The sequence below is a fragment of the Liolophura sinensis genome, chromosome 1 (genome assembly GCF_032854445.1).
Source record: "Liolophura sinensis isolate JHLJ2023 chromosome 1, CUHK_Ljap_v2, whole genome shotgun sequence".
Taxonomy (NCBI): domain Eukaryota; kingdom Metazoa; phylum Mollusca; class Polyplacophora; order Chitonida; family Chitonidae; genus Liolophura; species Liolophura sinensis.
This window is the reverse complement of record NC_088295.1, coordinates 73,959,172-74,031,260: the sequence shown is the minus strand read 5'-3', so window position 1 is coordinate 74,031,260 and position 72,089 is coordinate 73,959,172. Positions and strand designations below refer to the sequence as shown.

The 72,089-nt window shown below is 37.9% G+C and overlaps 2 protein-coding genes across 7 annotated transcripts; both read right to left on the bottom strand.

Annotated features, from left to right (window-relative positions):
• Positions 1–6,736: 6,736 nt before the first annotated feature.
• LOC135463922 (homeobox protein Hox-A5) lies at positions 6,737–12,872 on the bottom strand. Its single transcript, XM_064741390.1, has 2 exons — positions 12,164–12,872; positions 6,737–7,038 (listed from the first exon to the last, which is right to left on the bottom strand). The coding sequence occupies exons 1-2, from the start codon at positions 12,870–12,872 to the stop codon at positions 6,737–6,739; spliced, it is 1,011 nt and encodes a 336-aa protein (XP_064597460.1).
• Positions 12,873–35,260: 22,388 nt separating this feature from the next.
• LOC135461395 (homeobox protein Hox-A5) lies at positions 35,261–68,700 on the bottom strand. Of its 6 annotated transcripts, XM_064738462.1 has the most exons (6): positions 68,563–68,700; positions 60,877–61,090; positions 59,201–59,228; positions 41,386–41,438; positions 38,397–39,316; positions 35,261–37,405 (listed from the first exon to the last, which is right to left on the bottom strand). In XM_064738462.1, exons 5-6 carry the CDS (start codon positions 39,160–39,162, stop codon positions 37,155–37,157), a joined length of 1,017 nt encoding a protein of 338 aa, XP_064594532.1. In that variant the 5' UTR covers positions 39,163–39,316; positions 41,386–41,438; positions 59,201–59,228; positions 60,877–61,090; positions 68,563–68,700; the 3' UTR covers positions 35,261–37,154. The 6 variants fall into 6 exon arrangements, with proteins under 6 accessions (XP_064594532.1, XP_064594535.1, XP_064594537.1 ...); XM_064738465.1 differs by lacking the exon at positions 60,877–61,090 and having other exon boundaries at positions 68,563–68,638; XM_064738467.1 differs by lacking the exon at positions 60,877–61,090 and having other exon boundaries at positions 59,206–59,228; positions 68,563–68,636.
• Between the last annotated feature and the right edge of the window lie 3,389 nt (positions 68,701–72,089).

The following is a 72,089-nucleotide window of genomic DNA, read 5'->3' as shown; positions in this document are numbered from 1 at the left end:
TGGAATTCCGCAGGATAGCGGCCTGCCAGTGCTCTGTTGTATGCTGCAATTGTGGCTCTGCCCCGAGCCACCTCTTACCCTGGACAGCCCTAATTGTCAAATGAAGCCTACAATTTACTTTCATTTGGCTTGACAACAGTAGCCAAAACACGGATGCATCGAAACAGACTGTTATGATGGATGGCAGAAAAAAACCTCGGACGGTTTTGAATGTGCACGTGAACACGAAAACAATATATGCGCATAAATGTAGAATTATTTTAAGATTTCAGAAATAGATTGGTGTTAGATTTTATTCTTTTCTTCGGCAAAATCTTTTTCTGTCCTAGTATGCACGTGTAAGTGAACAAAACTACCAGGAGGTAAGTACTGTGATAGTTAAAGTCTATGCAGGTATAAATCATGGCATCCTGTGAGCTGGAAAGTATGATGTGAGACAAAATCCTTGGTAAACATTAACCCCGGATATGGGGCTATGGTTATGTTAACTCGACTCCTAGACAGCATAACCATCAAAGTAATGTCCATTACCGCAACAGTTATGTCCACTTCTACACGTTTAAATGCCGATTTAACACCGGCGCTAGTCCTCCACCACCGTCAGCAATCATCGATACGTTTTAATTTAGCAGGTTTAAGGTATGTTCAGCGTACACGTTTTGACCGAAACGTGCATGGAACTAGATGAGCGTTTAACGGAAAATAAATAACAACAGCATCTGAGGTAACTGAATTGCAAACACTATGAACTGTTGGCTTTATTTCATTAGGTCTCCTTCTCTCTTTCTCTGGGCAAAGTTCCAACGCCTACCCATTTAGTCTCATCACATCCCCAAGGCTTATCACCTGAAACTTTTCTCTTTGAAGATTCTAATTTGCCGACTGTCCACGTAATATTTTACAACATTTGAGGCAAAGGCGGCACGCTTCACTGAATACGTTCAGTTGTTGGCCAATCTTCGTGCTATTTTTCTTTCTTTTTTTAGAAATTAAAATGTTTTTAAGACCTTGCTAAACATTGACTTCTGTGTGTCGCTGTGTGTGTTACGCACAGGTTCTGACATAAATATTTTTACTCATTATACAGCCATATCTCAACCATGTAGCTTCTTTGCATTGCATAGTTCCGCGCTGTTTCTCATGTATGTAATCATCTCCACATCTGCTACATAAAATATGCGGATACCACACAGCCTGACTCCATAAAAGAGAGAAACATATCACATATTGTGCATCTAATGTCACTGAAAGTCCATGCTTTTATAGATATCTCGGAAACGGCAAACTTATCCAACGGAACTTGCAAAATTACATACATGAAGCAGTAACTTTTTAAGACGAGAAAATCTCATCCTCAAAGTCCAAAAATCGTTCTGCCCAAACTGTGAAAAGCATCGTCTTAGAGACAGGTGTTCTTTCTAATCCTTTGGAACCTTTTGACAGTTTTATGTTCTCCACTCAGGAAAGCAATATCTGATGGACATAGCCTTGGCCAGCGTCACCCACCATTCTGATACCATGAGACAATAGCCAGTGGGCTGGTCACTGCGCTTCCATTAATTGCATGTCATTTTATGGCCTTCGTCCAACAATGGAGTTTCACTGCTGGAAAAATTTAAATAAAAGATTCCGTGGACCAATCTCTAAAGCTTGACGACCGTCAGGATTCACAGTCAGCTATCACTCCCTTGATCATCATTTACCATCCATCTGTAAGAAGTAGCTAACATTCACCAATCTGACTAAAAAATCATCCATTTTCCTAAAGATATCTTGTGATACTCCATGGTCTGGCGAAAGGAAAATTAATCCAGTATTCATCAGAGAACATTCTAAACTGCTGATATACTTCCTTGTATATCAAATAGATGTCTGAATATTCGTGTTTTTAGGTTTGGAAATAATAAGATGAAAATGATGAAAATACAATGGACGTATACAATAATGCAGATAATCATTCAGTTATATTCCAACCCGGTGCGAACGCGACATATTAAATCTTGGCTCATTAATATGATAAAAATAAGCTTTTCTGAACTTTAATAGCGATCAAAAGAAGGAATGGTTGAAAAAAAGAACGAAGTAGAATATAAACCCATGCTCTGCCCTACTAGGGATGTTTTCTTAAAGATGTTATCTGGAAAAAGTTCTGTGTTTTGGACATGGTCAACCTGACCCGGAGTGTTTTGACGGGACTTTTGTCGGTCAGTAGAGTAGGCCTATAGATAGTTTTTAAACGTTATCTTGATATGCTAAATGGCCGCAAAGACAACATAAATGGACATTTAGATGATGGTAATGGTGTCTAGAATGGCCACTGTAACCTCTCAATAGCCATCACCAGGTTAATGTCTTTGGGTAAAGATGCCAAGGTACGTGCCAGAGGCATTAAATGCACATACTGGGGACATATAGACAAAGTTTTAGGTCGTTCAGGGTGTACTCCCCCTCTCTGATAAAAGCTTGTCGCTGATGATAGGTCATCCAGCTGGTGGAACTCGCAATTACCGGTAGTCGTTATGTAACTCTAAATAAACCAATAGAACCTTTTGTTCGGGTGCCGACTGTCTTAAGAACATCACCGGGACAACGCCATGCAAAGGGCAGCAATGTACATGGAGTCTTCTTTAGTTGAGCCAGGAAAGAAACAAACTGCAAACAAACAAACTGAAAGAAAAATTCCAAAACACACCAAGGTATCCCTTGTGTATATTTTTTTCCCAAACATACAACTTCATACATATTTCCTACATTTTTAAGAGATATTTGTCTGGAACAGTCCGCCATTACCTTGCAACATTTTGAATTTTCGCATAGTTTTGATCGAATCTGGCGCCTTTGAATCAACTGTTTTGTGCTTCAACATCCATCATATCCAGGTGGTCATATAACTGAACGATTACGTTTTCTTTTAAAATCTAATCCGAGATACTTGCTGTATTTTGATGTGGTTAACCGAGTGATATTGGCCTTGTAAATATTGAACAGAGTCGGCTTCGCTTCTGGCACTGAATGTTTAGTCATTGCAACAGGAATCCGAATAGTTACAGCGTGCATATTAACCGTCGTGTGACAGCTTGTGGTGGCGCGTCTGTACCATATATCCTGGCACATCGGCCAAAAGAACTCGACCGCATACGACAACCCGGCAACTGCTGTCTCAACACGAAACACGTTGTTATCCCTTGGTGTTTTCTCCAGCTGTAAACTTGACCTCCATCATATATGTGAATAATTCTTAAGTACAGCGTTAAACACTAATCTAATAAAGAAATGTTTCTGTGTTCCACAAATCCCATTCAAACATTCTGCAATAATGATCTCCATAATTATTAAGAATCCTATAAAACACTACAAAATATGTATTATTTTTCTCAGGATTGAATTGAAATCTTGTTATGAATAAAAATGTGATATAAATTTGTAAATCTGCGGTACAATTATTATTTGTGTAATATAACAAACTTTTATGTTCTTACTCCAAAAATCCGTCTATGTGCAAAGCAACCAACTCGCATATATCTGTGAAAGGAATGTATTGAAAAAACTAATGTGACCGGCACGGTCTGCGTGTGTTATCTCGTTTATGTTATTCGGGCAAATTAAGTTATCGTCCTGCATACTCTAGAGATAGCATGCGCAGCAATGTACAACACAAGCGCTACCCTGATAATGATGAACACAAAAAACTACATGTATCACAAAAAATCCTAAAATATTTCGGAACAAAGATCTTACAAAAATGTAGTGAAGCAGCGAATGAAAAAAATGAAGATGATGGTGAATTAAACTGCAATGTAAGTTGTGCGTTTTTAAGCTTTACAGAATTAAGGCATTGCCTAATTGTTTAATGTGTGTTTGATCTCACCTTTTTGTCAAAGCAAATTTCCGTTTCTATACGTTGGATTGTCCATGTATTACCTTTGATGAAACAACCCCGATAATTTTTAAGAAATGACCAACTGAATTACCATCAGTATTGTTTCCCAAGAGATAATGGGTTTGGGAAGTTGGAAGTAACAATGTGAATTATTATCGTCATTATCCATTGTTATCACCAGTTGTACTGCTTACGTTAGCCGAGCGGAAAACAAATTAAAGGAGCTCCTGAACCTCATATACATATGGCTGAACAATGCAAACACTAAACTGGCATGAATTCAAATCTTTGTCACTTTTGAAGAACTTGCGTATGAATATATGCAGCATTAATATTTCAAAGATTTCAAATGTAAACGTTACGGTATTACTTTACGCTTGGTTTAAAGCTATCATACCACACGTATATATTTGAAGGTAATATTAGCGTACTTTTATCTGAGTGTATCTTCTACGTGTTGGCAGTTTTACACACGGGGTCATTTTTATAATTTCACAGTGCCCAGGTTAACTTAACATTTTACGCTTCCTTGACGACAAATTTTCTGGTCCTCGGTTACAGATTATCAGACACAATGCTGTAAGGTATATTTAACATCATGGTTCAACCCAATTGGCGTAAGTAGTGCGCAAACATACGTACAAAGTCAGACCGTAGTTTGACTTGCTTTAATAATTGTGGTGACTTGTATATATCTTGGTTAAGAATCTAACCTTGCTGACGTTACTGACCCATACCTGCCGGCTGTACACCAGTCTTCTGAGGCCACCTTATGAATCCTATCTTCACACATATTAAACACACGGTAACAAGTGTTCTAAATTAAAAATAAAGCGTTTGCCAGGGGGGTGGGGGGCAAAATATTTAAAACATACATTAAAATTAGTTAACAGTTATAAAATGTTTTTCTCTTCACACCTTTACGTTCTTAGGTTTGCATTTTCATGCCTATGTGATTTAAAGCGGTATGTTTTCTACCAGGAAAAATGACACAACAAATTGATTTAAAAAGCCTACATGACACCTAAGATTACCGAGCATAAAGCACGTATCCTAAGGCAGGAATTCAGCCTGGACGTGTTAACATTCGACACAAACACATCATTTGTTTACTTTTCACTGCCTTTCTTACCGTGTGCTTCAGATGTCACATTCAGCTTATTTCTCTTTCTATTTTTTATTTGATATCTTGTTTCCTTTTCAGCGCCTAATGCTAAACAAAGCAGATAGATTATGATGCATCATGGAAATACCGTATAATTATGATTTCCAAGTATACAAATACTGTTGCAACTCACACCGCAAATAAATATTATATGTACTATTTTACAAGGCTGCTATTAATGTTAGTCTAGTGGAACATCTAACATGCCGGCAGGCTATCCGTGCGTTCATTTGGGACAGATAGCTGTGTTGCAGTTATAACACAGCAGTGATCGCGCGTATTATCCTATCTGAAAATGTTATAGAGCCGGCTTGTGAGTAACCCGATATTGTATCCAGCAGCTCTAAAACATCCCAAGCTGAAATCCCAGTAATACATTCGCATAAATCCATTCCTGCAAGAAAATATTCAAACTCGAGGGAAAAACGCTAACTTTGTTGAACATTTAAACTTTGAATGATACCAAAATGTAGCATTAAAACTAATATTTACTTTAGACAATTATGCTGTTGATTTGAAACGACAAGCTTTTAAATCCTTCATGGAATTAATCTGAGGAAACTAAAAACTTCATTCAGGTGCTGAGCGTTAGTTTTCGGCTCTGATAAAGCTCGTCGTTGCAATTCCATACATATACAACAGATCCCTTTTCCCTCTAACTTTCACCTGTATTCGATTAGATATATGTCCCAATCTTGTACTTGCGCATGCATACACGATGTACCTTGTAAAATGCATAGCAATGATTTTAATTTGAAATTAAACTTAATTTAAGCTTATGCTAATTGAGTATCCCTTCGACACTGAGCGAGCTTAAGACTGGTTTCCAAAAGACACACACTCCCCGATACCCCAAAAAGGCATAAAAATCACAACCTTTCTCAAAACATAATAAAACTTAGGTGTAACATTGAACACGCAAGCATTTCGTTTCACTCAGTTTATTATTGTATGATTGACAAAATGTATTCAAACCCTTGACCATGTCTCGCAGTATTTGAACAACAGCGGCCTGACGGGATCATTGGCGTAGAGAGGACTGAAGTATAGCACATATTTAGCACTTGATCTAAATACTAAGAAACAACAGTAATACGCCATTTAAATCGTTTCTTTCATTGTAAAATAAAACACCAATAAAACACCGATACTGAAACTCCGAGTGATTATTTACAATCCTGTATTTAAAGTTTATCCTACCCTGATACTTCTCCCAATAGGGACTAACCATGTACTCCACAATTGTTACATCATTTTAAAACCAAACATGACTACACGTAAACATCCAAAGTCATGTAAACATCATGAAAGACGAAACAAGAAACAAAACCACTCGTCATACACACGCGTCTCCAATTTGCATTGTCCTTGAGAGCTCTCCACGCAACCCATTAGGCGCCCAGTGCCGTTGGTCATCGCAATGGGTCAAAGAAATAATAATAAAAAACATTTTATAAAATAAATACCTTCATAGTCTGGAAATTAGTGAGATCATTAAAACAACTGGTCGCCGTAACTTAATTGGAGTTAGTTCACAAATTATCGACAAGGCATTGCTTCTGCACCTGAGACGAAACGGACAGAGTTGTGACCAGTTTTCAGTGTCTTTCAATGTTTCATATTGTCAAATAGTTACACTTTCACGGGTTAATAACATTTAAAATATACACATTATATCTCTGGTTCTTTTGTCAAGCCTGCTGTTGCGTGGAGTTAATGGAACCGTGTTGGACACTCCTGGAATCCGTTATGTGGGGTTCCCCTTTTGATCGGTCTGGGCCAGTCAGTTTGGAAATATTGTTTTCTTTCTTCCATTTCATGCGACGATTTTGAAACCATATTTTTATTTGGCGTTCTGTAAGGCCTAGCATATGGGCTATCTCTATTCTTCGTCTCCTGGTCAAGTAACGGTTGTAGTGGAACTCTTTCTCAAGTTCTAAGGTCTGGTGCCGCGTGTACGTCTGACGTGTTCGCTTCGTCTCGAAGTGTACATCTGCAAACAGAGGAATCGAGATATTCTTAAAGGAGCGGCAAAGATGAGAGGAGAAGGTATGGCCATTATCATTAAATGGTCGAGCAGTTAAGAAACAGGGCGGTGAAGAGTGGCTTCAAACGCATACCAAGTGACCTAAGGGCAAGGCCGTGTTCAACACACAGAGTAAGGTAACAATGCTAAGTAAAATGGACTTAAGCATTGGAAAAGACAACAGATGCATAGATGGGGTGTTTTGGACGGAGAACAAAGGCGAGAGACATGTATATTCTACACAGAAGCTCGGATAGTATCCATAAAAGCAGACAGAGCAAAGACAGTACATCTGTCATAGGAATGAAAACACATTTTACAAACTTGCTGTAATTGTGTCGGAGTTTTTGCTTTGTATCACAACTAGATTATACACAGATGAATTTGCCAGATGAAAATGAACACAACATTAACTTAATTTTTTATGAAAGATTCTCTAAATTATAGTGTGAGTCTTCCTCAGATACCATATCCGCTTGTATTATTTCTCTGCAGGTAAAATATTCGTGCTTATGAAACTAGACTCAAGACTTAACCGAAAAGCAACACTAAAAGTATATTATTAAATCTGTGTTTTAGTTGTTTCATTATTTGACTTATTATTTCACTTAAAAAGCCTTTTTATATTAGCCAAGGGGCAATTCAGTGTAGAATAATTTGTATTATTACTAAATAATTTGTAATTATTACTGAATAATTTGTATTATTATAACTAATACTTTTTCTTTAAAATTATTGACTGGATGATTACTACATGTATTAGATATATTACGGGTTACAGGGGCTGGGGACATATGAAATTCTCTTAATCCTGCAGCGGTCAAGCTGACCCTTATATATAGGCCCATGGGAACAGAAAGTAGTTCATTCCGCAGGTAGTACTAATACCTTTGAGCCAGTATATCTATAATAAAACGGTCACTACTCATTGAATTTTATGGCCGAGATAAGGATCACTTTAAAACAAACAGTGAACATAAATTACTCGATCTTTTGTTTAGTATTACAGCCTATTGTCTTTTTATGGCCGTTCTTGACAAGCCTATCGGGTGTTATTTGCAATGATGCCATAGGCAAGATTCCCAAAAGAACAGCATGCTGGTCATCCCAGGGCCTCCCAAGGAATCGCAACGATGCGTTGTAAACTGACAACAGCACCCTCGTTTGATTTGTTGTTATGTGCATGCCTCTACAAGTTTTGACCAGTCTGTACGGATACCGATGGAAGTTGACCAGGGGCAAAGCGCCACTCTGAAGTCCCGGCAGTCTGTTGCATAACTCGTCGATGGGAATGGGCAAGATAGCAACCACAGACCCATAAAAATAAATCAAATCTTTTCAACGGATTGACAGAAACACACATAAAAATCTAGAGCTTTGGGACTGTTTGACAACAATGGGGATGGAAATGGCCAGGTTGAACATTTATGGTTAGTAAAATGTGAGACAAATACAATTTTTAGTTGTTTTCCAACACGTCTTCCTCACGTTTCCAGCCCCATATATGTCAAGCACGTGTTCATAGCGACGTCTTATTAACGTTGCTCATCAAAGCCGTCATCAGCAAACATCAAAGCATTCTCTCTGCCGAAGCAATTTGCCATATAACCACACATTGTAGATCGCGTTAGTTTTCGTCACGGCTTATAAAAGCTTCACACTAACACCATATGTGCGTACAAATTTTATGGCATCAGAACAGTGCATTTTGAGCTTTAACTGACAGATGTGTGCATATCTGGATAAGCCAAAAATATAGAAGTATTTTCTTGAAAAGAAAAAAGTGTAGCAGATTTCACACTTATTTCCATTATCCACCACTACAATATAAGTCGCACAATGGTACTTGTTACTTGAGTTATATTATACCCTTTATAGTGCCAGTTATAAACATTAATAGACATATTCTGATCAGTATATAAAAGGCAAAGAGTAAGAATCTTCAAGTTAATGAACCTTCACAAAACATCATCTTCTTGAAAAAGATCGGTTAATGTGTGCAGTTTTTTATACCATTAATTATTGCCAAAATTTCAACAGATGTTTTTACTGCAGGTATGTTTGACAATATATGGCCATTGATTATTACTCGCAATTAAATAAAATCATAAGGCGCAGTTTAATGCACACAGAAGTTTTTTGACGATATTTACGATTTTTGTTTCGACATATATTGACACAAAGTTGCAATACAAGACCTTGAAATAGAAAACGTAGATTCAAACATTTGTATGTTGGTTTGTGTGCTTCGTTGTACCCAAACAGCTTATTTATGTATCGTACGATGTGTTGTGTTCTGCAAAGAAAAGCTTTAGTGAAAATATGTTTAAGGCTTTAAAATACGAATGTTTGGCCCTGCGGAACACGTCATTAGTGAATATATGTTTGTAGCAGATTAGTAGTCTTATTCACCACGTCTATTTGGTTAAAGGCGTATCTAAATGTTTGCACACTTTATGTTTACAGGCATGGAAGTTGCTACCATTTTAGAGTATTAAATACCGGACAGAGTAAAACTGAAATAAATTTTGAAAAACTTTGTAACTAAAAATCAAAATGGTATATCTGCTATAAGGAAGGCAAAAAAAATAATCTTTAGTGAGTCATTATATAGTTTTTGTACAATGGATCAAAGAAAGTGGTGAGGGGTACGGTAACAACGACAATGGAACTATCGACAATTTTAGTAAAATATTGCAATATCAAATCTTCAGTTAAATTTTGTTGAATTTTTTGATGGCTAATATTAACATAGCCTCTGCATGGATTTCTGAAAATCTATTCCTGTTGATAGCCTGCGTAAAATATACAGCTATAAATATGCGTGAGAAATTCCACTGAGATGAAGAGACAACATTATTCAAATACCTATAATGCATGTCGAAAGAGAAGGGCTGTCCGAGATAGTCCATGTGCACCATACAAGCTATCAATCACGTAGTCTCTATCCTAGCGTTATCGTCCGTTTGGTCTCACATTTCCAGACAGAAATAGGCATGTTTAACTTCGCAAATGGTGTTGTTGTACAATTATATATTAATGGGTTGTTAAAGAAGAATACAGTGTGCGTAAAATTAAACTAGTTTTTCATAATGGGTTTAATTTTATGATTTTTGTATAATTTATATTCAAGCACACACCAATATCTTAATTTTATTCCAGAAAACTTGGAGTTAAGAAGTGAAAGTGTTAGTTACCTTTCTGTATGCCGTAAGCAAATCATTATTTATATCAAAAAATATTAAGCGCGGAAGTTGCTAAATTTATGATTATGATTAAAACTACTGCACTGACTTCAGAAGTGTTACAAAATACAGGTAATTTATGTTCTACTGGCTGATTAAAGTATCTTTTTGTGTTGAATTATTGTATCAAAATGGATTGTACAACATAAATTCATCTGCTTATGCACATGGACGAAGCAAGCAAACAAGCAGATACATTACGTTTTTCAACACTTTTGACATAAAACCGAAGTCATATACATGTACGTCGGTAGTTAATATGTTCCCAAAAAAAGCACACACGCGTTAGTAAATTCGGAACGAACATTTTTTGTTTTTCAAGAAATGAAACTTAGAAGAATATCTTCCTTCATGGCTATGATAGTCGTAATTTCACTTACTAGGAAGTTGATTACTACAAAATAATGTTAACTTACCAAAATCTATTTCACGACAAATTCTCGAAAATGGACATTAAAATCTTTTATACACTTTTCCTAACAGTTCAATAATTAAAGAATGGAGTGTGAAAGAAAGGAACTGAAAATTTGGTTACAAAAAAATCTGTAATAACACCCTTTACAATGTCTGAGGTACATTACGAGACATATCGTTATTAAAAACAGCAATTAACTTTTTGGAATCTTACTTATTTATGCCTGTCAATTTTTTGGTTGTTTATTATTTAGGATTATAAATGTATAAAATGTAAATAAATGTATAAATGTAAATAGCCTTATATATATATATATATATATATATATATATATATATATATATATATATATATATATATATATATATATATATTTAATTACCTGGTATGAACAGATTCAAAACTTCTCATACATAAAATATTTAGCACACTACACTGTTAAATGTACAGATAAATATGATAACATTTGGAGAAGACATCCCTCATATTTTAATGTTCTGTCTGAAGTATGAAAAGGCTCAAAGCTTCAGTATATTCTAAATACAGATAGTTGGCCTAAAATGCTTTGTGTGATTGTTGTTTCATTTTGGGAGGTTTTTGTATTATGATTTTTCTGTATTATATGATAGATATGGCTTCGTGTATGTCACTAGTGACCAGTGATCATATGTATCTAGCTACTTAAGGCTTAAATGTAATCAGTGCACATTTAGAATCAGTGAACACATTCTCAAACTTCCTAGAGCAAAATGTGTTGATTGTAGCTGAGTGAATATTTGACTTAAGTAATAAGACGCTTGATATATATGGGCTCAATAAGTTACTGGACTAATGGATCTTTCACATTTATGTGACCTGACTATGGTTAGGGCTAAGCACTTTCGGCTAGACATTCCTCCAATAAAAAAATATTTATAAAAAAAGCATGAAACTGAAAATATCTCACAAAAAATATTAATTGATATCTATATGTCTGTTGGACCTAATGCTAACATAGCTGGTACATAGAAATAGACAGATAACTCTCGAGTTCGTGACCCATACGCACGCAGCTTCATTGCTCCCTGTACAAAATTATGTATGGTAGTCAGTCCCACAGCACTGTAGTTAATGTCTTTACAAAACGCATAATTGTCTCCTATACATCTCCCAAGATAGTTACAGATTACACTAAATATTACACTACTTCCAAAGGGGCATCACAGTAGGCAAACTTACATGATTCACGACATACTTCTACATGGAATATGTATGCTTCGCTAAAAGTAGGACAGCTGCTAAACAGTTGTCGGGGAAAGTGCAGGCGTCATGGTATTTTGGGCTGGGACAAAGGCGTATGAAATGATATTCAAAGCAGATATGCCAGGCCCGGGAATTTAAAATAAAAAAGTTTGTGAAATTTTGAAACAGGTGAGTGTTTTGTATTTCTTACCTCCATTGATGGACCTGGGCAAACTCATCCAATGGTACATGTTCACGTGGGCGCCAGTAGGGGGCATGCCACCCATCCCAGAGTTTGTGTAACCCAGAGAATTATTCATTTGACTGGAATGCTGCAAAATACCCTGATGAGCCGCATGGTGGCTGCTTAAGTCTCTGCCTCCACTGACATCTCGTGGGGTGAGTCCTGCACAGGAAGGGTTGCCACCACCTCCCGGGATATCGTCGTACGGAATACACGACGGATTAACATTACCTGTATTTACACCGTTACAATGTGCATTTAAGTTCGTGAAACTTGCACATGTTGATATGGTAGGGGAGCCTGAGTGGGTAGGATATGATGTACAGTGGACAGTGTTTGGTGCGTTTGGCAGTCCTGTACCCCCACACGTTGTCTGTTTAGCTGCTGATGAGGCCGTCGTTGCCGTTAGAGGCAGTAGATCAAGTCTGTCAAAGTGAGGGTATCGACCATATCCTCCGTAAGCCTGTTCGCTGTGCTCGTACAGCGACTGTGCAGACAGATGCTGGTTTGGATGATGCGGCATCGGTGGAGAACCGGCGTTGCCTGTTAAGTAACTTCCCTCGTTTTTAACATTGATATCCCCATTATAATACATGTCGGGGGTACTCACAGGCATAATGTTTCCATAGTAGGCATTCATTGTCCGAGAGTCCGATTCCCCGCACTCGACTTTCATATGTGCGGACTAACTGACTGTTAACCACTCCAGTCCGTCTTGAGCCCTCGATTCCAGCCTAAAACACTGATCAGACTGTTATTATCACTCTAATGTGATTCTTCTGCAAAAAGTTACGCAGGTCCGAACGAACGATTCCCTCTAATTCCACCTTCAACGTTTAAGCTCTCTCCGAAAGCTGATATATAACTTCATAGTCACTCACACATGATTCCCATCCAGGCTTGAACGAACTTCTGTCAATATGAATTCACACGTGACTCCTTCCATCCAGCCAATGAGATGATCAATGGAGAGCACGTGACTAGGACAATCGCAGCCTCTTTGTAGCGCTCGGGAGTGGTCAGCCGGGTGAACCTATGGTGTTACGCACTAATGCTTGTTCGCTGTCCAGTTGGGCCGTCATGCCAATCACTCACACTGAGCGGGGGAACTGGTCACCACTCTGCGTCCGTCATCTCTGTCACGGGCTGGTTTAAATAAGCTCTGTTACCAGGAGTTATGTCATCTTATCACACCTAGTTATTGTTTTCTCTCCGGAAATCCGTCTGTAATAAAGCTTTCAATTCACTACGCAGAATCTTCCGTTATACCGTAACTAACAGACCTTTAAACCAATCGAATTGTAGACCGTTGCTCACTAAGCTGAAGTGACTATAACAGCAGTTTTGATAATTCTTACTTCTCTACAAAATAGGAACTGTTTGCGATTTATTCTTGCATAAGAATTTAATTTCAGGTGTTGAATTATTCGATGGTAGTTAAACACCACACACAAAACTTGAAACATCTGTACAAAACAAAATTGAATCCAGAACATGATAGAAATAAGCTATATCATCAAACCGCCTGCATGCCTCCGTAAACGCACCTTCTTCCTTGTAAAACGTTAATGAAATGTGACAGTTTTTAAAATTTGATCTGAGTTATTAAGACAACGTTGAGGTAATTTATGCAAATTCGATGTTTTTAGAAGCACGGGGCATTTGCAGAAAATACAGGCTTTGCTATGCCGAGCCAGTTAGAGTGATACTATAAAAAGGTCAGGACTTCTTCAGAACAGTTAACGCTATAACACGTTTTTGTGTTTTTTTTTTTTATTAATAAACACTATAAGGTCACTATGCCTTGGGGTCCATTCTTCTCAAGCTGAACTCCAGACCTTTTTTTTTCTAGATACGTTTTATAAATTCGAAATAACCACGCTCAGCTACCTTATGATGAGATCTTATGCAGTAGTTTAACCCTGAATCACGCCTTGCCACAGCGAATTAAACAGACCGATTGATGCGCAATAATAACAAAAGACAAAGCGTTAACGCCGTTGTAAGAATAAAGAAATCATGCTTTTTTTTTGCCCAAGTGAAAATAAAATGGACTTCATTTTCACACTTGGCGAGAGAAATGTGTGTGTAATTTTGACTATTCTTGTTCCCTTATGATATGTCTTTCAATTAAAGCGTATCATCGTGAATAAATATAAACCGTGCGTATAAATTACCTTGAATGGCAGGTTTAACATTGATGTCAAACCAGATCGCGATACGTGGCCGATATTTTTATAACAACTTGTATAAGTCGGTAGCTAACCTTACGTGCTAAAAAAAAAACGCTATATGAATTTAGAAAAAAGTAACATGAACACAACTTCTAAATCGTAATGAATGAAATACACAATATAAGCCAGGTGTGTTAAGTTAAAACTTTGAAACGCCATTCATAACCTGGTAGTTTATAAAGAAAACCAGGCTTTAGGTAAATTTCTTTGATCACAAGTCCTTTCTGTAAAGGCCAGGTTTAATTTCCGACGTTTAATTACTGACATGGCCTTTCCCGCTCGCCCAGGGAAATAATCGCATTTGGAACAGTTGGCATTAAGTATTCTAATCTGTTTAATTTCTCCAAAATTTTATTAAAACTCTCCCCGGTGAAAGAAGATGCTTAATGTTTGTTGCTTTGACGTATCAGAGATCGGGTGCTGATGTTAAGATAGGATTTAGACGAAGGAAATTTCCAGCAAAACGTCTGGCATCTAACAAAGTTATGAAGACCCGGGAGCACAAAAGGGCTAGGTGCAATTGGCTGCCCGTAAACCGTTATTCCATTAGGCATCTAAACGCACGCAAGGGACACGTCTAGCTGACTACAATAACTTTTATTACAATCCTGCGGGAACCGTTGGATTACATCAGCTGTAGTTTCGTGCTGCGATTAAACCTTTCTCGCGTCATAATCCGGGACAATACCTAAAGGCAAAAAGCGCATATCCTCAAACCATAAACACGTCTTTCTGAAAATCGTGGCAAATGTTGTTTTAGATAAACTTTGTGGGAATGGATTTGATTTTCTAAATAAACAGTGCATAAAACTGAGTGTTGCCCCGGGAACAATAAAGTTGCTCTGAGTGGGGGGCCTGATCTACCTTAAGTGCCAATAGTCTCTATAGCTGGAGTGACTAAGCCGAATTTTGCCTTTATCGTTCCTTTGTTCCTTGAACGGTCCCTTACACCCGGCTTTTGTAGTATCCACTTAACGCTGTCTTCGCGTACTTACGGTAACAGTGGAGGAGCCACGCCTTTGTGGCCCTTCCCCACAGGAATTCCCATTGTTTCACCGACTGATCCCATTACCTCAACACGGTATCCCCGTAGCTGGGAAATAGCAGGTTTTACCAGACCCATATACAAGTATACATTTTTAAAATTTTTTAACGTGGTGAGCTTGCCTAGCTTTTGGAACGATTTCATTAAACCAGTTGCATAACACATAGCCTACCCGACTTTACACTCAGTTAAACGTATCTTTACACATATCCACCTCGGCGATATCGTGTGAAATTTAAAAATTTGGCCTTGAAGTAAGTAAAACATGCTGAAGGCACTTATGCAGACGTGCATGTATAAGAAAAAAGGATTTAAAAATAAAGCATTCAAATAAGAACTTTTTATAAAAAGTGTTGAGATTATGATAAATATTTATATATAAGTTAATTTGTATACCTATATACTTCTTTCATAATTTAGCTGGTTACGGGTTTATTTTATTGATACACGGGTCCATTCATGAAGGATTAAACACACGGGCTAAACCTAAAGCTTCGTAGTTAAACACCTGAGAAAGAAAAAAGGGAAAAATAGACATACACTTATATTATTGACATACACAAGATTCAAGACTATAGAGACCTTCACCTTAACTGATGTCAATAAACTACCAAAGCACCGGTAAAGCAAAAGAGAAATTAAATCTCATATTTATCATTATTTTTAAAACTTCTGAAAATCGATTTTTTCACGTCTTACTCATTACAATATAATAAAAGGCGTACATCATAGAGAGGGACAGCGACGTCAGTGTGATTACTGGTAAATAGTCACATATAACGGTGAAACACGCTCTCTTGTCAGTCCAATGGCCGATAATTTTTATAAAGACATGACATGCACTGAAACTTTGGAAATTTGTTCAAATACATAGAATTCTAGTTGCTGGTTAGGTAAGCTCGGGGTGTGACTCAAAAGTGACCAGAAATCATAGAACTCAAATATATTAATTTTCTATTCTATTTTTTAGACAATAGTTATGTTCTTGTTTTTATTCTTCAAGAATTTAGAAACACACAACTGCGTCAACACACAATTACGTCAACACACAATTGTATCAATAGACAGGGATATGCAAATTCAGTGATTGCTATAGAAACTGTTGAACAATGCTAGTCAATGCCGCCGAGTTACTAGATGCAAATAATGCCACAATTAATGCTTGACCCATTCAGTCAGTATATGCTTACATACATTACTATACTGACGTTCAAGCACAATCGCTATATACAGAAAACTGTACCCTGTAAGTTCAAGCACAGTCACTACATACAGATAAACTGTACCCTGAGAAAGTTCAAGCACAGTCACTATATACAGATAAACTGTACCCTGAAAGTTCAAGCACAGTCACTACATACAGATAAACTGTACCCTGAAAGTTCAAGCACAGTCACTATATACAGATAAACTGTACCATGAAAGTTCAAGCACAGTCGCTATATACAGATAAACTGTACCCTGAGAAAGTTCAAGTACAGTCACTATATACAGATAAACTGTACCCTGAGAAAGTTCAAGTACAGTCACTATATACAGATAAACTGTACCTGAGAAAGTTCAAGTACAGTCACTACATACAGATAAACTGTACCCTGAGAAAGTTCAAGTACAGTCACTATATACTGATAAACTGTACCTGAGAAAGTTCAAGCACAGTCGCTATATACAGATAAACTGTACCCTGAAAGTTCAAGCACAGTCACTATATACAGATAAACTGTACCATGAAAGTTCAAGCACAGTCACTACATACCGATAAACTGTACCCTGAGAAAGTTCAAGCACAGTCACTATATACAGATAAACTGTACCCTGAGAAAGTTCAAGCACAGTCACTATATACAGATAAACTGTGCCCTGAAAGTTCAAGTACAGTCACTATATACACATAAACTGTACCATGAAAGTTCAAGTACAGTCACTATATAGAGATAAACTGTACCCTGAGAAAGTTCAAGTACAGTCACTATATACAGATAAACTGTACCCTGAGAAAGTTCAAGCACAGTCACTACAAACAGATAAACTGTACCTGAGAAAGTTCAAGCACAGTCACTACATACAGATAAATTCTACCCTGAAAGTTCAAGCACATTTACTACATACATTCGTCGTCATATGACTGGAAAATTGTTGAGCACGACGTTAAACCCCAAGCACTCACTCACTCACTCACTCACAACATACAGATAATGCTACCCTTAAATTTCAAGCAGTCACTATATAAGATAATGTTACCTTTGAAGCTCAAGCAGTCAGTTGATACAGATAATGCTACCGTGAAAGTTCAATCACAGTCACTGTATATATAAAATGCTACAGGAGAGTTCATGCAGTCACTTCATACACATAATGCAACCAGGAACGTTCAAGCACAGTAACTCTTTGCAAATAATACCCGCTTTCCTCCTACTATAATCCTATCAGTGAAATATTCTACAGAACGGCGTAAAACACCACATCAAATAAATAAATATACATATTATGCTACTGTGAATGTTCAAACATAATGGCTGCATAAATTTCAGGTTTCAACGAAAACTTGGATGAATAGTCAGTCAGTTCATTTTGCTACCATGCGCAGTCTTCATATACATATAATTCTGCCTTCAACATTCATCCATAGCCATACTGTTACCACTTTAATTCAGTTTACCACAGTTATTGGACATATGTAATGTTACCATCTGGGTTCACTGCTATAGGGTTCACATATTTCTGCAACGATGGAAGTTTTCTTACGTTGACTAAAAACATATAGCGCTGTTATTGAAGTTCCTTGTTCTGTATGGTGTTATGTAACTATGGTTTTAAGCACCAGTAAGAGACGTACATAAATAAATAGATAAATATGATAGTGCGTATACAGTCAGGCACATTTAATATATCCAAACATAGCATGATATGACAAAGCTAAGGTGTACAGCACTGGATGATTTTCTTTTGTTTTTTTCTTCAGAAATTGTTCCACTATTTTTGTGCTGTAAGTAAGGCAATTTTCTGAAACATTGTTATACGACATTTTTCTTTCTAGTGGGTGTAATTTTATTAACTTTGGGAAAGCACTGTAAAGTACACATCGCTGAAAAATGAGAATACATTAAGGTTCACATGTGATATTAATTTAAATATTTGACTTTCAAGCCTCACATGTCATCCTGCTGAACAGTGTTTCTAAATTATGACCGAAATGGTAGTTTGACTGAACATTGATGGATTAAATACATAAAGCATTGTTTCACGTCCGTTCGCTTTGTCGTTAGTAGGCAATGGAGAAAAAAATGCCAAACAAACATAATCGTAGAGAAGTACATTGCAATTAACCAACTTATGATATTTAATACCTGTCTTTTGAGAAACCAGGCAGGGTAAACAAATCAGTTTACGAATAATTCGCGGATGAACAGCTGGGTAGATCATACTGCTACGGTTTTCAGCCACGGGGACCCGTGTAATACAATACCTCCTAACCGTGCGCCATATACCGGAAGTGGGATCTATAACAAACCAACTCTCTATCGTGCTCTCAGGCGGAAGGTAGTTGATCTGATTTCAAAACAGGTCGTTGGAATTTTCAGTTCTCCACTGCAAGGTTAATAACAGATTTCCTAACGAAGTGTTGTAAAGTCCATTTCACGGGTAGTTAACCTGTATTTATTTTGCTAGACACGGCGCATGTCACCGGAGTAATGACAGTGTCCAATTTGACGTAAATGAGTTAACGGGTTGTCAGTCAACAAAACGTCACTTTATAGACCGCTGCTATGACACGCTCATCGATCACCTTTTTAACAGAATCGCTTGTTAAACTTTATTTGTTTACAAACTAGATGGCTTGTCGAAGTGCAACTCGGCCCAGCTTCTCAGCCATACAGCCAATAAACTGATAACGATCTCTCGGAAAGAAGAGGCGATTTGCGAGCTAATGTTCTCACCGCCTCTATCGTTCGACCGGTGCATAAAATATTAACTGACGAGTATTCCGTTGCTGGCGATTTACCTGTTTAAATGTTTCTGGCGGACAATAAAAATCAAGGTAATGGTGTTATCCTATTAGATGAAAACTTGTTTGACAGAACAATTAACACGATCTCTAGCGATACAGCACCGCCAGTTTACGAGGGCTATTAATTTAAAGCCAGGCAATAAAATTACGACTGAAAAGTTGTGGAAATCTAAACTTTTAAGACAGCACTAGCTCTAATAGACTGATACCTGATAAGTTCAAACAGCAGAAGAATAGTTGTACAACATTCCTAGTTATTCCAAACACTTCAGGAGATAATTGTGGTACAATGAAAATAGTTACATTTAACCTTTATTCCTATAATTCTCGAAAATGACGTTCTCCAAACGCGTATAGAAAAGCATATTGCTGCAGTGTCAATTCTCCTCACAGCCACTGAATTCAGAGATTTGAACTACATCATGCACAACGCAGCTTCTGAAATATTGTTGTATAGTATTTGAATGCAACAACAATAGATGAATGGTAGGTGAATGTAAGAAGGAGGTAGTTGAATACAGCAATCTGGTAGGCGAATATGACAGTGTGATTTATGGTATACGCGAATATAATAATGTGGTAGTTGAATACAACAGTGTATTTATTTATTTCATAGGTGTTTTAGGCTGTACCCATGAATATTTCACTTATACAATGGCGACTAGTATTATGGTGAGGGACAGAACCAAATCCCACGACCACTCGCGGAATTCCAATTTTGTACAGCGTAGATGTGAAATGTAAGTGTAGCCTGTCAGTGTACGAGTGTGGTAGTTGAATGTGACAGTGTAGCCTGTCAGTGTAAGAGTGTGGTAGATGAATATGACAGTGTATTTATTTGATTTATTTGATTGGTGTTTTGACGCCGTACTCAAGAATATTTCACTTATACGACGGCAGCCCGCATTATGGTGGGAGGAAACCGGGCAGAGCCCGGGGGAAACTCACGACCACCCGCAGGTTGCTGAGAGATCTTCCCATGTACGGCTGGAGAGGAAGCCAGCATGAGCTAGACTTGAACTTACAGCGACCGTGTAACAGTGTAGCCTGTCAGTGTAAGAGTGTGGTAGTTGAATGTGACAGTGTAGCCTGTCAGTGTAAGAGTGTGGTAGATGAATGTCACAGTGTAGCTTGTCAGTGTAAGAGTGTGTTAGTTGAATGTGACCTTGTAGCCTGTCAGTGTAAGTGTGGTAGATGAATGTGACAGTGTGACCTGTCAGTGTGACTGTTTAGCTGTAATAAAGGTAGGTTTATGTGACAGTATATAGCGGCCTAGTGGATGAATATGAATGAAGTAAGTATATATGAGAGTGTGTTTGATAGTCAGACAGTGCATTAGATATATAAAACATAGTGGTAGGATAAAACATGATGCATGTAACTGTGTAACAGCGTAACAGGTGGATAAAGCGGTGAAGTACATGTGGATAGATGAAACGGTGTGGTAGATGGATAACACCAGGCGGTAGATTAATGAAACAGTGTTGGTAGATGGATGAATACAGAGTGGTAGATGAATGAAACAGTGTGGTAGATTAATGAAACAGTGTGGTAGATGAATGAAACAGTGTGGTAGATGGATGAAACAGTGTGGTAGACGAATGAAACAATGCGGTAGACAGTGTGTCGACAGATTGAAGCATGTGAAAATGTTAAGGCGTTTGATGGTTGTTACTGGTTGGTGTAAGTTGCTGTGCTGAGATGGAGATGTAGTAAAAATACATGTAGGTGGATTTTGATGTTGGGTGTGATGTTTGTGCTGTACACAGGTGTGTGGAATTGTTCAATGTTGCCATATTGTCAAAGATAGGATATGTGCATACCTGTGCTCGTGAATGAGACAAGATACGTGCACACCGGATGGGATGTTGGCCAATAAAGTACATTTGGATTTTGATGCTGGATGAAATTCTGTGCATGTTGGCAATGAATGCGATGCTAAAAGTTTGGGCGGGGTGGCGGGATGGGGGGGGGGGGGTATGTAAAATATAGGTGCTGGGTGGGGTGTTGTCAGAGGTAGGATATGTGGATGTTGGTGTGACTGGTGGGGGTAAGATATGTAGACATAGGGACTGAATGTGATGTTGGCGAAAATAGCATATCTGGTTGTTTGTGCCTGATGGGATGTTGTCGAGTACAAGTAGGATGTGTGGATCTTCATACTGTCGGCAGTAGACATTTACTGCTGTGGGTGGTAGGCTAGGTGGATGTCGATACTTGGAATGATGTTTAGCGTGGGAAGGAGATAGAGTACTAGTATGTGAATGTTGATGTTTGATATGACGCTTAATGGTTGGGTGGATGGTAGGATATGTGGATGCTGGTACTTTGTAAACGGAGACAGGACGTGTGGATGTGGATGTTTGATAGGACATTTAATGTTAGCCGCAGGTAAGACATGTGGATGTTTGATAGGACGTGTAATGTTAGCCGGAGGTAGGACATGTGAATGTTTGATAGGAAGTTTAAAGTTAACCGGAGACAGGACATTTGGATGGTTGATAGGACGCGTAATGCTAGCCGGAGATAGGGACATGTGGATGTATTTCATTGGTACAACTGTGTGATGTTTAGGCGAAGGTGGGGCGCTGACTGATGTCCGAAGAGATAAAGACATGTAGATGTTGGTTTTTGGTACAGGTGCCTGACGTAAAGTGGAAAACGTTTAATGCTGTGAGCCGGGAGAGGTGGGTTGTAGAATATATAATTTACTATAGCGGCTGGTGGTGTATGTGGCTGCTACATGGCTTAATGTTTGGGCAGAGGTAGAGTGTTTAGAAGTTGGGTGGTTCACAGAACTCGTAATGTACATGAAGAGATATAGGAATCTGTGGAAGTTGGTGCTGGTTAAGATGGTTAATCCTGGGGTAGACACGAGCGTAAATATTCATGTTGGATGGTTGATGAATGTTAAAGTATATATGTAGAATTGTAGATTCTGATGGTTGATAAAATGCTAAAATCTGGGGTGTAGGTAGAATATGTGGATGCTGGTGCTGGATGTGATGTTGAATATTGGGATGAAGGTATGATATGTGGATGTCAGAATGGGTGTGCATGGAAATGCTATGTAAGAATAGAAATGAAATATGTTAATGTGAAAATATGGAATGTGAGAAAAGAAATGGTATATGAGAATAGAAATGGTATATGAGAATAGAATTGGTATGTGAGAATAGAAATTGTATGTGCAAATAGAAATTGGGTGTGAGAACCTGATTTTAGTTAAATTTAGTTTATTGAATCATTCCCAAACAGAAGTGTCCAGTTATAGAATTGATAGCAGAACAAATAGACGATATAACAGATTGAATATAAATATAGAAATAAGATGTGAACGAGAAAAGGAATGTGAGAACGAAATGTCTGAATAGAAATTATACATGCAAATGATATGAGGTGATGTGCAGAATGCTAATGGTTCATTTATATCTCTTATTTAAAGCCATGCTCAAGGATTTTCATTCATATGACGGTTTATTGGGTAATACAGATGAAAATGTGAGAGTTGAATCTGTGAGTGTGTTGATATTTGCAATAACAAGTGAATAACTTTCGATTTCAGTGAATCAATTATCACTAATGCAAGTATCCAACAAGTTTTACTACAGAGATATTGTATCACCTGGCCTATTGTGTTTTTTTCTGTCAAAAGCTATAGGCACAATACATAAATGTAAATCAACGTGTTCTAAAACATGCAGGGGAAGCAAAATATGCGGGGCAAAAGGCCCCTACCTTGCGCTGATCTTCAAACTTATTGTCCTGAAAAAGGCTTTTTAAAAGACACTGTTCAGGTTTAGCCACTCTCACTGGTTTGTTTTTGTTGGCAATGGTGTACATGTGGTGTACGGGTTGTAGCTGTCGAGACCAATACCATCTACCCCAATTTATCATCATTTATCAATCGAAGTTCTAAGGCTGGAATTAGGGGGCGAGGTAAGCGGCCTTCTTTTGATCTTACCTGAAGACCGACTGTAAGCGGACACGGGGAATCCGCAGTGAGACACACAGACAACGGCGATAAAGCGCCTCTCCAGCCGCTTTAGCCCGGCAGCGCGGGCAATGAGCTTGTGTTACATGCTTCAGCATTAATCATCCGCGACACGGAATTCACCAGGAGATATCTCGTGGCCAAGCACCCTGAGACACCCACGGATCTCCTCTTAGCTGGCCACTTTCTCCAAACCTGGTAAACTTCCGTACAAACGTCTTTTTGAGAAATGATCTGCCGTTTTAAGTAAATAACATATATCGAATAAGACACGTTCGTTGTCAGCCTTTATTACGTGGTTATCGATTGGTGCCAGTACAACAGGGAAATGTATACATGTAATTCAATAATACATTGCATTTCCTAAACGTGCTATATATAATTACCATCAGAACATTACTTGTAAGTTAGTCACTTTTCATGCATGCGTTTGAAAAATTTGGAGAGCGTTTGATCTCCAACAGATCAACAAACGAACAGTTTTAGGGACAAGCTTAATCTTCCTTCGGGCAAAGACAACACGCCGCAATAAAGCCCAACATGTCCGGAACTGGACGCTTTACACGGGACGTTTATCAATCATCAAACGGTTTAAACCTCAGGTGTGCGAGTCAAAGCTTTGCCCGAATATAGAGATGTACCAAGGGCTTCCAGGCTAACGCCAAAAAAGTGTCTCGACTGCGCTGAGTATGTTCTTGCCCCAAGCCCTATCAAGTGGGCTTCAATGACTTCTATGTTGCCGACCAAAGAAAGAAACATTTTCGACCAGTACATCATGTCTAGCGGTATATACAGGTTATAGGATATACTGCTTCTTCCTTGATGACCTGTCTTCAAGAGGGTAACGTTAACTTATTCCACTGAGTACATTTCATTTCTGTCCATTGATGAGCCTTAACATAAATGTCGATTTAGACAATAGATGATTTCGTAGATATTGACGACTGGTGTCACCTTGTCAAGTAATAAATCAAAGCACATGTCATGTTAAGATCCAAAATAGTACCACGGTATTGCTTTGCTCTTCCACATAATTCAAGTGCATAATCCATCTGGAACGCTGAGGTGTTATGTACACAACTTCATAAAAACATGGAATACAGCGATACAATGTTTTATCAATCAATTTAATAAATATAATTTGCTAGACTATTAACATTTGCTCTACACAAATATGTAAGACATATCAAGAGGATAACATTCATGTGATGATACTGACTGATATATTTCTAGCTTTAATGATGAGGTCTGCCAGCCGTTAATGGCAGTTTGCATGATCGAAGAAGACTTAGAGTCGGGACAATCATTAAGTACGGAGGCGAAACTAAGGGTTTCTCAGGGTCCACTGGACTTTTGTTTAGTGCTATAGGTAAATAATGGAACTTCAAAAAAAAAAACACAGAGATAAAAGCTATACCAAATTGACATAATACTTATTATAAAGTTAAGCATGCAAGCACGATATATAGATATACATGTTGTGAGAGACTGACTTGAACGTGTCATCACTTGCAGTGATCGTAATGATCGTAAGAGAAGACCAAAATGAAGCACTCTGCACATAATTCATATGCCAGGTGAAAGAGGGATGACTCCTTGATGCTGTGATATCAACGCCATATTCTCTCTGTCGGATAATATACTTCTGTCGGTTAATCAAAATTGACCCTCGGTCCGTTGTTGGATATGATGACATCCAATAACGAGACAGTGTAAGCGGAGTTGAAATGGATGACGTCGGCCCTGCAACCTTTCTTTTCCACTTCATATTGATGATGAATAAAGATCAGGTTCACACTGCTAACACTGAACCATTGCTTTACTTTTTCCCCGTGGAGAGTGTATCAAACCGAATTATACGCTTTGATTCATCCTAAATAATCGGTCCCTTGACGGCTTCCGTTTTTTTAGCATGGACATTTTTCCTCTAGATAATAAGAAAATTACCATTTTCTGTCCCCGATAAATCTTCGCTAGAGATCCGCTTTCCCCTGCTCTTGCAAATGACAAGTTTACATCCTATTACGAACCTATCAAATAGGAGCTAATTTATAGATTTAGCAGCGGTCGAGGCATTGATCAAAGTACGCCTTTTCACAGCGTTTTGGCTTAAAGGCGTTGCAGTAACACCTTTGTTAATACGAGGGACTCCGTCAGCAACAACTTCAACATATGTCTTGCGCTAAGGTTCGCGGCTTCAGATATGCGCATCGTAAACGTTTTTGTGTGCAGCAGGAGCGATAATTTTGCCCAGCACAGCCGGAGTCCTGATGCTGGAGGTCTCGCTTCGCAAGCCTTGAACCAGGATTACCGGAATTGCTTCTTGCTTGAGACTTTCATATCAGCAGCATCGATACTTCCTCGCTCGGCGTTCGATATATGAACGTACGCCAAGTCCTATAGAACTATAGTCGACTGAGTAAAATGTGACTGTGCCTGGAATTTAATTTGCTCTCATCATTGCGTTTCCATGATATAGCACTATAAATGCATGCGTGTGGACAACGAAACCAGACTTCTTCAAAGAGAAACAAGAGCAAGTTAGCAATATCGAAAGAAACTGACATCGTCTTGTAATCAGTCCTCTCGTTATGTGAATGAACAAAGTTTAAAGATAAGATCTAACAATTAAAGCTACCCTAATTCCTCAACCTTTTCGCACATGAAAGAGCAACATTCGTGGCAATTTATGCATATTTATAATTTGATTTTGGAGATAAAAACTACAGTGGTTGCATTGTCCATTTTCAGAGTTTTAGAAAAAGAATAACGTTATTGGTCTACACAAAATTATGCCTTCAGAATATGCTTGAATAAACAGATTGCATACATGCGAAAAAGTTAGAGAATAACAGTATAACTATACACCACAACAATACATATCACACAAAGATGGAAACACCACCTGCCTCACATCATCGAATCTTTGGGTAGCTCTTCCTTCGCCATCTCATTGGTCAAAGCTGCAGAGAAGGGAGCCCCACAACGCTGGTGCCCGAGGTTTTTTTTTAACCCTTGATCTCTTCTGTGAGAATATTTCATATTCTTCGATCGTGTTATCAGTTGCTTCCGGGTTTTCAACAAAGGAACACATATTCGGTAATCAAGGCTTCACCTTTTTCAGAACCAATGTTTATTTATATGATTGGTGCTTTACGCCGTACCCAAGAATATTTTACCTGTACGATGGCGGTCAACATTATGGTTGGAGGAGACCGGACAGAGGGGAAACCCACGACCATCTACAGTTTTCTGGAAGACTTTCCCACATTAGGCTGGAGAGGGAGCCAGCATTGGCTGGACTTGAACTCTTGGCGACTGCATTGGTGAGAGGCTCCCCAGTCATTGCCGAATAAGGCCGAATAATTGACGACTATATTTCTCTTAAAGCAATGGGTAGAGAAGGCCACTATGGCTGGATTCAAACACTCGGCCACGATGGTTAAGGATCTGTACTGGGCAACGAATGACCCTAACATAGGTTAGTGCTAGCGCTGTTATTCGCTTTATTTGGGAATGTTGAAAATTCAAACAAGAACGCCGACACCAATCAAAAAATAAATAAATCAAACAAGAGCAATATGGCAATACCTAAATAATATGTCGATGAAGAAACTGGTTTCTCGTGAAGTGAATGGTACATATATAGGTTTTCAACTATCGAGCTTTTAAGCACTTACAGAGCTACTTGCAGAGTGTGCGAAGAACTGAGTAGTCAAAAGAGCTTGGAGTAAGGGCGAAGTATTTGGATGGGCGTTGTTTGACATAAATGTAAGCAAGAATTTTCCTGCGTCTCCATGGATTAATGTCTATAACCAACGCAGTATATCATCTGTTCAACAAGACGTGTTGAACGTGAGCTCAAATGCCCAAGATATCAAGCTATATTTGAAGCTATTTTCACATTTTATGTTGTGTATACGTTTAGCATGAAAACACTAACAAGGTCTAGAATACAACATGTATTGATGGTCAGTTATTTTATGAAATGCAACTATTAACACAAACCGGTGTCTGGAGAAGTGGACTTCTACAACCTTATGAAACACACATGACAAATGAATCAGGTCAACGCGTTTTTCAAAACGCGGATGCATGATTTGTGTCAAGTATTTACGCTGCGGTCTTGATAAATGGCTTGTATCAATGAACTCGACAGACCTGTACATAAAGTGGACATCTTTCCATCATTCTATCAACATTGTAACCAGCGCCTTATTTCAAAGGGCAAATAAGGTGTCACCTGTGGCCAATAGGCCCGGTAGTCTAGAAACCCCTAGGGAGCTGTAGACGTAGATTGTTTTCTCTCACCGTTGCCCTCGATAACATAAACACTCTGTCCATAATCTCTCCGGACAGCGTGTATACATAGCGATTCAGCAGCAAAACGTACAACAACTAACACCACTTCGAGTTGATTAATGTTGATACAATCTGTAATCTTTCCCTAATATAGAGATAATATGTGTGTAAGTATGTGGTGGAAAGGTATGGACAGAATTGGTCGATGAAGGTTGTTTTTGTCGATTTGGTTTACTTCGTTGCCCACAGAAAGACAGAGAGAAATGAATAAATAATGTGTTTAAAGGCAAATGTAATCCGGCGTCCGTCTTCATAGAACAAGAGTCTTCTAAGGAAAGTCATCGGAATTCTGGTGAGAACTTTATGGCTGTACTTTTGACAAAAACGCCATAAACTATTCCCACACAAGAGAAGGCGGTCATAAAAACAGCAGCTATTAAAGTGTGTCTCAAGGTTACTTGTAAGACACCTTAAATATGGTCAGAGAGATTCCGATTTTCCGGGTAAGTGCACCTTAAGGGGCTGTTTCCAGTTGTTTCGAATTGTTTGCTGTGCAGTCGCAGATTTTGCATATCTGAAACCTCGATGTAAGTGCTGGCAGGTCCTCGTCCAACTGAACGCGTTGGTTGTGCAGTTTTAGGTTTAGGTAGGATATTTGGTGTATATACGTCCATGTAAGTCTTGGCCATTGTTGAATGACCAGTTTGTAAATGATTCCTGTTCTTAACGGTTGAAAATATGGGTATCAGTCTTGGGCTCACCATGTAGTTCCACACATGTAAGCAACAGTTACAATAAACTCTTGCATGACCCTTTTGGAAATGGATAAATGGCATGTGAAGTGTGTGAAATACTTCACCTTGGCCCCCTCGTGCAGCATAATGCCCCGTTTCCAACCATTTAATCTTTCCATTTTAAAACCTATATGAAGTGGTATTCTTCACGTATGTAGATTGTGCATGTCAACTCGATCTAACGGTGAACCTCTATTTAGACCTTTGGCCGTACGTTGTCTCAGTCTGTGCTACTCGACTGTAAGGAGAGTGTTGATACTTGTGATCAATACTATTGATCTGACCATCATTGACCGGTTAATCCGGTCGGATATCCAACCTGGTCCAATTCTTTAACCGTGATTAAGGTAATAAACCGGTGCAAATCAGACAGTTCTCTCTAGTTTTTATGTGCAAGTATTAGTACAACAAGGGCTCCTTTGACAACACAATCCCCTGACCACTTGTCCGGCTTCCTCGTTGTCCAGCTTTGTGACTAACTTCCAAGGTTTAGAAGGCCAACAAGTCAACACCTAACGGACTGTCATACTGGCCAGTTCATTAAAAACCTGTTATATATAAACGTGCAGAAATACACTCATGTATTAGAGTAACAATCTATACCATGTATATTTGAACACAACAAGAACACCTACTATTACAATTAAACGTATAATAGGATTCCGTATTCAGAACGAAGACAACAGTATCATTAGTAACTCTAAGGGAGGGCGTTGTCGTTCTCTTTCTTCCCCCTTTTGTTCGGGAATGTGTACAGTTTCTTCATCGTCGTGGGTGCATTTTGAAATGCGCATGCGTCGGGGATTGTGAGCTAACATTGGTCAATTTTCTTATTTTCTTTTTAAAACTCTTCTTAAAACCCCTAATTACTCAGGATGGGTTCATAGAAAGCCAAACTAACTCAGTGGCGATCACAATCAGTCAGCACATTTCTTCTACATACTGAGAACATCAAAATACATTCCTTTTGACTTATCTTGCTTATCCATTGTGCCTAGCTATTGATGGATCAAACGGATTATGACTGGTTTTCTTAACTAAATCGCTTGTTAATTACAAATTATGATATTTTGGTTCACAGATTTTATTATTTTACCAACCAAAACAACAATTTGTAATGAGAATATAATTTTTAATAGGTTAATTGGTAATCACTAAATTTTCGTATTTTTTCGGATTTAAACAATGAGACAATGAAGCCTTCCATCTGACTTCATCAATTCAAAATGTCCAGAACAAAGACGATTACGGAAACTCTACACGGGTAGTCAAAATCACTAATACTGATCGCTTTGACCGCGACTCTTCGCTTGGACCCGCTTGATATCCATCCGGTATTACCAACAATACTGCAAATATTATAAATCTTAGACATCCGCAGCCGCCTTCTGTTGTATTTTAATGGAAGTTGACTACTTAACACTAGGTCTTGTCGTGATTTATCAGCACCCCCCCCACCCCCCACCCCCCACCCCCGCAGTCTGCTTTCGCTGATTGTTCTATCCAACTCAAAATTAGAGGAGTGGGTGATTTATTTCGATTGTCCACAGCAATATCACCCCTTCCTAACCTTTGGTCATTGGCCAGAGTATATCCGCCAGCGTGTCATATCCATTGATGAATGGCCAAAGTATGACCGAACGCCGGATTAAAGATGAATTTATAGGCTGGATGTACGGGGCAGGCTGTCCGCTCCCCCATCCCAAATCCCCGCCCTAGAAGGTCTCTAATCAAATGTTTCTTTACACGCCATGGAGGGAGGGACGTAAATCAAATGGGCACTTGAGACTGTCCGCTGATTGAACTGACCGTTCAGCTCTATCATATCTTAGCCACCCAATCAGAACGTCTCCTCGTTTTTTTTTTTTAACACAAAGACGTATTAAGGCCAAGCCATGATTGCCAGACCTTTAAGCTTAGGTTTATTATTAAGACATGCGATGTGATTAAAAGCAGGCTACTTTTCCTATAGGTGAGTAATAATCTTTTGCATTTATCTGAATGTAGCCCATTTGCTGTCAGAAATTTGGTGTAATATAACATTTGTGTTGTCTATGCAAGCAGGTAATGAGTTTTGATATAGAATTAGGGCCAGTTAATATTTAACGGGTATCTGGCGACAAAAATAAAATAAATAAATAAATAAAATCAATAAATATACCTGGATAAAATTAAAATCGCCAACAGACTTGGCCATCCTGATAACTTATGAATATTTAAATTATAAAGAGAAAATGAAACATATTATATTTGAAAGAAGCTATCAGTGCTAATTTGTTATGTATACGTGTAGATGGTTAACCAATGTACAGTTCGTATGATTTAATGTAATGCGTGGCTGATATTTCATATTTATTATAATGTATATATTCATAAAGGACTATGTCTAATTTTCAGCTGTTTTCAGAATTTCCAATACAGACGAATTTGCGGAATAAATTTTCTACAGTCGACGACAACAGTCGTGAACTTATGTAATGTGCAATGAAAACCACAGCCGTATGTATTCTGGCGAAGTTATGTTTATACATGCAGTTATCTAGCTACGAATATTGGATTTTTACCCAGAGCCATAAATGTAACGCACCAGCGAACATTTCCTTGTGTCAGCTGCTCGAATAGGATGGATTTCCCGTAACATATTTCTTAAAATCTCTTCCATATGTCAAATATAAATGCAGCAACACTTCTTGTTTCGTCGAAATGCTACAAATTTCATCGGCAGTTATAAAACAAAAAAAAAAAAACAAAAAAAAAAAAATGGGCTAGACCATCTCAAACTAGCCCCCTCCCCCTACAGCTACACACACTAGCTGATTAATAAACGACTAGTTTAGGACACATGCTTGACTAAATAAACAGTCTAACGTTAAGGGCAAATTCGAAAGCGTGAAAGTTAAACGATCCGATATTAAATTGCGGTAGACGTTTGCGTGTTGGTAGACGGGCAGTTGATATGGAAGAAACAGATGCTGCCCGGCCCCTCAGCGCCACCATCGGAAGGGAAATTAATGAGAAATACGAATAAATGTATCCAAGGCACGGTTAGTGAAAGGGCAAACAAACATAAATTCTGCTTGGACACGGCTAGATTTATGAGACGGTTAAGCGCTGTAGACATTGTCATCTGAATTACACTCTGAGAACAAAGATATAATGAACACAGTGACTTTCGTGACTTAGAATTAGATCTGAAGAGCTAACTGCCGTTGAATCTAATATTACAGTTCCAGTGAGTGTTAACACAGGATTGTCACCTGGCATTATCCACAGTTTTCCACACACGTGCCCAGCCTATATGTGACCATCCATGTCGCGTCCATGGAAAAATCAGTAGACAATGTTCACCTACAACACTTTTAACTGTGAAATTTCCCAGTACAGTGAGGATGTATAGTGGTAACACATTAAGTTCTAGTGATACAGTTTTAGTGCAAACTATTAAATATATATATAAATTCATAAAACAGCGTCATACTGTAGCAGTTAATATTCAGAATTTTATAAGAAAGATACTTAGTGCTTATTAGTGATCTATATTGTTTTACAGTGAATAGTGGATAAAGTATTTTATTTTATATAGAGAAAAATAATAGCGTATCATTTTTTCTATATACTAGTATTTCATTTAAGCGTACGCTTGTATAAGATTTAGAATTATTCCTGGAAGGTGATTAAGTTTAATTTATTGTCAAGATTGTGTGTTAAATGCAATGCAAACAGATCTTGCGTAAAGGGAGACAATTGCAAGAACTGCCAGCATGGAACTGTTAGAATATGGCAAAGTGCTTTTAACAGATGAGCAAATACACAATATACAAATGTTCCAGCTTTTGATATTAACTACTGGTTGGTGTCATTTTAAACTTTAAACTTTAGAAACATGAGAACAAAATAGCTTTCACACACACAGCTCCATGGATTTAGCAGAATTATGTGAAAAAAGATGCAGGAAAGGTAATTGCAATTTATTAGACGTCACTAGTCTAGAAATACAGTCGTTAACTTTAAGTATTAAAGCCGCTCTAGATGACTATCGAGTGGAAATTTTAAAAAAATTCTCTTGTTCAAATAAAAATATGAGTCGATAATTTTTTTTTATTTCTATTGCCATTTGTGCAAGATGGCGAATTTAGAAATTCCTTCAGATAGCTTAAGAAATTATAGGATCTATTATGATATATCATGCTCAATAACCCAATAAAAATGGTTTTCTTGATAATTTATGAATGTAATGCAGTTAAGCGTTCTGACCGCCGCTGGACCGTAGAATCCGTCACTTACACCTTGCTGCCAGTTTTATCAGCATGTTCGTGCATGTTATATGATAAAACGTTAAACGTTATGATATCCGTACGTGTACTCCCGCTTTCCTTCTAACTTACAATATCACGAGACATACCAAACGTTATGATATCCGTACGTGTACTCCCGCTTTCCTTCTAACTTACAATATCACGAGACATACCAAACGTTATGATATCCATACGTGTACTCTCGCTTTCCTTCTAACTTACAATATCACGAGACATACCAAACGTTATGATATCCATACGTGTACTCTCGCTTTCCTTCTAACTTACAATATCACCAGACATACCAAACGTTATGATATCCGTACGTGTACTCCCGCTTTCCTTCTAACATACAATATCACGAGACATACCAAAAGTTATGATATCCGTACGTGTACTCCCGCTTTTCTTCCGACTTACATTATCACGAGACATACCAAACGTTCCAGTGAGAGAAACACAACAGGTACGGACGCGGATACAAAATTTCTTACAGCAACAGATTGTTATTTACTATTTTTGCGCAATAAAATATGACCACTGAGCCATTGATGTCATTTAAATGGACAAACCGTTTACCATCGTAAAGAGATTCGTCAAAAGGACGCAAGACTTGACGAATCATATACACCTGACTAAAGTATCCACATATATGAAATCATTCGGGACCTTCATTCAAAACAATACGTATAGTTCATGATGGTTAGCTGACGGTCGTTCCCCATAGTTATTGTTGCTTGACTGACATTGATGTTTGTTCGCGATCAAGGAGGAGACAACCGCAGGCAAATGCAATTGTTGTGTAACAAGGTACGCAACTCTCTCGATGTAACGCTTTCAGGGAAGATAGATGCATATAGCTCTACAAACTGAGTCAACTGCATTTCATTTGTGAAAAATATAACTTAGTCGAAAGTGCAAGAAACGTATTCTCGTGTGTATTTTCGTGAAATAGTTTCTTAATTTTGTTTAATTTTTTTTGCTAAAATCATTAATTCCACTCCACAACACTGCCTGCAACCTTTGGATAGTTGTAGGTTTGGCTTTGCCCAGTTTCCTGCAACCATAAATTTAGCCGAAGTCAAGAAGTATAAGTGAAATATTTTTGAGTACGGCGTAAAATTCCAATCAAGTATATAATTAACACTGCAATAAAATTTACTCAAATTAATTCGTGCCTTGGCGAAATGGTAGAAAAACTCAAAGGTCCCTAAAACATAACTGTATGGCTGATACAAGATATATTTCATATTTTCAAATCACAATTTGTTCAAAATGGCATATTGTCATAAATGTACTAATCATCTGGGAAAATATCACTGGTACAAATTCAGTGTACTGTTGCTCTTGCCAAAAGCCCCATAAAAGAAAGAAATACAATAGTTTAAACAACTTATCTTTTACGCTCAGATAAGGTTCCTCATTAGTTTTTTGCAAAGATAAACTGGGAATATTATACAATTCTTCGTTATCTTCATTTCCCTTCATGACAGTCCTCAAAACTGTCCTCGTTATCAACATTTTAAAGCAAATGTGTCTCTGCGTGTCTCAGATCAAAAATTGCTAACCAACAAGAAGTGGAGGTGTAACTCTGGTGATATCTGCTCTACCTGATTGGATCTTTAATTATGCTGTCTATACATAGTCAAACTGAAATAGTGAAAACAAGGGTTAATTCATTTGATCTTAACCAAAGCCGTGATACCTGTAACTACGTTTAGTAGTTCAACCACAGTGTTGACTTTTAAAATGTGCCGTTGTATTATGCTGCTAGATGCAGTTTTGTAGAGGGATTTGTTTGCAATATCCGTATCTGCAATAACCGCATATAAGATATAGACTTCTTTTATGTAGATTTATAAATTTAATTTATAATATTCATTTGGAGCACACTTATGCTGATCATCTCCGTGATACATTTAACTTCTTTACGTAGATTTATTTGCAATGTGTATGATAAGCATCCCAAAATGCAAGTCTAAAAGGGTGAGTGATTGAGTGATTAGGGTTTAAGATCGTACTTAACAATTCTTTTTTCAATCACATAACGACGAAGGTGTCGTTAGAGTGCATCAAATGTGCCTCCTTGTTGAAGGACGAACTTCTTTTATCTAGTGCTGATTCACAAAGACGACTTACTGAAGGCAAGTAAGCTGCCCCGCCCGACCCATTGTACTGATACGGGTCAACCAGTCGTTTCACTATCACCTTCATGCTGAACGCCAAGCGAGCAAGTTACAACTTTTAAAGTCTTTGGTGTAACCCGACCCAAAATTGACACTGTCGAAACGTACCATAGCAATTCTCTAGAAATTAAAATATTTTATGGAAATTATATGAGACTTGTTTATCGAAGAAAAACTAATGAAAACTCAGACGTATTTTGCACTACACAAATTTATTCACAACTAAACCATGAGGAACAATTATCACAGGCATAGGTAACCAACCCTACGGTTCACTCACAAGGACATAAAAGGTAGTAAAACTAAACACATTGTACTGTGAACACAAAGTCTGAACACATCAGGCTAAATACATGAACAACCATCATCAATAATCATAGCACACTTCTCGTTCAATAGGGTACACTATGAATGGACCAGTTTAAAGCCTTTTTTCTACGACGCATTCTCGCGTCTTAAATATACAATGTCGCTTTGTAAACAACATATCTACACACGTTAACTGCATTTAGTGAGTTTAATTTAAACATAGGGAAACTGGCATAGTAGAGGATCTTGCAGTACACATCATATTTCACACATATAAGAACCTATACAATCGTAATACCCTGGCCTATTCAGAATTTCACGAAGGTTCCATATACACGTAGCACAGGAAACATAAACTAAACGTCGATGCTACATGTGTCATTTACGTCGAACATTGCTTTTAAATATTTATTAAATTAAATGTACATGTATTTTTACCCTTGTGCATGTGGCATGGTAGCATATACATTACCACTGAAAACCATTACATAATGGTCCTTAAAATAGCTCTTAATACAAACAACGAAAGCATCCATCATCTTTAGGTTGAGCTGAATTGTATAATATTCCCAGTTTATCTGATTTTTGTCCGTCCCATTTTAATAAATAACCGTATTCAATATAGTTAACAGCGTTCTTTTTTAACAAATATGTACACCTGATACGTTGCATGAACTATGCAATTTCTATTATTTTCATGTTGAATTTGATGAAGAGGAAAAGACAACGCCCCGTTACGATCCTATTGTGTTACACTGCGCCGAGAAAGTTACACTATCTGGTTCCAGTGTTCCTAGCACTGGCTAGGGGCAATACACACCATGTGGCATTTGAGCTGATTGACTGTTCAACACAGCTTTACACATGAGCAACAGTGGGACGCCAAGAAAAAAGAACAGTTATATCAAATATAGGTGTAAAAGTGTTTCGCTGAATACACACATTTACACCAAACCTGTTTTGTCAAATATTTCTTTCTTGTTCGATATCTAGCTATAAATATGTCTATAAACCTTAGCGGTACATCTGCTAATTAGTCAAGCTACAACCTCTAAGCGACTTGTCATACGAACTATTTGGTTTCATATTTTGGAGGTAGACGATCTCTTTACCGGTGAAGATTTTGTATAAAAATGTCAGATATATATGTATATATGTATATATATTTGACGTACATATTTCAGTGATACCACATCTAAAGCAAACATTCTACAGTGTGTGTGTAGAAAATGTTGTCTGGAAAAATCGAATACAATGCCTAGAATTTTATTTTTAAATCTTGGAATAGTTGTTACCCTGGTAAACAATGAAAATGATCCTTGCAAATGTCATTGCTCGAGGATTAAGAATTCCCACTGAGGTGTAGGATGAATACAGCATGGCCATTGATACTAAACCTCACAAGAAACGGACTACCAACGAGTTAAGACCCACACAGCTCCAAGTAGCATTTATACCGATGGTCAAGCGCAGCTATCAACATCCAGTACACTGCGGGTATGGTAGCATGTGTTGTTTAGGGTTGGTAGTTTTCTCCACCAACTACCCGGTGTGGGCTCATGAACTGCGCACCCATTTTATTGTTTCCTTTTTTTTTTTTTTGGAATAAAGGGTTTTCAATACAACGAAGCTTTCGCTGATCCAGCAATCATTACAAATAGAATTTGATCATGCGGGACGGCGGTAGTGACCTTGCTGGCGAGTTCTCTGCCTCTAGGGGGTTCATTCCACTGTCTTGATTTATCAACGACGCGGACTGAAATGTGTTTTGTTTTCACTTTCACTTTGATTTAACCGTCTTTTATACCTTCACAGCTGGAGATCTCCGGCGAACCAGGGGAGTCCAGAAGTTTATTCTCCTTTTTCCATTTCATTCTTCTGTTTTGAAACCATATTTTTATTTGTCTCTCGGTTAAACAAAGAGCATGAGCGATTTCAATTCTTCGACGCCGAGTAAGGTATTTGTTAAAGTGAAATTCTTTCTCCAGCTCCAAAGTCTGGTACCGAGTGTAAGTTTGACGTCCTCTCTTCCTGTCTGGACCTGCAATGTACAACACGACCGATTCAAAGAAAATGAAGCCAACCCTTGATGACACTGGTCTTTTTGTGGCAAAGGAGTATGATTGTTCTAATTTTTATCAGTGCATGGCACGTGTTCAAATGGTTCAGTGCTGATTTATGTGGAGATGCGGTGTAAGGGAGATAATCGTAGCAAACCTCCTTCGACAACTCTGCAAAAGCACGCTCCTTGCCCGACGTAAGTCAAACAGGTTATGCGTTGAAAATTTTAGGATGCTTACTTGATTACAGAATTAGAATATGTGTTTGTGGCAAATATCCATTTACAGAGTTGTCGAACAGTAAATAGAGACTAAGCAGATCTTTTGCGGGAATATTCCTGGAAATAGCATGTTAAAAATAACTAAAAAAAAGTGTTGTGATTTTGCCAAATAATGTTCGCAACTTGTTCTTTTTTCGAGCTGAGAAAAGTATCTATATACTTGAAATGGAGCCAGAAATGTTTTTGTAAAGCGGTGTTATGTCATATGAAAACGTGTAGCGTTTCTTCTGACAAGAGAGTGTTTTAAATAGTACATCAAATAATCTGACAACTGAAACATACACTATACAGCAAACATTTAACAAGAATGCAAATTGAAATGTAGCATTAAGAGTGAATGTTGACTTTACTGAGCTCGGTTTCATATTTAAGAGACAAAAGGATAAATTATAGGACTTAAAGCAACACTGTTTCATTACAGATTTATAGTGTTCATAAATGCATTATGTCCACTGTCTCAGAAGTTAATGCTTAATATTTTGAGGAACTCAGCTTGGTAAGGCACACTTTCACAATTCGTAAGAAAGTAGGAGGGAGTTTGAATCTTGGGTATGTCAGATTTGTCCGTGTGCATCTTTGTTTCCCAAATTGAAATACACTATTAAAAGTAATATGCAAACACCAAAACATACTTTTACTCATCTTTCTTTTGCACTTAGAAAAGGTTCTTGTGTTTGGTTTATATACATACCATACTGACTGCGCATCCAGGGATAGAGGGGCATACCTGGGGACGAACTGCTATTGTTGTTATTATTATTGTTGACATTGCCTGTATTATTATTGTCTATGCTCATTCCACTGGGTGAAGTTGGGTTGGAGTTGCCCGTGGAGTTAGCCCCTGGGGAGCCGGACGGAGGGCTCGGGGTGGAAGAGTGGATGACATTCTGTGGAGGGGATGTGGTCGAGTGATACTGGGGCTGGATTTGCTGAGGATGCTGCGGGTGAGAGTGGTGTTGATGAGCTGGATTTGGTCGTCGAGTAGTGTGTTGGTGGTGTTGTGAAGGCGAACCATGCTGATATCCCACCGGGCTTCTATCTGAGAAGTCTGCAAGATCTGCCGGGGCTGGGGAGTGATCGAAGTGGGCAGAGTGATTCCCCATAGTTCGATGTCCGCCGCTGGCCCCTCCCCCACCCGTGGGTCCAGGGGGACTTATCTTCCCGTTATGGTGACTGAAGAAGTTTGATTCCGTGGCCGAGATTGGGTTTATATCCAATCTGTCGTAGGGAGGGAACCTGGGGTACATAGGGTGGGATGGGTGATGAGAATGGGGTAAGTGATGTTCATTCAGGCCTGGACTGACAGATGCGTTCGACGCCGAGGTAAAGGGCGACATTTGCCGAACTGCGGCATAGCTGTCACCGACCACGTCGTGATGGCCGCTCGCTGCCGCGTGGTACGGGTCCATGCGACTCGGGTGGAGGTTCGCGGTGTAGTTCGGTAAATAGGTGCTCATCCTGTCAAACGTTCAGCCAACCAGTGCCCTCTGTATACAGTCTACTGCTCAGGTCGCTTTTATGAATATGTTTTCTATTGAGATCAAACACTTCCGGCAGTCATTCCGATACAAAACCATGCTTGGAATCCACTATTATATCGGTAACTCCCATCTGCCAAAAAAAAAAAAAGACCAGAACAATTGTTAAAATTTTCAAATGGCCTTAAATGTTTAGAGTGGTTGTTGGGAATGTAGTCCGTTTTGCTGTGACGATATAAAGTGCTATTAAGTACCATTAAGCCGGTAGACGGGCTCTCTCCTGGTGCGAAATGGGCTATTGCCGGCCGCGACTTACAATTGAGGTCACATTTAGATCATTCTCCATTCATTCTGTCTGGCCGGCGTTTATTCTCTCGGGGAAAAGCACGGTGTCTCACCTATTTATTATGGCTTTGAAGCTTTGCCGGACCTTTAGTTGCCTTATATCAACACCAGTCTAAATAGCCCTGTATACATGTACACTTCCCAGTATGTACAGAGTGTACAAGCATGGAGCAAAACCAGTCTGTCTGGTAGCACTTGAGACAGTATCTATTTCAATGCTTACCTTATCTCAATACATAACCCGCTGTTCGATGTTGATTTTAACACATCACCATTGTATTTCCAGTCATGAATTATCATAGACGCAGTACAAACCCACACATTTAGGTTATTTCTTTTTAACTTATAAATTTGAAGTTTTAAATACACACGTGGTAGTGCCCCGGGCGTGGATTTCTCAAACGTGTTGTGCTAAGCAGTCTATGAATGCATTCACAGATTTCCTCTCGTAAATCATAGTGCTCATAAATAGAGCCATTTGTCTAGGGCAATGGTCGATACCCAGTTCTAGCCCAGCTACCAGCTGAAATATTCTCCCTCGCCCGACGAACTCTCGTAAATCAGAAAAGAGTCCGGTCTGCTCGGTAAGATCAAAGGCCGGTGCTTGAAATCAGCTTTCTAGCCCGACTCTGCTGCAATCAGATTGGCCTGTTTTATAAGGCTGGGTAGAAAGAACCATATGGGTATTATAAAATTTCAAAAACATCGGCGCTCACACACACATGATTCGATTTGCAGACGTCGTTCGTAAGACGATGGATTTACACAATGACAAAGACCTGCAAGGCTATAGGTGAGTCCCTGGCATTCATCATTCAAAATAGGGCCGGCTTAACTTTTACACGTTTTAGAAAGATGTACATTGTAGACATATCAGAACTTTGATTTATAGAAGGTTTATAGCACAGAATATTTTTATTGTTGTTGAACTGGGAGAAGGGGGAAGGGAGGGGGCGGTTCAGAAAAGTTACCGGAAGACGGGATCCTGTGACAGTAGACCTGTGAAGTATGAAGCATCAATTAGTCGTGGATAAATCTCTTTAAGGCCACATGATCGGATCACACGTGAGTCAATTCGTATGATGTATGACGGATGATGATTGGGTATAAAGCCATACAAACAAAGGCTAAAGCGACACACCTGTTTTTCTCCAATAATTTATGGAAACATAACAGCCATACGTATTGGTCTTTGCGATCAAATTATTGGCGATCTAAAGTCACTTATTCTCCCCTAAAATGGCATTTCAAGAACAGCCAGTGAGAGCGTTATTCATTCGATATATCATTGCGATTTAAATCAGAAAAAGGTGCATGTATGTAACACAAACAATGAATAAACTGTTTGCGTGCACAAGTAAATTTATTTTTGTTAAAACGGATAAGTATACGTAAAAATGTATTTTCACAACAGGCGGTGGACACGCGTGATGAGAAATATTATCATTTTCAGGGTTATTGTTTTCAGAGTAACATATTTATTTTATTAATAATAAGTCACCCGCTTAATCATACCATAGTTTAGAAAATTAAAAAAAATTATTATCATGGAAAAATCCCATTGCTTTAGAAGATCAAAACTGAAACAATGTCAGAAAGAATAACTTGAAAGGCTTTACTCCCCAACGACATATACTACATGCTATGCATCTGCATAGCAACAGAAAGGAATTTTAAGGAGTCTGCCATATTAATCTACCTTTTACAAATGATATGCATATAATTTATAAATAATAACAGCTTCTACTTGTATAAAAATATCAGAATTTGGTGGATGATTCATTTTGATTATTAACAAAATATAGATGGTAAATAACATTTATAAATTAACTGAAGAGAGACAAAATAAATACTTACACAGGGTTCTTATCTGAGGGGTTGAGAGGCGCTTCCAAATCAGTCCTGGAAAGCTGTGAATTATAAAGGAAATTCACTGGAGTCTTCAAATGCGATTTCCAGATCACTGCCTTTGAATATGACAGCACAAGTACATCAAAGAAAAAGAAATAAAAATGCTCCTGAACTGTATCGTACATGGATTACCTGATGCCCAATATTCGTCAGGTTTAGTACAAACTCTGCCTTCGAGTACCGAAAGAAACACTCCTAGAAATAAAGTGCCTTTGTGGCCGCTCCTTTCCCAAGAACATTTCCTAATATATTTCAGGAAAAATTATCAGCTCCATAACGTATTGTGCCTGGTACCAACGAGGCCGTATAGGGGAGGGAGCGGGTAATAGGGGTCTTTTGACAGAGCCCAGTGTCGCCCTTCTATACAGAGACCTCAGGGTCCTTCCTTGCATTTCTTGTCAATATCCAATTCTACTATCGATCTTGGTCGGGAATTAATCGCGCACCGAGGTGCCGGGGTAAACAATTTGACCATCTCTGAATTAGAGAAAGGGATAGAGACGCGTGGTTGAGATGAACGAATAGAAGGAACAAGAACGTATCCTGGCAAGCCAATAATTAATCGCCGTCCATACTGATCATTTCGCAGATACTCCACACGGAAACCTAGCTGTTTCTATGACCCACTAGTCAGGCAGTTCTCTAACTGGTATACAGAATTATTTTACCATGTCACCGCAAAAATCCAGGATGTGAGATCATTGTCTGCCGACGACATGTACCTTGAACACGAGCAACCTCGATAAAGCCGCCATCTTTGCTGTACGAGTACTGTGGAAAACTGACTGTGGTGGCTTCCCACACTACTGGTCCAGGCAACTTTTGAATTTTCTTACCATATATTGAGAGAATTCTCTACACATGTATTCAAAACTATAAAGAAAGGGAGGCTATTTGTCAATTGTAATAGTTAAAAATTGTTTCTTACAAACTGTTTTCTCTCCCGGCAAAATGTAAATTCTGTTTCAGATCAGAAGTATTAAAAATAGAGGCTCGATATGCAGTTAGTATTAAAACAATCATCTGGTTTGTGACTTCTAAATCCATCTAAAATATTATCATACAAAACGTATATTTTTATAAATGCAACTAGAAAAGGTCTAACTATAAGAAAAAAATAAAATGTACGTTTATATGATTGTGCCTAGAATAACTAGCCAGAAAACCATAATATTATCACACGATTAATATTTGCAAAAACATTCTGCGCAGATAGTTTTTTTTGGTCTGAATAGTCAAAGCCTATTCGATAAAGAGAACTGTTTTAAATTGAGATTAAATCAGTGTCTGTCCCGTTAAGACGAGTAAGAAAGGAAGTTGTGCTACTCAAAATGTGTTAATGCTCAATGACAGACGGCTGTTTGACAAAAGGCTAGGTTGGTGTACAGGTGCTTGAGGTAGAAATTCTGCAGGATGTATAGATGTACAATACGACTGTTTATTAATGGTAAACCATGCGAGGCACTTGGCCTTTCTATAACCGAAACACGAGACAGCGGTAGAAGTAAACTAATTATTTATTTCGTTTTAAATTGTCGGTTTGAAATCCACACTAATGTAGATAATAGCCGAACTATGCCCGTTTGGAAAAAAACCTTCCGTACGTGTAAGGGCAGAATTGTATCAGAGGACACGCACTAATTCAGCGGTGAAATGCACCGCAGTCTAATGCATCCACCCCAGTCATCGTTACGCCGTTCAGTCGGGTGCATGGCAATGATGTTTACAGGTCTAAAGCCAAGTGTTGTCGGAAATTTGTCACGATTACATATGTTTCCAAGACTGTTATGTAGGAATAAATGACAAAAAACGAACTATGTACAAAGGAAAAGGTGAGACGAACGTCAAAATATCGGCCATAAAACATAAAGCGACAGGTGAAGGCACGGATAGGCAATAAAACGGCAATAAAAGCTTTCTCACCGGCGTTAAGGGTTGTCTATTTAACTGGGTGATAAGTAATAAAACGCTGATATCATCTGATATGGTCTTCATTTATGATAGCTAAACCCTTTGTTTTCGAAAATGAAAACGCCTTACTGTGGCTATCATGATCAAAATGACGATAGATTTAGTTCAATTTTAATTGTGGCAAAATAATTCATTTATCTGCACTCATGAACATGTTTGCATTATACATGCTGCAATTCGTGTGTGTACCTACTGACACGTAACAGGAATATTAATATGGCATCGTGATTTTCAATAAGAAGCCTATCAAACAAGATACGAAAAAAAAATTGACACGTTAGAAAATTTTCTCTGCCTTATTAATAATGTGAACATGTGAAAATCGATCAAAAGCTGCTATAAGAAAGTAATGAATAATTTCTGGCAGCACAATACTTGTGACATGATTTTGAAAAATTGGTACATTCTCCAAAAATATTCATATGCAACACAATTACAAACTTTGTGTTAAATTTTCCCCTCTTTGAACGCAATCCTAATGCTCTAGACTTGAAACACTGCACAATTGGTTTTATGACGCAGTGTGTTTAAGTGTGCCATTGTATTTGATAAACTAATTAAGGTCAAGAGTCAATTCTTCATATTTGTAGCCGTTAAAGACAAATCGAGTACTGATAACATTATTGTACTGGAAGGTTGCAGACAATACGGTAGCAATGCCAGCCTAACAGAGAGCGATAAATATTTAAACATAGTCCACGGGGAGAAATCAGAAAACGTCACTGGGAATTTGGTTATGAAGTAATTGCTGAGGATTACATTGTTACAGTAAGCTAAACAGAGTTAACACGTACACTAGAGATTTCAGCATGGTGAAAAGGCTGTAGTTAATTGACCCTGTGTTTATAGGCCAAGATTCCTCTTTGGCCGTACATGGGTAGGTCTACTACCGACCTGCGGATGGTCGTGGGTTTCCTGTCAGCAGAATGCTGGCCGCCGTCGTGTAAGTGAAATATTCTTGAGCACGGCGTAAAACACCAATCAAATAGATAAATAAATATAGAAGAAGACAATCACAGTCTTAACAATGCGTGGCTATAGTATATCGTTTCACTTTATATTGGAGGAAAACCATGTTTCGTCGTTATCTTTAATTTGTGTATATCTTTCTTTAAACATAATGTGTATGGTCCCCTCTCCATAATCAACAACAACAATAATAAAAATAGTAATAATAATAATAATAAACATTTAAGAAAAAATAAAGCCAGTAATCCACTCAAAATATACCACCTGTAAATATTTCAATCAACCTAACAAAGTTTTGGATGAAACACGTCAGACGTTTAGAAAGTCGTGAATACTCGTTATTGTGTGTACAACGACAACATTTTGATATGCCAAGCGAGAAACATCATAGAAGCAACCAACTAAATATGCTACTGCCATACACATATATGTCGCGTAATATGAAATCGCCCATTGCCCGTCTTTAACATGCGCGTAAAGTGAGTCTGGAAACTGAGGTAGGCCTTCTCGTAACATACTGTTCCACCCAACACTGATTTACGTGGCTGGCGAATTTCTATTAAAGCTGACACCAGGTAGAAAACAAGCGGCACATAAATTACACGGATTTCTCCACGCCCTGTGTCCGTGGGTAAAGAAGCGGAGACCTTCCAAGAAGCTGAAGATAGGCGGGATCAAGACTGTGCCCACACCAGTCCCGCGATTTACCCTGATCCGCACTCTGTACTAGCCCATAAGACTTTAGTGCCAGTTACACCATTAACTGAATATTAGCCTTATTTTCTAAAGCCACAATTGCCATTATTTGCCCCGCCACCCCATAAACATAAATCCGCCACTTTAGCTGGAGGCTTTTGGCTACTAGTACGATTATCATAAACAACACAGAAAATATAATATATCACTCCTTACCGTGGCCTGGAAATTTATGATTCTCCGCAGAATAGCGGCAACGGGTGTAAGCACCACGTGAGTGAAGCGGGCCAATCGCTGAGAAGCTTTTGTTCATTTCACCTTTTCAACCGGTTAACTTAAACGCTGTGACTTTCTTGACTGGCGTGGGCAATAGCTTTTGATCTTGCTTTGACCAAGCAAGTTGGAGTTAATTCAAAAACCAGAAACAATCCCCTGTGATTGACAAGAGAGGCCTGTGTGTTCTACAACGTTAATGCAAGTCGAAAATAAAGCTAATTATATTTGAATTTAAAACGGGACTTCGCAATCAACATATCAGAGAGTAATAAAACTTACACGAGTTGTTAAGATATACCAATTTTAACGAAATCTCTAAATATCCGTATATATGGATAAATCTAATCTACAATAACAAAAAATGTCTTTTACACAGTCAATCACATAACAATCAATGTTTGTTGTTGTCGCCAATAATAATACGAGTGATAAATCCTACGTCTGTTTATAGCAATGTTGTAAATCAGATCTTATTAATATATGATAATATCTGCTTTGTAGGGCAATTTACGTACCTATTAAAGTATTAGTATAAATTAATTACATTATTGTTAAATTGCGAATTACGGCATATATTCAGTCATTCTATTAAAACATTCCATTTTCTTTCCAGGTGCCTGTCTGGAAGATTTTCGGAGTTACACACACGCCAGCGAGAAGATTCATTTACACCTAAAAGTTTTTTTTAGAATATATTTAATTTTCTAAACCACCCTTAGATAACATTGTTAACTACCATGCTTGCGTGGTGAGTGAATTTTATTCTTTGGGTATTGGGAAATAAATGAATGTTTATATTCAATATTATCTAAGCTGTGGGCCTGTTTTTCATCAATCTTTCAACCTGCTGTAAATATTTTGAGAATTCACCCTGTCTCGAAAGCGGCCCTGTTTGCATAACTGACTTTAAAGTTCAGATCTATCCTCAGGATGGAGTTATTTGAGTCCGATCGGTATAACTGAAATATGATTTGCTTACTTGCAACATTGCTTAAGCTTTCTTGCTCAAAAAAGTTTCTGTCAGTTGTGTTGAAATCATTTTAAAGAAGTATATGTGAAGAAATAAGATTAACAATAGACATGTAGACGGCTCCTGCAGCAGTGGTGTGTTGATTGTCTGGCATAATAATTACATTAACTTACTGAGAACTTCACTGACGGAAGCAACATGGGTTGCTGCCAGACACCATACGTCGGCATGTTTATGTCAAAACGTTGCAAATGTAATATTAACGCACGAGATCACGTGTTTAGGCACTAAATAAAACCTGTTTAGACAGAGAGAGTGTCGATTGGTTTCTTTGGTGTTAAACAGTTCTGTGAACATGGAAGTTATTGAAACAAAACTCTATTCTATTAAATTCATAAGTACATATTCAGGTTCGATTTATACGATATTTGTAGGGAGCACCTTTTTAATCTGTGTTATTACAACGTTTTTCACACTGCTAGTATATAACAGGATGAAAGCTGGGTGAAAACTGCGATGATACAAACTAAAGCGATTGTGATTTAAATGTACATGTTGAGTTAATACTATTTACATCAATTGAACGAACTTGACATTTTTGTGTAATTTTATTTTTACATTTAATTTCCACAACGAGGATCATAGCAAATCCCTCCATCGGTGCGTTGCGAAAATTAATATTTATATAGTTTAAAATAGGTAAACAGTTGTAAACAGAAATCTATTGAAAGTGTTTTTTAATGTAGAACATGATACACTAATGTTGGGTTTTTTGGGGGGGAGGGGTATTTTTTTTTTATGGCACTTTAAAATGATAGTTAACGATTATAATAAAGATATCTGCTACTACACGAATGACAACTAATAATGAAATAAATATTGGTATAACAAATTAGCCCAAACAACCATAAGTGCAGTCATTGTTGGATGAAATGTGACATGTTATGCGCTAATGATTATTGCAACGACTTCACTTGAGTTTTTTTCTTGGGTTAGTCTGTCAGAACAGATTAATCGCGTGTTACCAGGCAATACAGTGTAACCGCTGTCATTTGGCTGGCGTTTAACTCCTATGTTTTATTCACTAGAGAAACTAAGTTTTGTGAGACATCAGGGAATAGGAACACAGGACTCTTAGCATCGCTGCAATTAGACTATTCATTGAATGAGAGTAGCTCGTAAGCTCGTAAGCACTGGGTGGGCCAATAGGACGATCCGTACCATTACTCTGAACCGGGCCGTGGATCAATCTCATCCGTTCCTCGTGATCCGCACGTGTTATAGTTGAAACTGACATCCGCCATGCTTCCAGCCTATTCGGAAGCCTTATGAATATTATTTATGAGCTGCTATGCAAGCTCTACTCACACTATGTATATCAGCGGGTGTCCTGCTTGGTTTACGTAGGCAATAACGTTAATCTACTGTTCACGGTCCTTATGTAATTATTTGCAAGCAGGGCTAAAATTTGACAATAACGACATAAAAAAGGAACAAGTTATAGGCATTTATGTCTATGGTTTATGGCCTATAACGCACTACTTTTCAGCATGGTGCATTATTACCTCGTAAAACACGACCCCCACCAAAGTTTGCCACCGAGCAGTTAGCTATTACGTGTTAAGTAGAACTCAACACAGCTTACATGCTAAATATAGCAGATTTCTTGTCACGGCTGGTAAGCTTCCATAGGGTACCAGCTTTCAAAGTATAGTAGTCTTACAAGTTTTAGATATAAGCCAACCAAAAATCCCGACTGAGGAGGTAGCAGTGAATCGTTGCTGACTAAAGTGTGAAACGTCAACAAAAACAAGACAATTATATGCAGCTTATTTACCTTTATAAAGTAAAAAAAAAATAAAATTACATATGACCTATATATTTTAATGCGCAAGGTGAGTACGTAATACAGGCATCGTGCAAACATTTTCACACGAAAATTGTTTTTTAAAGCTATGTGTGTCAAACATTGCCTGTAAACATTTGCAAAGAATTGAGTACCGATAGTTGCGACATCGTGCAAACATTTGCACACCAAAATTTTCCTTTAACGCTATGTATGTCAAACATTGCCTGGGTAAACATTTGCAAAGAATTAAGTACCGATTGTTGCGACATCTTCTTTAATAATTATTCTTTTAAAATAAAGTGATAAAACTTTTAATACTTTGGGGGAACATAAATATATCAGACGGTGGAAGTTAACTGCTTAGGCATGTACAAATAAAGGAGGCAGTGGAGGCCTAAATAAGGGTCTGCGGTTTGGACCAATCAAGCATGGACAGTTTCGAATTTCAAGGCAATAAATTTCGGCCGATCAAAGAATTTACTGTCAGCAAGTGACCATGGGATGGTCAAACGTCTCCTACGTCTACCAACTTCAAAGAATTCAGGAAATGGTTTGTTTAGAACATGCAGACCTATTGCACCGGGGCGTTAAGATAACAGGCCCATTTTGACAAGGGCAGTCTGACCGTAGCGAGTTTACAAATGTGCCCCTAGAGCAAGGAAGTCAAAGGCGAACTGACGAACTTTCTGTCAATATATTCGATTTCAACAATATTTTAGCTTGTTATATGTACAAATATAGCAAATATATCAGTTCTGTTATTGTTAATAATTTACTAAATCTAGGCAGTGATGATACAAAACCAACTTATAGAGCTTATTGCGCCTCCATTTGCCCTGGATATTTAGTCTTATCCACCCTTCTCTTTGAAGTCTTCAAAGTTTTGGGTCTTTCATTCTTGATACAGATAAAAGATTCACTGTATATAAGTAAATGTAAGATTCCAAGGTGTTGGAGGCTTCGCCTTAAGCCATAAACCCCGGGAAATCTGCGTGCTGTCTGTGGAACACAGGGACTTTAGCCATCTAAACTGCCCATTAACACTACATCTCGTCTTCAACGGCCATTTAGAACCAGGGTAATGGTCTTCGTTATGGGCTGTGTCTTTCTATGACCGCATTTATATGTTTTCTATCGTCTTCACCGAAAACAAAAAAAGACGCGCCATTTTCAGTGAAATCGTAACAGCGGTTAACTTCAAATGTTATAAAGTTTGGGAATTTTTCACAGAAATAAATCTATAACATAAACAACACTGAAGACAGCGCATCCACCATCCTGATTCAAAGGACTATTCGCCATGGAAATTTACATATATACAGGTCTGTTGAGGATCATCCAGCCCTGGTTAATTTTCTGTTTTAATTGTATAAATGGGTCCATGTGGTGGCCGAGGACGGGTCATCGCCACATCAAAGGGGCTGGGTGGGCTGGGAAGGTGTCAAGTGGCTGCAATAAAGGCTAAAATACGAGCTATAACCATACGCGGCAAATTTTATGAAGCGGTGGCAATTTTATAGCTTACTGGAGAACTAACTTAAGAATTTTAATGTTTTTCTGCCTAATTCAAGCGAGGTGCTAAGTGGTCAGTTGTCTCAGTAAACTGCTGGTTGTCCTAAGCTGCGGGCGTTTGTCTCTCCGTCCACAAATTTTGCAGTGTATAGCTTATCTGAAGTATAGTCAAGTGTACATACCTCTGTGACAGTCGTCAGCAAACATTCGGATAATACGGGATATTAAATTACGAGGAGCTCCATATAATATTCCAGAAATTGTCCAGGCAGCTTTTACCCCTATCTGATCTTTACAGGAGTCAGGACAAATACCCATGTTCTGTGAACTACAGCGTTTATATCTACTTTCATGGTGTTTTAGGGTAAGTTTTTCTTCTCCGTGCTTGTTGTTTTCTGTTCTATAACCAATTGTTTAGTTTTAAAATATTTGTATCTTTTTTGGTTGGGGTTAATAAGGAAAATGTGTTTTTAAAGATAACCTTCCCCATTCAGCAAAATTCTGACACCTGTTTCATCAAGCAGAATCCAAACAGTGCCCGATTTGTTCTGGTTGTCCAATTTGTCGCGGAAACGATGTCAATCTTACAAATTGTAACAATGCTAATTATGGAAAACCGCCTTACATAACCGGTGTCAAAGTCACAACAGCTTCTGAACTCCTGGCTGAAAATTTGACGAGGAAATGTTCGGTACTCACAACCCCGGTAGGCTATGTGATCCTCAACGAAAAAGCACTCTATCATTTTGAATCGATTCTTCGCAGTGAGGCTTATTATAAAGATCAACAGGCTTTGCCCAGCGTTTGATGAGGATCAACTCATTTTCAATAGCTAATTCAAGGAATTTGGAATAATTAGTATTATTTGTTTAGAATATTTCCCAGAGAGATTGTAAGCAAGCAAAACGAATTTTTGTACAAATAACTAAAATACAAACAGCAAAATAATCTGTGGAAATCTTTAAAGCGCCCATAACAATCAGCCAAGCAGTTGACATTCACAAAGACTTAAAGGGATGTTAAAGTATAGAATATGGCATGGAGTATTTTCGTCTTCTGTTTGTAAGTCTTCTGTTATGGCGCATGTACCGATTGTGCGTTCACACCAATTAACGCCTTCATACAGCCTACGTTTTAAAATCTGAAAGAAAACAAACTGGGAAAATTATGCCTAATAATTTTTTAAAAAAGCTAAAGCCTAACCTTAATTTGACAGCCAAAAATACATACGAAGCCAGACATATGTAAAACATGTTTTAATATCAACAGATCTACACTTATTAGAAAGGCAGATTAATACCGTTTTACAGAATAGATCGTTATTTGTAATATTTAATTATACATATATGGCAGCCGTGCATGTGGATTGCATTACTATTGTGAGAGATATGCAAAAATCATAATATGAGACCCTTGCTTGCAATTTGATAATGCAATCTTTTCTTAAACATCGCGACGCGTTAAATTTGCTATTTTCTACTTCATAATAAATTGACATGAACGTATAACTCAAAAAATGTTTGACTTGATGTCTATGGAAACATTATGTCACATAATGTAAGCTTCAAGCAGAGAGCTTTCCTTGTAAGGAAAACGTGTAAACGTAAAAAAAAAAAACACGTGAGATCGCTACAAGTAGAGAGCTCGGTAGGGAAAACGTATATGCGCATAATATTGGCGATAAATGGAGAGGATGACAAGGTAAATGTTTATGTAAACATATCGAATAATGTAAGCTACACTTAAAAGAGTACAGTAAAGAAAATGTTTATGTAAACATAAAATGTTTACATAATGTGCGAGTGTAAAAATGTTTACACTCGCACATGGGAAAAAGAACACCATTTAATATATGTAACCTGTGAGTTAAGAACCAGTGATATTATAGCATGAAACCTGGAACGTCCATTTTGATTGACGGCTGGTATACGTTGTCTGTTTCGACGCATAGACATACAACTGTTAGCATTTGCATTTACAAACGGCTCTTACACGTGAAGCTAGCTGTCGTCTTTTATATTCCTCTCCGGCCATACGTGGGAAGATCTTTCAGCAACTTGCGGATGGTCGTGGGTTTCCGACGGGCCCTGCCCGGATTCCTCGCACCATAATGCTGGCCGTCGCCGTATAAGTGAAATATTCTTGAGTACGGCGTAAAACACCAAATAAATAAATCGTCTTTTATTCCCAATTTTCGTTGAAAATAAGAACAAAATTACTTAATATAAAAACATTCTAGATCTCTTGAAAATAAAAATAAAATTACTCGGAATAAAATTATCAGTGATACTAGATACTATGATGTTTGTATTTGGGTTTTAAGAGTGCATGGAATGCAAATTTTGGGGGATCCACTTTGCTTCAATTATAATAGTCAGAACGAAGGGAAAAGATAACATTTACCTTAAATGAAAGTTTATTATTATTATTTGAATTATTATACCACTTTATTTACTGGGTATTGTTAACAGATTTAAGAGCAGTATTAAAAGCTGTGGATTATTTAATAAATAAATGTTGTGTAATCGATTAAAAAAAGTAGATGGTAGCGTCACATTTTGAAGCGTATTCGTATATAAAATAATGAATATATACCCATGCTGTGAAGCATGCCGAGAAACAGCATGTATTATCATCATAATTTTTTGGGGAGGTCTTACTCGCTGGCGGCGACTAACCTAAGTAAAACACAGGCTTGAGCTAAATAAGCTCACAGATGGCCTGCCATCCTTGTGTTAGGCTCGCGGATACAAACGCTGATCTTACCCATGCTCACCTGGGAGAGTGAGGGTGTATTTATTAATACATATTAGTCCTGCGAAAGCTGGGTATGGCCTACAGCCCTGAGGTTTCAAATGTTAAGCAGATACAACTGGACACTAAGCAACTCTAACAATTGTCATGCCATTTAGCAGAGTTATTTAAGATTCATTATAACTTTGATGCAACCAACGAGATTTTCGAGATCTACATGTACAGTAAAAATACTGCCCAGTAAACATTTACGCCACTAAAATATTCTCAATGTTCCTTGATGTTGTCCAATTTTATTTTCTTTTTATACTGAACCCATATGTATGGAGAGACATTAACACTTGCCTGAGTGGATTTGCACATGCTTTTTATGTAGCAAGAAATGTGTTCCAGAATATGTTTACGTATTTTTTTTATAAAAATATTTTCGAACGACACCAAAACTCAGTTAAAATTTAAAAGAAAATCGATGTGATCATTTTCTGTTATTTCGATTCTATATGTTGGTTTTTCTAATTAAGGATTGGAAAAGAAGAAGATGATATATTGTTCTTGATTAGGCAAATGTTTGTGTGATTTTTTAACTGAGAGTAGTTATCTAAAAGTATAATAAGTGGTAAAGAGCACACAAAAAACTATAACAATTTGAACTAAGGCTCGTTTGACGACATAACACTACTACAACATATTTATATAAACATCACTCATATATTTAATGCATATGACTAACCGCTATATTATATCCATTTTTTCTAAAATTGATGATTGTAAAATCTTGATATCCCATGATAAAAAGCTAATATCTACTTTCTTTAACTGCAGAGGTCTTTGAAAAGGTAGAACTTATGGAAGTCTAGAAATGCCTTTACAGTCTTTTTTATTCTTTTTTTCGCATGTGTGTAATTTTAACAACCTCCAACCGTTCTTCTAACGTGCAAATCAGGACGAATTCAAAATTCCCACACATGCATTTTATTAAGGATGAAAAGGTCACTATTTATTTATTTATTTATTTCATCCTCAAGAATTTTTCTATTGTGTGATGACTGCAAGTCTTGTGGAAGGAGAATATCCGGGTACATGAATGATACAAAAGACCAGTCGCTCGTTAGTTTAGTGATTTGTTTCCCTGTAAACCGGCATTAAGGTAGAACACATTTCCTGTCATTGTAAAGAAAAACAAGTGGTATTTATCTCGAGTTAGCTTACATATCGTCTTTAACAGCGCAATAACAAAGTCTGACCACTATTTCCCCCATTCTGTGTTGCTGAGAATATTACATATGCCATTATTTTCAAATGTCAAAGGTATCGACAATAAACAAAAAAAAGACAACCCACATTGACGAATAGGTCACTTAGGAGTCCAGGAAAAAAAATTGACGGGTAAAGCGCAACAGCTGTCTGTATGAGACAAAAAACATTGTAAATTGGAAATGAAGTTATGTCTTAGGTAAACAAATTATAAATGTATGCGCTGTCTTCATGGACATATTATTATTAAGCTGTTATGTAAAGCGCAATGCTTTGAAGTAGTTTGGACACAAGCAATTATCCACTGGGTGGCATTGATACCTCACGTTGATTTAAGTTGCCGTTTTTTTCTTTTTTCTTCCTGTGCTGTGATACGAAGGAAGAACCATGTGTCGTCTGCTCCACATCCAATCGCCAAATCACTCGGTTACGGTGTCTTCATTTGATAGCGTGACTTGCCTTCGAGAGATACTTAAGGTCGGTTTTAGTTTCGTAGAACCATCGGATCTAGTTCAGTGAAGTCTAGGACGACTACTGGCTCTGAAAATTGGATGAGAGGCTTTTCTGGTATAGTACCATACTGATGAGGTACTAAGTGACACAAACGGTTCAGTGGCAGAAAGTCGCCTTTCATGCTCTGTTGAAAGTGGGCAACTGTATAAGGCGTTTGCACCTTACACTGATACATTGTCCAGCACATTTGCATAATATCCTAAGATATATATCTGTATATAGTAAGATGCGGTTTACCGCCATGTTTTTGAGATGCATACATTGTATACGTGTTATAGACAGGCTCACCTACCATCAACTATTTGCTTTAGCAGGTCTCAGCACACTACTATACATTTTTCACCTCTCTCCATCTACATGGCAAATCTGAATCCATGCAGATAGTCGTTATTCTGTTTATGGTCATTTTATAAATGTGGAACAACTTCTACAACTCCTACATTCTTTTGAAACCGCTAAAGGATTTAATAGAAACTTTATCCACATTTTGTGATGTTATCTTGGTCATTTCACAAAAAAAACATGGCTTTTGGTTACAAATGGTTTGTTCAAGCCTTTTGGAATTTCTAACATAACGGACAGAAGTATAACTACCGGTTCGCCATTTATATGACGGAGTTTTCAGATACTGAATGAACTTCTTGTGGTCTGGTGACTTAAGTTATTCAGAAGAATGTGACATGGACGCGTGGCTGGAAGCTATGAGACTTATCAAGATGCAAATGTTCCCAATATGTCTTTCTAGCTGACAATTTATGTTTATGTCTCTTACGTCTTCTGTTCAAAATGGAGCTCCCACATTGTTGCATAAGTCAGGCAATAAATTTGTTGCTGGACCAATCCATTTGACATGCGCTTGACTCTCAAGGAGAACATCTCCGTGAAGTCCCCGCCCCATTAGATGGTTACTTCCTGGGCAATTTAGGACTTGGTTTAAAGATAATGGTCTTGATTTATGAAATCATGCCCCGCATAGTCTATACGTACTACTAGTTTACTCATAGCCCGCAGCTACCTTCCAAATGGTCACCGAATGACAGGTTTAGCTTTCAGTGTGGCATAGTTTAGTGCATGCCCCCTAACTCTTACGGACAGACGCTTGGGTGACTCCCATCGTAAATAACTCAGGCTGTCTTTCTTAGTTTCACCCTAGAATTCAGCTGACAACGTCTATATGCCAGATTATTTTCAATTCCTCAAGATAAACTCCAGATATTAGGATGCTCGCAGATAACATTGCTGGCACCGTGGCTAAGCTGCGCGATAAGTTCAACGACTAACAGAAACTGTCCACACTGCTCGATTCAAAATCTATGACTTAAACTGGTAATAAGACAACTTGTAGCAAAGTATAATAAGATGTGATGCCAGATGTATTATAAAAGGGAAACTGATATTTATAAAACTGATAGTTTATATAGAACCAGATTTGTAGCAAAATATATTACCATGTGATCCAGAATTAATCATGTAACTAACACTGACATTTAGAAACTGCACAGTTTGGAACCAGTCACAGAATTGTATTTCTTAAGAATTATACCCTTTTCTTTTAAAAACACTGTGCAATATGCAATATGTCGTCATCCCTTTATTTAAGCAATTTCCCAATTTAGACCAATTTTGGCGTATGTTCTTATCGTCCTCTGTGTGTTTAAACTTGAACAAATCTTTACTGGAAAACATTAATCAAATTGGTGATGAAATATGATAGTGAGTTTATTGATTCATTCCTGGGAATTATCAAAATATGGAACATAATTTTAGTAATAATGAGAAATGTGACATTATGTGAAATTATTTTCATATTTGATCATTGGTTTTGGAAACCAGTAGAAAATCACTAGCGCTGACAACATTTGTATGACGTTGTTTTCCTTTAGGCCAGACCATCACAACCTCAGCATGAGTTTTGCAGCTTCCGCGGCTTACGCAATTAATGGACACATTTAACCCTCAACCCCGCCCTAATTTATCGTTTATGTTCAAATGGCGTCTGTAATAAAGCATGGCTCGGTCACAGTAAGTAATAAAACTGCCTGTGGACAATCTTGGTCTCTAAGTGGTCAGTCACCATCAGCAGTTGTCGGGACGTCCCTATCTAGAGGATTACCTAACTATACAAACACTCGTCAGTTCTGGTGCCAGTCTTGTATAGGCCCCTATCCTAACCATTAACAGTTAGACACACGCTGGTCACTGGGATCTTTCTTTGTTGTATTTTGGCGCCTCGGCGTGATTCCATGCGACAGCTAAACCTTCCTATGGTTTCACAGATTGGTTCTGGAAGCATCATTTGATTAAGTAGTAAATGCAGCCTAGCCCGAAAACGTACTGTCTGTCTATGAAACGAATCTTGATTCAGGCCAGGTGGATGAAATTTCACTTTGTAATGCTGTCATCAGTAAAAATTAATGATAACTACTTCATGTACTCGGTGATTCCATTCACACGTGTCCGATCTGTTTCAAAGACTGCACTTACTGACGGAAGCAGAAACACCGCTGACAGTTTTGCTTCCAAGAGTCAGCTTTGCTTTTAAATAGATAGCTTTGGTCTTCACATTACCTTTTGGTACAAAACAAAGGCTTAATGTTTAAGGTACTAAAGAACGCCCTCGATGCTTTTCGTCAGATTAAGAAGACGTAATAAATAAAAAGAAATGTTCGCGGGATGCTATTGTAAAAGTATCCCATGTCGGATAATGGCCCAAGTGAGAAAATCAGTTGACTGTCTTTTAGCAAGTTTAAGCCATTTTAGCACGCCAGTGGCACGTACATATGGAAACAAAGCTGGCGGGGACGTCAGCACTGCCTAATTGGGCCATGAGCATTCCTGAGCAGGGATAGATGCTCATCCACTGTGCCTAATTTATCAATGGTTACAGTAAGGTGTCAAAATTACAAAGTGGCTCGTCGAAGCTATTCCAGGGGTTCAATGGCCAGTCAAGCTGCCATGTCTTTTGTTTCGCCGTGCTATCAATCGATACCTGTCGATGGAACGTGGCGTAATTCGAATTGGTTCCACCAAATAACTGCAGTTGGTGTCCATTAAAATGACAAGTGATTCAGCTCCGCCAGACGTTTGAAAGGCACAATTCCAACACGTAATCCTTGATATTTTTGCACTGCTGTATATATGTATAGTGCTTAACATTTAGCACTCAGGCTATTAAAAAGTCTTGACATTATCGCTGTATTCGTCTGCTTTTTCTGCCAATTATATATTAAAACGCAGCTGTACTCTGGCATTTTTTTATTAACCGAGGAGCATGTGTATAGAGGTTGTGAGAGGCATATACATCTATAAATTCATCATGCTTTTGTGTGACCTCAGAATGAATCTTTTCATGAACTTTTGCGATAATCTTGACGTTTATGCTCATAGTTTGTTTTGGGTTGAAGCAAAAGGCGAAGAAATAAAATAAAAAAAGGCGAACGTGAACAAACGGTTACACATGAGCAAGGGCATAAGCGAGATAATAATCGCAATTCATAAAAGATGAACTCCTAGCTGAATACTCCAATCAGTTACAGACGGTCAACACTATACACGCCGATGCTATACGGTAGCTGGAGAGGAAGAGATTCTTGGCAAGCGTTTTTCGAACTATTTAATCATCTGCTTTTATTTACGTCTTAAGTGGAATGGAATATGAACGTCATATATGGAAGAATTTTTCCTTTTCTCGACTTCGATAGGGTTTTTTGGTTTGAAAAATTACAACCTGTCAATTTTTACAAAACATTTATGTGGCCCGATAAGGTATAAATAAATCAGCGTCAAGCAAAACATGTCGCTTGGTAACTGCTGATCTTCAGGTGAATATGCAATAATTATATTTGTGTCGTCAATACTCTGTTTAAAATACCTATTTTTACTTTATTTATAGCATTTGCTTTTTTAATTTTGTACATTGCAGATGTGAGGTAATTAAAAAGGAGGTGAAGGGGGCATTTTGTCCACTGTATATTTTCCACAAGTACAGAACACGTTCCTTACTGACATTTTACCAACCGGCCATTTACCGCGCTGGACGGCCACCAATGGTCATTTAACACACTGGACGGCCTCCAAGGGACATTTACCCCACTGGACTACCTCCAGGGGACATTTTCACCACTTTTTATTTTATACGCTATTAAATTAACAGAAATTTCAACGGGCTTTTTATTATTAAAATTTACTGATTTTGTGAATAATAAGATTTGCATTCTGGTCAAAACTCAATGAAGAAGTAAACTTTTGATCGACATTAAATTTGTGAAAGACAAAGAAAGATAAAACAACATCTTCCCCATTTAACAATTTCCCTGCTTTATTTGTTTTATAGAAATCATCTTTAAAATCCCATTGGGTCTTTGGTTGTCTAATGCCAAAATTAAACTATTAAACTAGGTAAATATGTCTGGATGTCACGAGTGGAATAGCAATGTATCTATTTGTTTTTCAAAAATTTTCCTTTCAGTGTCGTAGCTGATAAAATTACGCCGGGGAAAAACCCCACTTTGGTCATTGTTTGGTGGGAAAAATTAAAGTGGGGAAAACGTACACCAACTGAAGTACATGTAACAAGTGCCTATAGCAAGTGAACGAACTAAACAAATAGTGCGTGCAGTAAGTGTAACGTGAAATATCTTTGTTAAATTACTGATATCATTAAAAGTTCGTGAGGCGTAAATGGTAAGAGAGAGCTACACGTCTATGATGAAAAAAGTTGAATAACAATGATTACTAAAGACAATCTATGATGTAATTTAGGTGAAAACATATACTATATGGCCTAACCTCTATATTTTCTAAAGAACAGTAATGTGCCGTAATCAGATAATCTCAAACTGTATCGATTGGATCATTAATTAAACTGATTAGCTTAATTTAGTCTAAATAATGAGTAGCCCAAGCGGTAGACAGGTGTGGTTTGTGGACATTTTTTATATCCTGAAGCGTAGCAGCAAAACAGAAATCAGTCTCAAACAAAAAGAGAGAAATATTACCTTACGCCAAGAATCTCTTCCTCTCCAGCTGAAATGGTGAAATTAAAACAAATTACATCTTTTGTCTTTTCGGGTGTTAACGTCGCTGTTTTAATGGGTTTAACGAAGCATAAATATGGAGAATTTCGGTCCCGTTCCCCCGCGCCACCAGTTTATTAAGAACGCCTAATAACAGCCGTGTTTAATAGGACAGTCTCGACTTTGGGCTTGTGTACGTCTTTTTTGCTACCTTTATCTTAATCAAGACAATTTTTTAACAAAAGGTGTATTTCACTGGAAGCACCTTTCAATCGCTTTTAAGTCCCGGAGGCTTCGAAAAATTGGGTGAAAATTAGGCAAAATCGACTAACGCCCATGAATGGCCGAAAATATACGACCTCTGTGATCCCAAAGGACATAAATCGGCGGCAAATTAAAAGGGAGAAGGAGCCCCCGTTGAAATCGGTCATTTCGCCACTACCACAATTACATTTTGAAAGAGATTTCCTTAATTTTCTAAGGGCGTACGGGACCCTGGCCAGAACGGTCTTCCTTTCACCCTATTCCCCCAAAATGGCGACCGCTTTCTCCACCGCCATGTTGATTTATATCTCCGGCAGATCGAGGCTACAACTTCAGGCCCGTCTCCTCCAAATGTAGGTCTGTGACGTTATTTATTTGTGGGAAATCAAGAGTGAAAAAAAAATAGGAAAACCATGTCCAATAAACAACGATTTTTCCTCCCGGTCCTTGCAAGCGCGATTTTTTGCCTAATAATAGCCTTGTTTTATTGCGTCAAAATTACTTAGTGGCGATAAAATCAGCCAACTCTCCACAGCCCACTGTCATTTATAGCCGTTTAACATGGAACCGCTGGCGGGCATGTCGCTGGCGCGTTACAGGAACTATCAATGAAAAGCTTGTAGCAATGGGAAAATAAAGCGCTTCTTGCACAACGATAATTTACGGCCTCTGTGTACATTCACACGAAGGTCTGCTGTAGTACTACGAGTTCTCATCGTGGACATGTCTTCACTTTTTGTTATATTTGCCGTATTATGGACGTAACATTTAGTTTTCACCGACGAGAAAATAGTTGTTGTAGGTAACTGGTATTGCCTTAAATCTAGAATATCGTATTCGACAAATTCTAATCAATATTTTATCAAATATAAATAACAATAAAATCCAGACACAGCTTTTAGTGAGATTTAAAGAAGAGCGACATAGATGTCGTTTTCAAAACATGGCTTAATCATGTATTAACTAACAAAAGCACGACTGTGAGTTGGAACGTTTGTAATTTTAACTCCTTTAATTATTAGTTCATACAACCTCGGTTCTTACAGAAACGAAAACATTACCACAAATTAGAAAATATTAAATACTGATAAACATGTACAACAATTTTATTTTCTATGTCTATCTTTCTTACAAAAAGGTGAAAATCATCATGTTCTGCATTTAATTTGGTAGTTTAACTACTAAAGTGTGCATAATAATTTTCGTACGTTTTATTGCATAAATTATTTGAAATGAATTAGTAGACAAGTTAATAACTATAATTGGGATTATTGCTAAATGTGTGATTATTTTTCACTTAAGGATATGAGGAAAGTGTTGTAGGAATAAGAATAAATTCCAAATACAGAATATATCCTTTTCTTAAGTGAATGCAAAGTTTTTCATCTGCCTACCTCGGGTTGAATTTAACGGGTCAGGAGTTCACAATTGCCGAACTATGGTACACTTTTTTCCGACATGCGCAGTTAGCCATATTTTGGATGGGTAGCTAGCTATAAATTCATGTCAAATAAACATGTCAAGACGGGGCACACTGCCAATTTCAATGAGAAAGTGATCAATCACGGACTTGACCCACACGCCTGGCGTTGATTGGATCCAGCGAAACTGCAAAAAAAAAATAGCCGATATCATTTCGGAATGTTCCTAATCAGAAGAATGCAAGGGTCTATGGGTATTTTAATCTGATGGAAGTACGACCGAGTTACAGGACCTGAGCCTTGGTAGAACTTCCACACTTGTGAAACAAAATTTAATACAAAGTTACAAGCTAGTCTCTATGTTCGCCTAATTGCTGTATATACGAGCGTTTGTGAGTAGCTGTACCAGCAAGAGCCATGAGTTAAGTCATGTGGCGGTGTACCTGGCCTCACTCCAACCGGGCCCGTCCTATTTCGCGGCTGCCCCTCGCATCAACAGTTATATTAATCAAGATAGCACTTCATAAACGACTTCGCCATGATGGATACCCCTGTGTACCGTCACAATAGACCCCTAGAAGAAGTCAGCCTCGGATTTCGCGGGTGTTTCTTGAGTCGTGGATAAACGCTTGATGGGTATCGCTAAGGTCAGAGGGGGAATGTATGTCGAGTCTCAGCCGGGTCGAAATCCTGTTTTAAATGCCTTGGAGTTTTCTTTTTTCTTTATTCAGGGTCATCTACCTGACGGCCAGAAAATCACATGTTTCTACCTGTCACGATTTGACAGGCACCCAGTTCCGCCAGACGTCAAAAGAAAATTATATACCCTCTAACAAAGGCGGTGCTACGCAATCTTTATGATAAAAGGCAGGAGAAAATTGGTGTGAGGGATAGATAACTCTACACATACACAAGTAGAAAATTGAGGCCAGTCATCGGAGTGTTCGTTCGCAGTATGGTAAAAATGGAGACGGCGTTTTATTCGAATGTGGTTAATTATAAACGTGGAAATTTCAACGGGTAAACTAAATTAGTCAGATGATTAGCTCTGTGCACATGGGTAGACAGCGTGGAAAATCGACGATTCACACGGAGAATTTTGTAGAAGAAAATGTGTTAGAAGACCGAAACTTATTGACACTGTCATTACAAACAACCTATAGACTGTCGACAGTGGCAAGGGACTGAGGTTTTAGTGTTTCATTTTCTTCAGAAAAAAAGTTGTCAGAATGATGAGCGATAGTTTTTCTTGGTCATTTTTTGTCAAGGAAAGTGAAAAGTTATCTCCCTTCCATCGTTGAAACGCGTTCGAATACGCTACAGTTGTCCACTTTTGACTACATTGATAGAGAGATTTACAAAGTGTGGCTAGAAACTGTACGCCTAATAATTAATTAGGGATAGAGTGATTTCGATTTAATTATGTCCACTTTTTTTCTCCTACCTCACAAATTTGATAGCATCAGTTAACAACTTCATTTAAGTGTTATGATTTTAATCTTCATGTTACGGCATTATAGCATAACCAATGAAGCTAAGTTTAGTGGAACGTCACGTTTTTGGTATGGCCTATTAATTTTATTGATGTATGGAAATTTCTTTTTAATTAGGCCTATTCATGGAATGTATGAAGACGCTGAAAATATGCAGAGAAATACCTTTTACCACATTTACCTTATATATTTCATATGTCTTTGAATGTAAAACATTTATACACCGATTGATTGGGCTGACTGATCGACAGAACAACTTTAAAAATTTCAGTGGCCTAGGCGATAACAAAATCACGTTCAGCATTATGTCGAATTGCTTGATTATCTCCCCTAGACAAAAAATTTGATGTTCCGCCTGTGATTATAATGTCTTTATGCGTCAATTTAAAATAACAACACTTAGAATTAAAATAAAATCCTCATCTTGTCATCTCAGACATGTGAATGTTGTAAGCAATTTTCATTAAACAAGCCACTAGATAACGATTAGATTGTTTTCAAGCATGAAATGGAGTCTTGCAAGAATTGTCTACGTGTTGCTAGAGAGTGGTAATCAAGGTTAAAGGAAACTTCTTATTAAACCTGTGAAAGTGTTTCCCAACTTTCTAGTTTCAAACTCTGGGCAACTGTTGAGTAAGATAATGTTATAAAAACTTGGTGGACCTCCCGGGAGAATGCTCCGGGAGATATGACCACTTTGCCCCAGCTGTCACTGGATGCCCTCTAGAAGACAAGGGAGAGTGCGAAGGAGGATTGTGAATGGCTTACCCTGATCTTGGACAGCGACCATGCCATAATTTCCATGTGCCAATAAACCATAAGGCCAATTTCAAAAGCCTGGGGATTACTTCTTGCCACTGATAACGTAAAGTACAATATTTATGGCCGAGCAAATATGGTGTCGTTTTCTGCTGGGACCAGGGATTAACCCAAAGTTACAAGGATTTTATAACGCCCAAGTCGGTCACTTTGATCTACACACCTAAAGCTTTGTCGTGATCCTTCTGAATTATTCAGTGACGAAGAACTCCGGATTTAACTCTCTTATTCTACCATCACCTCGAAGTACCAAAAATACAATCAATGCACATATTTAACACCAATGTTTTGTAACTACACATATTATAACAGAGCAGAACAACAAACGTTAACACCTTAAGCATAATGAGGAGAGTCGTTTGGAAGGGGTAGTCTTTAGACACGTGGCCTAAATGGAGTTTTACAGTATCTGTTCAATACGCTGTAATAAATCGGTTGACCAAGATGAAGACTCGTTGACTGGTATCTGGTCGTTAAACCCCTCTAACGGATAAGAGGGCAAACCTTTGCATCTAAACATGAATGTCCACGTGCCTTCGTTAAGACGCCTTAGAGACAAAGCAAGTACTACACCTTCGTTTTCACATTCTCCTGTCCTGTCCATACCAATGACTAATACCAATCGCATGTCCGCGGAACCTCTCCCGTACAGCTAAGTAGAGAAGTCCTACCAAGGCGGAACCCTTAAGAACCTTGTTTAACAAACTTTGGCTGAGGTAGACATTTGTTTAGGTGTTCCATAAATACACGCATAAACGCATTGGCCAGATGGGGACTGTTTGTTTACATTTACCTCTTGGTACCCAAACGGTTTCACGGACCCGAGTCCTTAACGGGAAAGTGCTGGCACCGTGTTACTTGGCAGTTGCATTGAGTGACATTTAAGGCATCTTGGGGGGAATAAAGGTTGTGTGGTAAAGAAATCGGCTTAATGGAACTCTGCGTCAAGGCTGTCTAAGGTCGGTGCAGCTGGCTGTCAGGAAAGGTCGGGTAGACAGCAACTGAAGACTTGTCCTTACCCGGACTCATCCTGGCACTGCTGATTTTTTTGGACATGTTTATACGCACCTTGGGACTTTGGCGAACCTGGTGGGAATATTGTGTGCAAATTATCTCAACTCTATCAGCCTTAATACAATGTCTCGAGCGAGAAAAAACAGTGACAAGTCTTGAATAATTGTCCCCAAACCAACACTGATTCTTCCTCGGTTTTTAAGGTTTCGAAAACCGCCGTATTTATCTGCAGAACCCAAACGCCATGCATTCACTCGTAGCCCTCCCAAAATAGACATACAGCCTTTGTGACTTTTTCCCATCCATATTCTGTTGGCGGAGTTTAATTAGGCGAAACAAAAAGTTATCAAGCTCCTGACGTTTGTTTAGGCGCTATAAACTACACACAGCATTACTAATAACACCGTCCATTATAAAGGCAATACTTCCATTGTGCTTTATTATGTAACCTTTTATGTAAACCTGAGACTGCCGGGTTAAATGAATGTAGAAGCTAGACTTGCATAACACAAACACTACCCAGCATTGCACAGTAAACTGGCTAAACTACATTGTATACAGTTTCACCATGACGCATTAATGACTTAAAAGCTTAAACAACCAAGTGCGCGGATCCAATCCGTTGTTCTGATACACAGGCTTGCTGCGCAGAGTGCGTGGCCCAGCGATACAGAACGGTTCTTGTTTTAACTTTTTTGGGGGTTCCTTTATTATAACAACATCTATCAATTTGGATCATCCTCATTACACTTCCCATACATAAAGCATGGATAAATTGCATACAACTATTGCGTTTTGAACAACATGTCCGGTATAAGTACAGCTAAATCCGACTACCTGTAACATGACTGTAACTCAGATCTTGTGGCGAGAGCAAGACATTTTCCCTGAGTGCACGCCCGACAGGATAAGCATTCGTCAAATACCCAGAGTAGCTTAGCTGTAATTGCGTCTACACAATTAGTGTTAACACCGAATGCGCAGAGGTGATGAATAAAATAGTAAGCTTTTTGTCTGATCTATGAACGTCCTGTACGTGAAGCTGAAGGGTGCCTTGTAAAGGAATATGTCTTATGTCCTTAAGAGAAAAAGGATACCCATCGTATAGGCTTTATCCACACAAAAAACCTTTTTATTTTATCACAGTATTTATCTTGTGGGGAAAAAAGATGTATAGACCGCCAAGGAAATGATCAGTTTTGTAGGTGAGTCTGTTAGCAAACCATCTAATTCATTAAATGCTACTGGAACGCTCCTCTGATTATAGTTTTACCATGGCATTAAAATCTGATGATGTCTAAATAATGATTACAATATTTTGGGAATATATATCTATATTTAACGAAGTGAGGCATGGATTTAGTTAGATGTCTCGCACATCCTGACGACTCACATAATTGATTAGCTGGTTAATAAACATATATATGTAGATATTTACCAGTTTCTTAAATTACACATATTTAAAGTTGGTTGTAGAAGGTAACATGAAGACACACTGGACAAGTCCCGGAATTGAACATGTTTGCGGTCTATTTAAAATCTAGCTCAGCTACTCGTATAGACTTTTTGAATGAACCGTTGCAGGGCTGCAATTAAATAATTGAGTTTAAGTCAAATTAACAGTTCACGCTCAGGCACCTCGTTTCCAGATCCCTGATGACTTCCGGTGCTGTAGACAAGAACTACTACGTGAAGAATCTGGTCGTAGTTACAGCTCCGTGTGCGTCGAATCAGTATCAGGAGCATCAGTATCTTACACAGTTAACACTGCATTAGTTCACACTCATTTATAACTTTCTCACTCCCATTCTGCTCTATTCTTTATTCAGTGTGATAGGATACCTCTCATTTCTAGTGACGCTTGCATAGCGACGTTACATACACAGCTTCTTAGATTTTTAAAACAATAATAAACTTTTAAATAAGTAGGAATATATAAATACAACCTATACTGTGGACAATTGTATGTCAGCTGCCTTCATACGAGGCTATTTTAAAGCATAAATCATAGAGAAAAAAGCAAATATCATTGCACAAACAAGGTATGGCAATACGGTACAATTTGTAACAATTGGCCTTAGCTGACAGTCGTTTATTTAACAACTCTCGCCTTTTCCAGGAGAACATTTAACGTAATTTGTAGCTGAACTCCCCTTAGTGCTATCCTCCCTACGGGACTTTTTTTTTCTTCAGATTTATGATTTATTCATCTCATTCATTCATAAACAAATAGGATAAGTCCCACATCAAAGAACAGGCGGCAATTTGCGTGCTGTAGAATTGTCATATCTCACGCTCTGTTGTGCTATGTGCTATTGGCAGGACATCAGCAGTCAGGTCAAAATCAATCAGATTGAATTATTATCAGCAGGTGTAGTTATGTGTACTGGTTGTTGATATGTCTGATAGCGACAGCGTAGTACACCATGCAAAACAGATCTGGTGGATCATGGTATACTTTGATACTGTACACAGTTATTTGCATGGCATGCTCGCGTCAGTCTGACGACTTAATGTATACTGTTTTAAACAGTTTTAAATGCCTAACAACAAATGTGATTAAAATTAACAAATATATGACAAGAGCTGTTACCTCAGTCTTACGACTTCTACAGCAGTGAACTGTAAATTGATTGAAAGAGTTTTAAATGCCTTACAATAAATGTGATTAAAAGTAACAAATACATATCTAGAGCTGTTACCTCTGTCTTACGACCTTTACAGCAGTGAACTGTAAATTGTTTAAAACAGTTTTAAATGATTCACAACAAATGGGATTAAAAGTCACAAATACACAGCTAAAGGTTTCACCTCCGTCTTACGACTTGTACAACTGTATTGTTTAAAACAGTTTTAAATGCTTCACAATTAAAACGTTTCAAAATAACAAATATACAGCTATATAGGGATGTTACTTCACGTTTTTTATCTGCAATCTTTATTTTATAGGACAGAAAAGTCAGCGTCGAGGTGATGCAAGTTTCAAAGTTGCAACACGTTCAGATGCCATTAATACGTACTATATGTTACACTTTACTATAGATCTTTTTAGATTTATGACAATTCGTTGTCTTTTGTGTGTTATATCTGTTTCTCAAAATCCCCATACTATGTTTTCGTACTCTTTGCTTACCAGTACTTTACTTACTTCAGTATTTAAAAAGTGGATTAAAAGCTTTTCAACACATTTTCTGACTGAATGTCTCCTGTCAAAAGTCGGTTCGGTTCGGTTAACGAAATAGATATTTTCCTACATTTTTATAACACGTTTTCGTAAGATGTATCACCGCAGTGGTATAGACTCTCTCGGGTTTGCAAAATACGCTGATGTGCCAAAGTTACAACTTTTTACATCAATATAGAGAAAGATTGGACCTGGTATTTAGGGGGGGGTAATGTAATATTATATAATTGATATGTCCCCAGACAAATGCCCTAATATACAAGCGTATCCATGTTCAGTCATAACACACTCGATCGCAAGCTAAAACAAAGCTTCCCTTGTTTTACTCATTGTTGATTCCCAGTGGAACATCAGTCAGCCCAGCCCGCCAAAGGTTGATTCCATGTATATACAACATTAAAAGGCCATTAGGAGACAAAAAAGGTTGATAAATGGCTCTGTTCATAGATATACCAATATCGATTAAACGCAATAACAGCTGACAATTTCCATTGATGTGTGTATGATTGTTCTAGTCCGGTACCTCGATAACAGAGGACAAGACTTACATCGGACTTGGTGTGATCATTTATACATTTAAGGTTGTCTGTATTCCTCGCGCCTTGACACCCATGAAATTGTACCGATAGTCCTCTCAGAAGTCCGCGCTTTCCCCGTAATAGAGAAGTATTGAGGCAAAGGATAATAACAAGTCCGTGTTTCGTCATAATTTATAGAGAGGTTAATGGCTGTGGTTTACAGCTGCTCGCTTCATGCCTTTATCCTGTTAACTAACAATAACTGTGCTGCAGATGACAATTGGTTTGTCATCCCTTGATATATTATTTGCCTCGGGAGTAAATTATCCTCCAGTTGGTGGAATTTATACCACATTGCAATCTACACGACAATATTTATGCTGGGACAAAAAAGAATTCGTTTCTTATCGTTTTTTCCCTTCATTTTGTACACCCAACTTTCCCCGGCTTCTGGCGTTACACATATACAAATAGCTGAAAAAGAACGGGTCGAGATTTCGACATGATCCTCTCATTATGTGTAATACAGTGCGGCAGCGAGAGCATAAAAAGCCAATAAAAAGTGATATACGAAGTTGTGTGGTACAGAGATGAGTTATTCGATATGTGACATAAACTCGACTGTACCCACCTTTGTGACGGCACCTGTTCACAATGACAGTCCTTCACCCAGGGTCCCGGTCAACGATACTGCTCCTCAGCCCATAGGCTTAGGCAAAATTTGCAAAGGAATTCTCGACAATTTACTTCAAAATTTAAGACATGCAAGAACGACCTTTGAAGCTGACTCTAAATATAACGCCTGGGCTACTTTATTCATTGCGGCTAACCGGGACTACTTTCGAGCTTTACTGTGATGGTAAACCCATTCTAGGCACGGTGGAATAATATCAAGCTCTCGTCCAATGAAAAGGCGTTTTACATCGGCTATTATTTGTGATACTAGTACCGGGGTTTTAGCCACAATGACAAACGCGTTCTGTCGAGACGAACAACAATTCTTTCCCCCCATGTGGAATGTACAAAGATATTTCACCAAACATCTTCACAGCGCAGCAAAGGCCGAAATTCGAGGGTGTTTGAATGTTGAGGGAATCTTTTAAGAAGTACATTCGCCGTCTAACTGTCTTTCCGCTGATGAGTTCGTTCCGCTGCTCTCATCCCAGTTAAACCCACCATGCGTGACCTCTTTACACTAGCCTTCATATCGGACATATTACTCTAGGGTTTTCTGCATTATTATAGAGGTATGTATTTAAGGACGTCAAATTTTGACGTGCTTTCCAACGCAGGTATTAAAAAGATTTTCGTGGCAACATTTTCATGTAAAAAAATTTCAAAAAATTTTCGGTTGTATATATAGGATAATACAAAAAGTAAGTTCGTTAAAAAGATAATTTGAAACTGTTTTCGCAGCGTTTACCTTGAAAATTATTCGAGTAAAAAATGTATCTATTATAATTTTTACTGTTTGACAAAATAATTATTTCAGTCATAACATAACCTTTTGATCAACACGCTGCATAGGCTTTTTGTTCATAAACCTTTTGCGGATAGATGTATTTACATTAATTTCTGTTGGTGGCAAATGATAATTAACATTTAAATCACTCACAATAAATTCGTACAACCGAAATAATTTTATTTAGGATTTAGCATTCATTAAAAGCATGCAGGAAGGCAACCCATCCCATATTGACATGAAATAAAGTTTTGACATGAAATATTTTGTATTTTTACTCCACAGTTTGAATTTGGTATTTTCCAAAAAGAAAGTAAAATAATTCTTTACTTTCTGTCTCAAATTAATAAATATGTGGTACATAAAAACGTTAAATATTTTTAAAAATACTTTTTATTTTAATTCAAGGTGTCAACAAAAAATGCTTAATCACTTTTTGCAAGTCTGACATTGGTAATCTGAAATTTCAGCGACAACCATTTCATTATTTTTGTTATTTATTGCTGTATATTTTTGCAAAATCGGTAAATTATTTTAATTTACAAACTAACAGTTCTTTGTTTGATTACGTTATCAAAACACGCGTTGCAAAACTGACAGATTTAAAGTGGGGGTTTTCCTATCGCATTGAACAGGGTTGAATATTTCCACAAACTGTAAATACTGGAGAGTTTGTGATATTGGTATGTTATCTGCGTATCCGTAGTCTTTGAAGTCTGTGTATCAAAAACCCTCAGCTGTATATATCGCTGCGGTGATAAATGGTTAAGTTAAATACGGCAACAGATTTTTGGCATGCACGTGCGCTGCCTGGGAACCACACTAAAATGGGCGTGGAAACAGGCTGCTGTAGGCCCTGTTTCATATAGATACTCTGTGACGGCAAAATCATAACCTAACTAATGCTACAACACAACCGAATACGGGTAATATTTGAATGGCCAAACAATGCATTTAAATATTTTCTAGGCAATTTTTTACATAACAAACTATTAAATTGAAGGTCACACAAACATTTTTTTTCGCTTTCGTCGTCACCTTGTCGATTGTTGTATCATTTGATAAACTCAGTGCACAACATAAGATATATACCTGTACTAAAACAAATGTAACGCTGAAGTAGCTTACAATTTATTCTTCTTAATTTAACATAAAATCCAGAAGTGACAGTATTATGGTAAATAAAGTTAAACGTTAAATGTGGGTATTATTTATGAACAGTATGTACAATAAAATCTCAACATAAAATTGAAATTTTTCTCTATGTGCATGTTAGAGATAGTCAGATCTATTAACACACAGCTTTATGCGCCCCTTTGGTAGCTTATATATTTTCGAGACAGACCTCTACAAGACTTCGGAGTATTTATTCATCTGCGTGTGTTAATTATTTTTTAAAAGATATTGATCCAATAATCTTGTCAATTCTACGACGAAGAAGTATACAAAAACGCTTTCCTTTCGTTTTAATACCCATAACGTAAGACATGTATGTTTCAGTTTACTACTTAAGTTTCTTATAGATGACATGAATTTCAGGGTTTAATTTTATAACAAAGTCATGCTAGAGGCAACCTGTTTTAATACAATTCAGGTCAATATTTCGAAAACTAGAACCTCGTTAATTTAACCTCTATTTTATAAAAAATGCTTAAAATAGAACGATTCAAGCAATTATTATGCTTATTTTTGTTTCCTTCTGGATCTGAAGAAAACATTATACCACGGTTTGACTAGATTTATTATGGGAAAAATTATTCCGATTTCTAAATTTGCCTTCTTCACATTGTTACTGAAGCACTCAGAGAAATTGTCTCTGTAATTCAAAGACATCAAAGACAAATATCAGATTGCTTCTGGCGCCTTCTGCTTTAACTCATTGTCTAAAATACAAGGTTGTCATAAATACGTACAATTGCACACCCAGTGACAACTCCTTGTGTCTCGTGTCCGCGGAGTGCGCACTACACACAGACGGGTTATCAACGGGAGAATTACACGCTGTAGCCAGTCTAATATCACACGCCAGAGCTCCTGTTTTGCGTTGCCAAGCAACCGAGATGCGATTAGAAACAATGCGATTAACTGCATCCGTGCAGCTGTGACGCAACACTGAGAATGTCGCCGTGTAACCCAAAGCGCAGCGTGGATAAAGGATGTCAGGATTCCTGGTAACACAACAAAGCATCCACATGCCCAAGAACCAATAATAAAGGAGTGTTTTGACTGTTGGAAACAACAAATAGTTGTTACAATGCTTTATGGTATGACAATAAATGGTGCATATATTATATCTGTGTGTGTTACGGCCGACAAAAAAGTTAAGCTAAATTGGCACCAGATCAATATGTTCAGTAATCGATTCAGACACAAATATAGGCGTATGTTAACAACTTTCTGGTATGAACAAAGAAAAATTCTACCCTTGTTGCTGTATGCAATCATAGCAATCATTATGTTACATGCCTTCATCGTATTATACCATACGCCTATATGAAGGCATTTTTTATAGTATTCATTTTTTTTTACTTCATAATTCTTTTAATTTTTTTTGACAGGAACGAACAAATTTTGCAAAAGACATTCTTAATACATTTATAAAGGTTTTGAATAGCAAAAATGGTGTTTGTTATGAAATAACTTGCAACATAAATAACTATTGGATTGAAAATATTTTCACATGTATATTGATATAC

Excerpts from the sequence above, each read along its gene's own strand:
- LOC135461395 (XM_064738462.1), bottom strand. The coding sequence starts at position 39,162 with ATGAGCACCTATTTACCGAACTACACCGCGAACCTCCACCCGAGTCGC. Across the intron at positions 37,406-38,396 it reads CTGGATGCGCAGTCAGTATG|GTCCAGACAGGAAGAGAGGA; the intron begins GTATGTATATAA and ends TGTACATTGCAG.
- LOC135463922 (XM_064741390.1), bottom strand. The coding sequence starts at position 12,872 with ATGAAAGTCGAGTGCGGGGAATCGGACTCTCGGACAATGAATGCCTAC. Across the intron at positions 7,039-12,163 it reads GCCCAGGTCCATCAATGGAG|ATGTACACTTCGAGACGAAG; the intron begins GTAAGAAATACA and ends CTCTGTTTGCAG.